General features: G+C 42.3%; 1 long non-coding RNA gene across 1 annotated transcript; it reads left to right on the top strand.

Moving 5' to 3' along the window:
* Window positions 1-9,169: 9,169 nt before the first annotated feature.
* On the top strand, window positions 9,170-67,134 carry LOC133263654 (uncharacterized). The gene is made up of 3 exons (XR_009741515.1): window positions 9,170-9,641; window positions 50,093-50,293; window positions 65,750-67,134. It is a non-coding gene; the product is annotated as an uncharacterized LOC133263654 (long non-coding RNA).
* Window positions 67,135-68,903: the final 1,769 nt, after the last annotated feature.

Genomic DNA, 68,903 nt, shown 5'->3' with positions numbered 1-68,903 from the left:
CTGTAAGGATGCTGGGGGAGGGACTCTTCATTAGAGACTGTAGTGGTACAAGGGGAATGGGTTCAAATTTAAACAGGGGAAGTTTAGAATAGATGTCAGGAAGAAGTCCTTTACTGTAAGAGTGGTGAGGCACTGGAAATGGTTGCCCAGTGAAGTTGTTAATGCTCCATCCCTGGTGGTGTTCAAGGCCAGGCTGGACAGAGCCTTGGGTGACATGGTTTAGTGGGAGGTGTCCCTGTCCATGGCAGGGGGGTTGGAACTAGATGATCTTAAGGTCCTTTCTAACCCTAACTATTCTATGATTCTATGATTTTCTTCAGATTTCTGCTCTGCATAAATACAGCTAATTTGCATGACCTCTGGATTTTGGATAATCCTAATGCAACATAGACATAAGAATTTTAGGTCCATAATTTTAAAGGCTTTCCACAGCTTGGTGTGAAGTATTATAGAACTACTTCTACGACAACTGAAATGCTGCCAACTAAATTATAGTTGGAAGAGGAAAACTTAAAGAGAGATGGTGTTAGTAATAGAAAACTGTAATAGTAAAGTGTGTCTTTAAATCTTAGTCATTCAAAAGTTTCACTAAAGTTACAAAGTTTGGGTTGTTTTTTTCCTCCAAGTCATAGGAGATTTCCACTTTGCAGCAACGAGGTAAAAATCTGTTTAAGAACTTGTTGTTTTGTTTTGCTTTTCATGGAATGTAACAGCTGGAAAAATCGGAGAAAAATTTTAATACTCGTATGCATGGTATAAAACTACAGAATTATTTTCATTCTGCACAAGTCTGGAGATAAAAACTTATTTGGGGACATTGCAGAAGCTCTGCAGAAGGTCTTTGTCCTGCCTCCTGGTCTTGCTAAAAGAATAAAATCCTGTCCTCCCATCCTTTTGCTGCAGCTCTGGCTCTGCTGGTGCAGGGGACATCAGGGTATGATTGTCACAGGCAGGTCCTGAGCACCCTTTGCCCCAGCTGGTGGTAAGGAAATTGCAGAGTCAAGTACAGCAAGCCGTTGGCTTTTCAACCTCTCATCCAAAACACTGCTGGGTTTGAAGCCCTCCAAGTCACAGACAAGTGAAGCCATCATGTTAACAACAAGGAGGTCTGTTGAATCATTTCCTGCCTTTTTATCCTAATCTCCGCCTTTCATGGGCACTGCAATATGTCTGACAGAGATCCAGCTTCCACAAACATGTTCCTTCTGCCTGACGCATTCACATGTTGACAAAAAACACAGAGGTGGCTGAAAATCGCATAATTTGAACACAGATACATCAGAATAATTAAAATATATTGGAAACAAGCCAACACAACTGCAAAATCTGCAATGGCAGATGTAGAACTATTTTTTTCTAGTAGAAGTTTGGAGGCCTTCTAGTGTATGTCTGGGAGACTGACACTTCAGAATGGAGAATGGGTGAAAACACAGATAGACCTAACCAAAAGATCACTTGTTATTAACTGCAGCGTGAGGATAGTGAGATTAAACTTTGGTAGAAATAATTTCATTTCAGGTGATGCTGCCCTCTGTTATGCTCTTGTGAGACCCCACTTTTGGAGTATTGTGTACAGTTCTGGTGTCCTCAACATAAGAAGGACATGGAGCTTTGGAACGAGTCCAGATCCAGCGGGCACCTATATGTAAGCACCTCTATCTTCCTGTATGAAGACAGGCTGAGAAAGTTGGGGCTGTTCAGCCTGGAGAAGAGAAGGCTGTGTGGAGACCTCATAGCAGCTTTCCAGTGTCTGAAGGGGGCCTACAAGAATGCCAGAGAGGGACTCTTCATAAGGGTCTGTAGCGATAGGACAAGGGGTAATGGGTTTAAACTGAAATAGGGAAGGTTCAGGTTAGATATAAGGAAGAAGTTCTTTACTGTGAGGGTGGTGAGGCACTGGCCCAGGTTGCCCAGAGAAGTGGTGAATGCTCCATCCCTGGCAGTATTCAAGGCCAGGCTGGACAGAGCCTTGGGTGACAGGGTCTAGGGTGAGGCATCCCTGCCCATGGCAGGGGGCTTGAAACTAGATGATCTTAAGGTCCTTTCCAACCCTAACTGTTCTATGATAAATTAAAGTTTGAGGGTTGTTGTGGTTTAAACCCAGTCAGGTAACTTGTTCACTCACTCCCCCCCTTCTTTCCCTCCCCCCACTACCAGAGGGACAGAGAGGAGAATCAAAAAGAATGCAACTCCCAGGGGTTGAGATAAGAACAGTTTAGTAACTAAGGTATAACACAAATCACTACTGCTACCACCAATAATAATAATGATAAAGGAAATAACAAGGGAAGAGAATACGACATCTCACCACCAGCCGACCGATAACTTGCCCCCCCCAGCTCGACCATGCTCTGATCGATGCCTCTTCCAACCCTGCTGTCTCCCAGCCCTTCTGGCTAACTCCCCCCCAGGCATGACATGCTGTGGTATGGAATACCTCTTCGGCTAGCTTGGGTGAGGTGTCCTGTCTCTGCTTCCTCCTGACTTCCCCTTCTCCCTGGCAGAGCATGAGGCTCACAAAGTCCTTGGCCATACCAAAACATCGCTATCAGCTCTGTTCCCAGGCCAAAAGTCAAAACACTGCACTGCACCAGCTACCAAGAATGAGAAAAATGACTGCTACTGCTGAACCCAGGACAAGGGTGTACCTAGTGTGGTATACTTTCTACAGTTCTACAATTCAGAGATCTTGCATGTCTGTTTCAGTTAATATGTCATCAGGAAAAATTGCCCTAATTAAAATTATAATAGCAAATGTAGAAGGATTCAAGATTAACTGAAGAAAGATTTTTTAAAAAAGTTTTAAAGTCTTCCTTGATTCTCCACTACTTGTTCTGGGGCTACAGAGGGTTGCAGATGAGATGTTAGTAGCAGGAGATGCTATTTAAGTCAGGATTTCACATCCACTTTTTCAGATACAAAGAACTTGTAAAACAAATGCAAATCCAAGATGAGTCACGGCCTTAAATTCAGTTCAGGTAAACAGGAAAAGTCAACAACCTGCCAAAACACTGAACTCTCAGTTGCTCAGCTGTCCAGACAGAGTTTACATTATTGTGCAGACAGGGCACATAGCGTTAAGATGTATTTAAAAAATCATAGTGGTTATTGCTTGGATTTATTTGATGTGATCGCTAAAATTTTGTTGAGTCAGCAGCCAAAAGCAGACTTATTCTTGTGCCCATTGGGGGAACCAATTCTGTTTCATACAAAAGCTCTCTCCATTTCAAGGAAATGCTAATTCCATTTAAAGACTAAATGAACTCCTCACCATTCAAAATTCTGTTTGTCAATGACCAGAGAATATTCACAGAAAATAGGCTTACTTAATAGTAATTCAGGACTGGCACACAGTTTGCTGTGCTGAAAGAATGAGGCAAAGTCAGCTGAAACAGAAACAGGTGTTTCAGACTCAGCAAGAATATATGAACATTAAAGCTCGGCCATTAGAAAGCAAAAACCTAATTTTCTCAGTGTTTAAACTTAACATTTTGTGACTGCTATTCTGCCATCTCTGCACCTACTTCGAACCATAGCTAAAGAAAGCTTTTTCTGAAGAAAAAACCAGGCCTGAGCTAAACTGGAGACCATCCTGTAAAGTTTCTCTAGTGATGTTCTCTAGTGGGTAAAACTTGATACTCAGTAATATTTGAATAGATCTGTCTGAGGAACCAACTAGCCCTTTCCTCTCAGCCCATTGGACTATGTTTGATTTTCCAGCACTTTTAACATATCTTTTACTAGGCTTATACAATCAGTGTTAACATTATTTGTTTCAGAATACAAGCAAGTTGGAGATACTAATAACAGTAACAGCTCATATTCCCTTTAATATATCTAACTCTCAGTTAAAAAAAAAAAAAAGTTTGTGTAATAGCTAAAAAATGGCCTGCGTTCAGATGATATATCACAAGAGTGCTATGATGGTACTCTGGTATTCAGAAAGCAGAAAGTCAATACTAGCAAATGGTCTAAAGATATTCCAAAGCTTTAATAAACATATTGGTGAGATAAAAAATGTGGGAAAGAGCGAGCACCCTTTGGGCAGCTATGAGCATAAAATTGTCATGATAGATTTCTTTCAAGAACACATTTCCAACAACTTTAGGGAAAAATCATAAAGGTAATGTTAAAACAGAAGGAAGGAGAGTCACTTGTGAAATGATCAAAATTCTGCATAAGGGATAAAAGGTGGTGAAAGAGTTGAGTGCTGCAGCTTACTTAGAGGGAAAGGGGATGAAGCTCATAATGAACAGTTGCTCATCTCTGGTCCTGGTTCAGGTCAGGAAGCATGGCACAGCTTCAGCAATGGTGGCACTCTGCTGGCTCATGGTGGCCTGCTCTCTCCTGGAGCCCTGGGGCTTAACCGTGGGCTCAAGCTCTAACACAGGCAGGCAAAGAAATACTATTGCTTAAGGCTTGTGCAGCTAAATGCAGAAAAAGCATGAAGCATTATTATGCAATTCCTAATGGCAAAGAGGTAGACAGGATCACCTAATGTGCCTTATTTCATCTCCATATTGATTGTTTCTGTGAAGTGAAAATAAATACTGATAGATCCATCTCACTGCTCTCAAAACACCTTAAAAGAATCATTCTTCACGGAGGAATATTAATTAGTCATACTGAAAATCCTTTCCCTTTTTCTTTCCTCTTTTACACAACTGTGTGCGTGCACACATGCTTGAACTTGGAATCGTTAATTCCTCTTTATGCCTTTGAACATCTCTAAGTGATTCCTCAGTTTATCAAGTGTATTTGCTGTTTATTATATGGATGTCACTTCCATGCCTCCATATTGAAGCAATAAGGAAAGGATGTACTTATCTATAAATATCTAACTATAGTGACAATAAAGATAGTGAGGAATTATCAAGTACTGAAAAGATGTAATGAGCTGAAACTAGAAAAAAAGTAAATTCATTTTATGCATTAGGAGAAAAAGGCATTCTTAAGGGAAGGTCAGTCCTACAGTGGGATAACTTACATAGAAAAAGTTCATCATCACTGCAGAGGTGATGATGTGAATATCAGATACGGTATGTGAGAAAGTAGAGAGGTATAGAAAAATAAAGCTGTAGTAAATATTTTGTAGAAAACATTAATGCACTGATGAGCAGCCAGAGGGGAGAGCCCAATATTTCTTTTCTGTACTTTTACTATGTAAGGTTATACTTTCATGACACTAGCAGTTGTTAATAGCAATGGAAGGGAGGCGTAACAGGATAATCTAAGAGGCCCCTTTCAGTTTTAACATCTACAGAATTAATTTGTCTCCTTCTTGGCACTGAACTCACCCTTCTCTGATTTATATATCCAGAGTTTTTATTTTAATGCTTTTGCATGTAGGGGAAAAATATTACAGCCTGATAGGAACTTTAAGAAGTTACTTGCCGTGTGAAGAAGTACATTCTTACTGTTGTCACCAGGTATTGCTTATTTTCTGCCCACTTGCCAGAAGTGCATTAAACACTCAGTAATGCTAACACCAGTAACAAATAATTATCCTGTGGTGCAATATATGCTGTGCAAAGCCTTTTAGCCATCATAAAGATTACTTCCTGTACTGTCAGATTTCTATACTGTGGGATTACAAGGATTTATTTTACTGAAAAGAAAAAGCTGTCTGCTGATAAGATCACATATCAAAAATATGCAAAAATGTTCCCTTTACATTTGGCTAAGGCAGAGACTGCGTTCTTCCTTTGCATCCTAATTTGGAGACCCAAAAAGTATATAGGTGCTAGTGCAGACAACCCTCACCAACCTGTTTTCCTTGCACTCAACCACACAGGGCAATCATCTACTTCCATTCATAAAAGGCAATGAGAAGGGAAGTAATTTTTCTATAGGAACCAGAGTGTGCTTTGGACTAAGATTGGTGTGCAGTCTTGGGTATTTGCTCATTTCTGGAAAAACTGAAACAGTCAGTCAGGAATAAAATATGGCCTCTCTCTTTCACTCGTAATATGCACACTGAGACAAAAGAAGAAGAGTGGGAGGTGGAAATAGGCAGTGTGTCCCTCTGCCTTTTCTTGAACAGGTTTATGGAGCACATGCACTTCTCAAGGGTGAATCCCTTACCAAGAAATTAACAGAAACCATTTTCCTAGGGGATAAGAAGTATCTGTTCTAACTCAGATCTGATCTAACTCAGTATAAATGGACTAAATGGAATGGACCCTTTTCTTGCTCTTTTGCTGTTACAGTTGCCATATCTGGGAAAAGTAGAGTTTCAGTTACAAGGGGAGGCATATCATCAGGTATTCTAAATGTTAATAGCTTCATTGACTATACTTGCTGAAAAAGAAGGATGTGCCCCGGGGGTTTTGATTTTTCTAGACTTTCCCCTCGGACAATAAGCATCAGTTATTTGCCCAGTGCAGATAGATGCGTCCAAGATGTACAATTTCCAGCAACTACAAGGCAGGAGGTGTGGATAAATGTTGTTATTTCCTGTTTATTTCTTGGTTTCAGTCCGTATTTTTCCTGGAACTATCTTTTGTGCTTTGTTTTCCTCAGTAATACACAATATTTTGTAAGCTTTGTTTGCACAAAGCAAACCAGACTCTCTTCTATTTTGTAACATCAATATACTCCTCTCCCCTTTTAAAATTTGATAGTCAAGAATGTATATGATACAGAATTTGTGAGGTCCTTGCATAGTGATCTTATATATTATCTTTTCATCCACTCCTGTCTAGTTCTTAAACTCTCTGCTGTCATGTTACTTCATTACACATTCCTTTCAAGTTTATGGAGGTTTCTCAGATTTCTTCCCAAGCATCCCATAGAAAAACCCCTACACATACACCTCAGTCTTGATTTCTTCCATCACTGACTAAACATCGATACTTGGGAGTCCTTTATATTTTTTCTTTTTCCCCAGTTTTTGACACCAGGTTGTAGGGCTGCTGTATTTCAGGTGACTCAATTGCTTTCTGACCTCTCAGTCCTCATGTTCCAACCTCCCTTTCCCTCTTCTAAAGCCCTCAATATTGAAGAATTCAGACGGGTGATCTCATGACACCTTCTGCATATAATTATACCTTGAGATTTCTCTGGAAAGAAGACTACTACTTGCTTGGTGCTCTTGATGAAAGCACCTTCCTGCCTAGAGCAAGGTATAGGTAATTAATTAGGACCAATATACTGCCACAGGCAGGGTTGCTGCTATGCTTGCCTGAGGAGGCTACATGCAAATAAGCTCGTTCTCCCTGAAAGCCAGGCTCTTCTCATTTGGAGACTCTAGTGTTTAGGATTTATGAAATTTAGGCACTGGTCAAGAGAAATCATGAAATAATGGAGTATAGATGAGGGATGAATGAAGCAGATGCCAGGTCTGCATTGCAACAGAAGTGTAAGTAGACGCATTGTGGAGCCTTTTCAGTAAGATGCACATTTAAAGGCATAACAGATTCAGTAAATTGCTTTTGTAATCTGTAATTTTACAACATATTGAAAGTCTCATTTTCTGAACTAGTAAATTTCAAATGGAATATCAACAGTCCTGTTTCACTCCTTTTCATGTGAATTTGTTCTGAGACCATCAGCTTTTCTCCTGACACTGATTATTGTTAGGTACTATCAATACAATATCCATGACAAAACGACCACACCACTGGCTAAATCATTACTACATTCAGTTGCATTATGTGTGATGCTGGCACGCTACGTTAAGTGGCAGCCGCCACTCCAATTCCATTGCTGATGAGAACCTGAGGACTGTCATGCTTTCCCTGTATCACAACAGCTGCAAGCAGAGCTGCACAGGCAGAAAATTTTCCTCTGTGAGCTATCATCAACAGCCAATTAACACTTCAGTATTGTATATGTGTCAGAGGAGGGTCAGAACTTCAGCATGAACTGCACCCAAATTTTGCAGGTACTTCCTCTCTAAAATTCTAGATCAGAGAGAACAAAAACCCAAAGGAGATGGGAATGCAAAGATATGCTCTCACCGGTTGTTCCCACCATCATCTTTTTCCCAGAAATGAGGAGCCTAGGAAAATCACATAGTGTCCTTTGTAGAGAGCTTAGGCATTGCTCAGACCCTGCAGCTCTTCCCTTTGTCCTCTGCTGCTAGGTTACTCTTCCCTGGGCTGAAAAGCCTGGCTCAGGTGCCAGCACATACAACAGCTGAAGGCAGCCCACTCATTCAGACTATGTGCAGGTCAGAAAACTTGCCAAAATGTCCACATTGACATTATGAGGGATTTAAAGGGAGCAGATATGACAGCTTATATATATATGTACATGTTCTTTAACTGTAGTCACTGTAGTAGGTGTAAATTGCCTACGTTTTCAGAACACTTTCTTATTTCTATTGACATGCCAGTGAATTTCTGGCAGTTTTCTTATGCATGATAATTTTGCAAAACAAAAAAAGCAACCAAACCAAACCCTCTTCAAGGGAACTTGCATATCAAATGCAGACTGGTATTTAAAAATCCATTTGGCCTTTATCATTCTTTTTGTTCTGTGCCACAGTCTCTGTCCTGAGAGCAACAGCCAAATTAATTAAGCAGCAATCCTAGTTAATGTAACTAATGCCTGATTTAATCACATTACATATTATCACCCCCTTTAATTTTATACCATGTCCCTCTAGGCTGAAGCCAAGCATCTTGTTTGTAAGTTCAGATTCGGTTCTGAAATGAGCATACAGGTCTTGAAGATTTTTCTTTCGCTGCTCCTCAGAACTCTTGGTTTGTCAGCCTGTCTTCATCACTAACACATATGACAAGGTTTTAATTTTTCGTTCTTAGGCCCTACTTTGTTTTATTCCACATTGCATTAAAAGATCCCAGATTACGCACTTAGAGTTACGAAAATTCTTTTGAATCTCATGGGCTGTTCCAATTTTTCGTTGTAATATCTTTCAATTAGACCAAAATTATCAAATGAAATAAAAATCTTCTCTTCATTACAATGATCTCAGCAAGCAATAGCGAACAAAGAATGAAAAATCTCCAGCACTGTGGGGGCATCCTGAAGTCCAAGCATCTACCCTTTTATAAATATGGAGGGAATGCTAAGTGCTAATGATACGTCGGACACAAAAACAGACACCAGCAGGGGAAATTTTTACTTGCATTATTCCAACAGAGATTGTAAATCATGCCTTTTTTATAGTATTTCAATAGATCTGCACACATACTGTATTACAACTGTGCAATTCCAAGTATGAAATTACTAATTAAAATGTATTCACAGCAAGGTTATTTCTTGAAATGAAATAGTTGGGGCGGACACAGAACACTTGAGACTACATTAGCCTTTCACCTATCAATGGAGAGACAGGAAAAAAAGAAAGATCCTGATTTCAAATTATTCTACTTTACTTGCATGTTTGAAGAGTTATGGGTGAGAGACTTGTGGTTTATTACCATACAACAAAACTATTTCATGATATTTCACCTTTCCACCAGCTCTCCAGAAGCATGTTCATTGTGGAAGTCTCAGAATGGAGGAAAGGAATTGCAGGGAAAATGGTAGAAAGATTGTTGAAAAACATTAAGCTGAGAAGCTGCTGCTGTCCCAGATGTGAAAAGCAGCAGTTGCATTGAAAGCTCCTGCAACACATCATCTGGGTATGTTCCCTGTCTGAGCAAAGCATGTGCTTGCAAGTGGGAACCAAGGTAAATGGGAAAGTGGAGGGAGCACAGTTACAAGTGAAGCTCCTCTTGTAGATGAATGTGTGCTTAGAGATCTCACATATGATTTCCTGTGACAGCCCTGGTGGATATGAACATTGGACTTCTACTTTTATTGTAGAACCCTGTCATCAGAATTGATGGAGAGCATTTTATGTCCCTCAGCCTCCATCACCAAGTTCTTTCGTATTTGATCCAACTGTGTCAGTTCATCCTGTGGGTTTATGAGCTAGGCAAATAGCATTAGTCAAAGTAAAGTGTTTAAAGCAATTCAGAACAGTTACAGTAATTAAATTTGGAATTGTGAATATGAGTATCAGGACTCTACTTTTCAAAAAACTTGCATACAATCAGCAAACAACCTTTATCAAAACTGCCAAATGTTTGATCAAAACATTCTTTGTGTTGAACATTGATTGCTCATGAATAATCTGAAGCCAATGAATAAAACACTTTATCCATAAATAAGGCAGAATACTAAATATCTAACTTCAAATTATGTTCCTTGATATCTCTTAGAAAAAGCCTGAAATTATTACAGAGCCATGCTGCATTTTCTCAATTGTATAACTTGCCACAGGAATCCAGGTGGTAGCTGGATTTCAGTCTGGATGTGATGAAAGATATAAATTTAGATGTCCAGAGTAGGTTGGAATGTGATTTCTCCCATAAAGAAACATATTTAATGTGAGTGCTGACAGAAATACTAATACAATTGATGCTGCCAACTTACCACCCAACAAAAAACATAAGGAACAAGCCTGCTGTTTTCACTCATTTGAGGGAATGGAACTTGTTATTTCCAAGATACTAAGGCTCAGAGGAAAAACATAGCAGATATGTTTGATTTTGATTTTATCTGTGTGGGTCTAAAAATGTTGGTTAAACAATATAACCTTCCACACAGGGTGTTTGAGAAAGGAATGTTTTGTTATTTAGTCTCTGGCATAGAAATATGCACAATGTAGAAAGTTTCTGTATGTCTAGTTGAAGGTGTTGAGTTACACTTACTTTAGAAGCTCAAAGGAGCCCTGGCCACAAAATCATAAACAAAGTATAATAACAGAGTCAGTTATACTGAGGTGGAAAGAATGATTACTCAGCATTTTCCATAAAGATTAGTTTATAGTAGGTCCTCACCTAACAGGTTCAGTACTTCAGCATTTAAGGTTGTGGACTCACCCGTTCCCTTATTCATTGACTCCAATGCATTATTTGCCCTCAAAAGTTCTGCCAAGTTTACACAGAAATTACTTGCTATAATGTTTAATTAGAAAACTTAGTCTAATTTACAAATGTAAGGCAGGGACTGTTTTATCGGGATGGAGAAATAATGTCAGGTAGGTTCTTTAAGAGGTTTAAAGCTGATCTAGTTTATCTGTGGAAATAACTTGCTTTTTCAAGTGAGCTCAAAAGCAGTTGAAATACCTTCAAAATTATACTGAGTGGGTATTTTTTTGGTTTCTGTACCCACTAGAACTGGAAACTTATTGCCTACTATGACTACTGCCATGCCAGCCTGACATACACAAGCTGGCTTTTGCTTACTCCAGGCCATATATTTTGGCTTGAAATTCAACACAACAGCACTTCAGTTTGAAAATCTTTATTTCAGGAGGATTTTTGCCTGAGTATTTATTTATTTACTTATTTATTTATTGTAATCTGAATCATGCTTTATTTGTATAATTAACACATATTTTAATTTCAGAAAAATGTGTGTGTACACCAACTAATTTTTCAATCCTCCCAAAAATGGAACAGCATCTGTACATAATGATGCTTGTCTATTTGTTGACTTGGTTGTCCAAAATTTCAGCTTTTTCGTAGGCACTGGTACATTTTTCTCCCAACTATTTCTGTGTTGGGGCCTGGAGCACATCTACCCATGAGGGGAGATTGGCTGCAGGGCTTGGGGCCAGCACAGCACCCTGGTTTGTCTGTCCCACAGATGTGCATGTGGGGAGAATGTCATGGGTGACAGGGTGAGAGGAGGTGGCATAGCAGGCAGGTAGCCTCTGTTGTCTTGATAAACAGCCAGCCCCACATCATTGCCAAAAAGAAGTCCTTGTCTTCCCAGTACGGAGCATTTGAACTCAAAAATTAAGTCCTTTTAACTTTTGAACTTTTTAGAGCTCATGAACTTTACTCGTGAAGAGCTGAGGCAATGCAATTCAATTCTCTGGTCATTTTCTTTTCAGTCATAGACATGAATCACAACCACAAAAATTAGATCAGGGCATCGACTTTAGAAGTTGAATGCAGCCACAAGTGAGAAATAATAGATCAAATTCTGTAGTTCACAGATTCTTTATCAGAGTAAATTTAAAGACAAAAGAGAACTAGGGCAAAGAAAGATCTAGGGCAAATCTGTGGACTTTAAACTCAGAAGGATTCAGAACTAGTTCTCCTATTTGCATGCTGACAGTGGATATAATGGAAGGTAGATCTGATTTAAAGTGACTAAAATTACACTGTTTAGAGAAGATCACATTCACAACAATTTCAGTTGTTGATCAGGAAAGTGGATCTTGTTGCAAAACATCAAATGCTTTTATGTCCTGAAAAGTACTAAAACAACTCGACCTCCCCCAAGATCTTTAATTATAATTAGCATGCAAAAAATCATAAGCAAATTCCTAACATTTTAAAGGCACATTTAAGGTTTAATTGCAGGAACACAAACAGAGAAATTAGAATGTTGTTTCACACTGCCTGTGTGAACTGTTGCTCAGAAGTAAATGTGAAGTTGCGTATATCATTTTGGGAAAGCTTATTGCTTGTGAGATCAAACCAAAGGAGGATCTGATCCAATAATTCTTATATGAAAGCAAAATTGTAAAATATATACAAAACTTTTGTTATAAACAAAACCTAAAGCACCATGTTTCCCAGTGCTGTAATTTATTAAAAATGGGAATTAATGAGAAAAATATCAAGAATAGTTTCTGCTTATCCATGTTTACTATGTAAAACTTGGCAGCCTTTTCACCTTGGAGCTAAAGAAGAGGAAGACGTAATAGGATATTTAGAGAAATGGATTTGCAGGAGACTCTGAAGTGACCTCTCTATTGCAGTGGAGTCACACCTGCATACTAACAAAAGCTGTCACCACCACAGATTAGCTTCACAGTTTTCTCTGCAGAAATTGTCCTTAATACTAAAAGGAAACACAAAGAAGGGATAGCCCATCCAAAGGAACAGATTGAGGGCAGGATAATAATAAAACACTCTTATGAAGAACACTCTTGTCGTGGTTTAAACCCAGTCAGGTAATTCGTTCGCTCACTTCCCCCCCCTTTCTTGCCCTCCCCCTGCTCTCGGAGGGACGGAGAGGAGAATCAAAAGAATGCAACTCCCACGGGTTGAGATAAGAACAGTTTAGTAACTAAGGTATAACACAGATCACTACTGCTACCACCAATGATAATAATGATAAAGGAAATAACAAGGGAACAGAATACAACACCTCACCACCCGCTGACCGATAACTCGCCCCCCAAGCCCGACCAAGCTCCGACCGATACCTCCTCCAACCCTGCAGTCTCCCAGCCCTTCCGGCTCACTCCCAGTTACATCCTGGGCATGACGTGCTGTGGTATGGAATAGCTCTTTGGTCAGTTTGGGTCAGGTGTCCTGTCTCTGCTTCCTCCCGGCTTCCCCTCCTCCCTGGCAGAGCATGAGGCTCACAAAGTCCTTGGCCAAACCAAAACATCTCTATCAGCTCTGTTCCCGAGCCGAAAGTCAAAACACAGCACTGCACCAGCTACCAAGGAGGAGAAACATGACTGCTACTGCTGAACCCAGGACAACTCTGTTCAACTTTTTTTTTTTTTTTTTTACATATGTAGATGGACTGGCTCCAGGTGCGGAAAACTGGTAACATACATTCTGTTGTTTAGGAAAATGTAGAATTAGTATTGTTACAATTGGCAAGAATGATAGGTTTTCTTATGTCAGGGTACGACTGGAGGAAAACTCAGTGTTGGACTGTCCTGCGTTCAGCTGTAACAGTTATTCTTTTTTCCTTTTTGGTAGCTGAATCAGTGCTGTGTGTTTGGCTTTAGTCTGAGAACAGTGCTGATAACACATCAATGGTTTTAGTTGTTGCCAAGTAATGTTTACCCTGATCAAGGACTTTTCCGTCTCTCACGCTCTGCTAGTGAGGAGGGGCACGAAAAGACGTGAGGAAGCAGAGACAGAACACCTGACCCAAACTAGCCAAAGGGGTGTTCCATACCACAGCACGTCATGCCAAGTATATAAACTAGAAAGAGTTACTTGGAAGGCCCAGATTGCTGCTCGGGTTGGGCTGGGTATCGGTTGGCAGGTGGTGAGCAATTGCATTGTGCATCATTTGTGTTTGTTTTCTTTCTTTTTCCCCTTTAGTGTCATATTCTCTCCCCTTGTTATTTCCCTTATCATTATTACTGGTGGTAGCAGTAGTAGTTTTGTATTATACCTCAGTTATTGGACTGTTCTTTTTTCAACCTGTGGGTTTTACATTCTTTCAGTTCTCCTCTCCATACACCTAGGACCAGGGTGGGGGGAGGAAAGAAGGTGGTTGGAGTGAGAGTGGGCTGCATGGTTCTGAGTTACAGGCTGGGTTTAAACCACGACATAGACCTATTTTTTTCTTGGTCCCAAGAGTGAAATTAAGATGCAAATGAGGTCAAGTACTGTAATCAATCAGTTTGTTTAATACGAAGCAATAATTATTATAAAAATGGAGATAGCGACAGGACAGATAAAAAAAAAAAAAAAAAAGAAGCAGGAATTTGGGGTTGTCGTGGTTTAAACCCAGTCAGGCAACTTGTTCACTCACTCCCAGTGAGTGGTGCCGGGATGACAGCAATCGAGGGCCCCCCCCCAACCTGGGCTCTCGCCTTCCCCACTCCCGGAGGAACGGGAAGGAGGATTGAAAGAGTGCAACTCCTACAGGTTGAGACAAGAACAGTCCAGCAACCAATGTACAACACAAATCGCCACCGCTACTACCAACTACAACAATGATAAGAGAAAATAACAAGGGGAGAGAATACGATACCACTGGCCAAGAAACGAGTCCCACCCAGAAGCCCGTGTCCTTCCGGGTAACTCCCAGTTACCCCCCACCCCGGGCCTGACGTGCTGTGGTATGGAATACCTCCTTGGCTAGCCAGGGTCAGGCGCCCTGTCTCTGCTTCCTCCCGGCTTCCCCTTCTCCTTGGCAGAGCACGAGCCTCACAAAGTCCTTGGTCAGGGTAAACATCACTTAGCAACAACCGAAAACATTGGTTTCACAAACGCTGTTCCCAGGCTGGAAGTCAAAACACAGCACTGCACCAGCTACCACGAAGGAGAAACATGACTGCTACTGCTGAACCCAGGACATTATCCACCCCTTATTCCATACCATTCAAGTCATGCTCAGATCCCACATTTTCAATACACCATCGCTCTCCTACATATATACATCCATATACATACAGACCAAGAGAAAAAGATCATTTTCTTAGTGCATGGACCAATCCCAATAATGCTGCTGAGTCCATTCGGTCCATAATGTCAGGTTCCATCTCTTGTAACAATCTTTCAGGGCAGGAAAGGCTGTGTGCAGTATTGGATCGTTGCCTGCTGATGCTGGTCGTTCCTTTACTGTGGAACTCATCTGATTCTATCAAAGTTCATTCTCTTTTGGGATGATGGTTGGAGCGAAGTCAGGGCTAGTCGCTGGTGACCTGGAGACATCTAGTTGATGGGCTATAAAAGTATTACACAGCAGGCAACAGCATAAAATTAAGTTCACTGGCTGTTTTCCCCTAAAATCAAATCCCTTTGAGGTATACATCGGACTTCCCCATCTTCCCGCATATCCCACCAAGTATATCCAGGTCCCTGAGCAAAAGCAGTCCCGCGAGTGGGTTTGCCTTTACCTGAAGCAGGAATAACCCAGACTGTCTTCCCCAGCAAATTCTTTATATGCACCACAGGAACTTTATCCCCTTCCACAATCTGTAAAAGTTCTGACTGGGCTGGGCCAGCCCTGTTGGCAGATCCTCTGGTGTTGACCAACCAGGTGGCCTTTGGTAAGTGTGTATCCCAATGCTTGAAAGTTCCCCCACCCATTGCTCTCAGTGTAGTTTTTAACAGCCCATTGTACCATTCGATTTTCCCAGAGGCTGGTGCGTGGTAGGGGATGTGATATACCCACTCAATGCCATGCTCTTTGGCCCAAGTGTCTGTAAGGTTATTTCGGAAATGAGTCCCATTGTCTGACTCAGTTGTCTCTGGGGTGACGTGTCACCACAAAATCTGTTTCTCAAGGCCAAGGATAGTGTTCCGGGCAGTGGCATGGGGCACAGCATATGTTTCCAGCCACCCGGTGGTTGCTTCCACCGTGGTAAGCACATGGCGCTTGCCTTGGCGGGTTGTTGGCAGTGTGATATAGTCAATCTGCCAGACCTCCCCATATTTGTATTTCAGCCATCGTCCTCCATACCAAAGAGGCTTTAACCGCTTGGCTTGTTTAATTGCAGCCCATGCTTCACACTCATGAATAACATGGGCAATAGTGTCCATTGTTAAGTCCAGCCCTCGATCACGAGCCCATCTATATGTTGCATCTCTGCTCTGATCACCTGAAGTGTCATGGGCTCACCAGGCCAAAAATAGTTCACCCTTATGTGGCCAATCTAAGTCCATCTGAGCCACTTCAATCTTAGCTGCTTTATCCACTTGTTGGTTGTTCTGGTGTTCCTCAGTGGCCTGACTCTTGGGTACATGGGCATCTACATGACGTATCTTCACCACCAGGTTCTGCATCCAGGCAGCAATATCTTGTCACAGTGCAGCAGCCCAAATGGGTTTACCTCTGCGTTGCCAGTTGCTCTGCTTCTATTGCTGCAACGACCCCCCACAGGGCATTTGCCACCATCCATGAGTCAGTATAGAGATAAAGTACTGGCCACTTTTCTTGTTCAGGAATGTCCAAGGCCAGCTGGATGGCTTTCACCTCATCAAACTGACTCGATTCACCCTCTCCTTCAGCAGTCTCTGCAACTTGTCGTCCAGGACTCCATACAGCTGCCTTCCATCTCCGATGCTTTCCCACAATACGGCAAGAGCCATCAGTAAACAAGGCATACTGCTTTTCACTTTCTGACAGTTTATTATATGGTGGGGCCTCTTCAGCACGCACCGCCTCCTCCTCTGGTGACATTCCGAAATCTTTGCCCTCTGGCCAGTCCATGATGACTTCTAGAATGCCTGGATGACTGAGATTTCCTATTCGAGTTTGCTGTGTAATTAGTGCAGCCCATTTACTCCATGTAGCATTGGTTGCATGATGTGTAGAGGAGACCCTGCCTTTGAACATCCAGCCCAGCACGGGCAAACGGGGTGCCAGGAGGAGCTGTGCTTCAGTGCCAATCACTTCCGAAGCAGCTCGAACCCCTTCATAGGCTGCCAGTATCTCTTTCTCAGTTGGGGTATAGCTGGCCTCACATCCTTTGTATCCCCGACTCCAAAAGCCGAGGGGTCGACCTCGAGTCTCCCCTGGAGCTTTCTGCCAGAGGCTCCAGGTAGGACCGTTCTCCCCAGCTGCGGTGTACAGTACATTTTTTACATCTGGCCTGGTCCGGGTGGGTCCAAGGGCTACTGCATGGACTATCTCGCGTTTAATTTGCTCGAAGGCTTGTTGTTGCTCAGGGCCCCACTTAAAATCATTCTTCTTCCCGATCACATGATAGAGAGGGCTTACAATCGAACTGTAATTTGGGATGTGCATTCTCCAGAACCCCACAGCACCCAAGAAAGCTTGCGTTTCTTTCTTATTAGTTGGTGGAGACATTGCTGTTATCTTGTTGATCACATCTGTGGGGATCTGTCTACATCCTTCTTGCCATTTTATTCCCAAAAATTGAATCTCCTGTGCAGGTCCCTTGACCTTATTCCGTTTTATGGCAAAACCAGCTTTCAGCAGGATTTGGATTATTTTCCTCCCTTTCTCAAAGACTTCTTCTCCTGTATCGCCCCACACAATAATGTCATCAATGTATTGCAGGCGTTCTGGAGCTTGCCCCTGTTCCAGTGCAGTCTGGATCAGTCCATGGCAAATGGTAGGGCTGTGTTTCCACCCCTGGGGCAGTCGGTTCCAAGTGAATTGGATACCCCTCCAAGTAAAAGCAAACTGTGGCGTACACTCTGCTGCCAAAGGAATTGAGAAAAATGCATTGGCAATATCAATCGTGGCATACCACTTGGCTGCCTTTGACTCTTGTTCATACTGAAGTTCTAGCATGTCCGGTACAGCAGCACTCAATGGTGGTGTGACTTCATTCAGGCCACGATAGTCTACTGTTAGTCTCCATTCTCCATTAGACTTTCTCACTGGCCATATCGGGCTATTAAAAGGCGAGCGGGTCCTGCTGATCACCCCCTGACTCTCCAGTCTACGGATCAGCTGATGGATGGGAATCAGGGAGTCTCGGTTGGTGCGATATTGCCGCCGGTGCACTGTTGTGGTCACAATCGGCACTTGTTGTTCTTTGACTTTCAGCAACCCCACAGCAGAGGGATCTTCTGAGAGACCAGGCAAGGTGGACAGCTGCTCAATTTCCTCAGTCTCCAAAGCAGCAATACCAAAAGCCCACCGGTACCCTTTTGGGTCTTTGAAGTACCCTCTCGTGAGGTAGTCTATGCCGAGGATGCATGGAGCCTCTGGACCAGTCACAATAGGGTGCTTTTGCCACTCCCTCCCAGTCAGGCTGATTTCAGCCTCCAGCACAGTCAACTCTTGGGATCCTCCTGTCACTCCAGAAATATAGATAGGTTCCAGCCCTTGACAGCTTGATGGCATCAAGGTACACTGTGCACCGGTATCTACTAGAGCCTTATACTTCTGTGGGACTGATGTGCCAGGCCATCTGATCCACATAATCCAGTAAATCCAATTGTCCCCTACCTCTACCTGGCTGGAGGCAGGGCCCCTCTAATGGTCATCACAGGGTTGGACACTTAAGTCGTGGTAAAAGGGATTATTCTTCGTTATCACAGGAGCTGGAGTAAAATCAGCTCTTCCACTGCATCTGGGAAACTGCTCACCAGAGACTGAAGCCGTAGTTCTCATGGGACGATCAGTCTTGGCACTTACTCCCCTCTTCAGTTCACTCACCCGTTCCTCCAAAGCTGAAGTAGGGTTTCCATCCCACTTTGTCATGTCTTCTCCGTGATCCAGCAGGTAAAACCATAGGGTACCCCGTGGCGTATACCTCCTGTATCTCCTCTCTCGAACAATAGGACACATTTTGTTAATAGCTGAGACGTGAGGAGCTGGATAAATCAGATCATCCCTCAATTGTTTGAGGTCCTGGGACAGTTTTTCCACAGCTGAGATGATGGAAGGGGTGAGATTGTTTTCGAACTCTCGGAGTTTATGAACCATCTCATCCACTGTTAGTGGTACTATGTCATTCCAGGTTACTCTTGCCAATGAATGGGCATATGATGACGGTGCATTCCGTGTAACTTTTTGCCACATGGGTCGTGTACATTCAACTTCATCTGGATCTGTGGGTGTATCCCCGTTATTCAGCTTGATGTGATAGATCATCTCTACGATGGCTGATTCCCTCAGAGACTGGATGCCTTTGTCTATAGTAGTCCACTTGGCCAAACAACTCACAACATCATCCTTGTATGGAAACCTTTCTTTCACAGCTGCCAAGAGCCGCCTCCAAAGGCTGAGGGACTTTTTCTCTCTTGCAATTGCTTTGTCAATTCCCCCTTCTCTAGCAAGTGATCCCAGCTGCTTGGCTTCTGTACCTTCTAGTTCGTGACCATCGGCCCCATTGTCCCAGCATCGGAGTAACCAGGTGATGATGTGCTCCCTGATGTTGACAGGTAAAATCTTTTCGCATATTTCGCAGCTCAGTTGAGGTCCGAGGTCGAGAAGTTACCTCTTCTTCTTCTTCTTCATCATGTGATGATGACTCCTGATCAGATTCTGGACCGGGTGGTGAATTCATTGTTTCTTCATCTCACTTCACCCTTCTTGCCTCTTTTTTGCTTGTTCTCTTGCATACAGGAGCACGATATTGGTACGAATTGGTCCTCTGGTTTGGCTGCAGTAATTATCACTGTGGTTTGAGTAGCGACTGTACTTGTTGCTGGGGGTGGTGCAGCTGCTGTGCTTGGAGCTGGGGTAACCGCGCTGTCTGTTGCAGTTGAAGTTTGAGCAGCTGCTGTACTTGCCGCTGGGGTAGCTGCGCTGTTCATTGCAGCCAAAGTTTGAGTAGCGACTGTACTTGTCACTGGGGGTGGTGAAGCTGCTGTGCTTGGAGCTGGAGTAGCTGCGCTGACTGTCGCTTTGCCCTCAGATCTGCTGACATTCTTTTCCTTTTGAAGGTGCTGGATAGTGTTGAACAAGGCCCTGTAAGCATAGGCCAAGCCCCAGCACATTGCCATGATTTGTCCATCTCTGGTATGGCCAGAATGACCACACACCTCATTTAAGTGTTTTACTAATTCTTCTGGATTTTGCTGTTTGGTAGTGAAATTCCAAAGTACTGGAGGGGCCCACTGACCTAGATACTTTCCCATACTATCCCACACACCCTGCCACTCATGACTGTCCAGCCTCAGGGAAAATCTCTTGGTCCTCCTACATTGTCATTTGATCCAAGACAAGACCCAAACCTGACTCAACTTAACTCTTGAAAGTCGTGGGCAAAACACACTCTGTATGCGTGCTAGCATGGTGATTCCCATCACGATCAGCAAACCAGTCTCAACAGCATTAAAAGGCCATTCAAAAACTTCAAAACTCTCAAATGTAAATGGTATAGGGGGGGGACTGGGAGGGTAAAGGGTTGTCTCCTTCACAGGTTGAGCGCCTGAGAAGGAGAAAAAAGATTTGTAATTGCTAAGCACTTCTATTATATACCTCCCAAAGTATAAAGGTGGTGACCACACTGGGAACATAAGCCAGATCAGTTTCATGATCAATGATTCTATTGTATTACAAGTCATTACCATAAAGTACAATGAGACAAAAACCTTAGCCCAAGCCCCACACTTGAAAAACACTAATACAGCAAATACCAGATGGAAGTAAGATATGATGTACTGCAACTGTGAGATCAAGAGGAACAACCTTGAGAGCCAATGAATCAACATTGTGACGAGTGACTATTAATCCGGTCAGATCTGTTGTTATCTCAACCCCTCGTGCCCCACATTGGGCACCAAAAAGAACTGTTGTGGTTTAAACCCAGTCAGGCAACTTGTTCACTCACACCCAGTGAGTGGTGCCAGGCTGACAACAATCAGGCTAACATCTATCCTTATTTTTCTCACCCCCTTAAGCATTGAAAGACCACAAATAGATGGGTTTAAGTCAAAAGTAAAAGGGCCAGATGTAATTTAAGTCAGCTTTGGTTCAGAAAAGTGTGTGCTTTATTTTAAGCATATGGAAAGACTCATGTCTTCAGTAGTGTGATGGTGAAGGAGTTGGACAATTTGGCTTTCTCTTAGTTTGGACTTTTTGGACTCTTCATGAAAAGCTTAACAAAGTACAGTATTTGTTATCTTTGGCTTCAAAGTAGGGGGGTTATTTGCTGGATAAATTTGTGAGGTCACACAATGCTCAAAATAAACTCTCCCTACAGGATTAAATATAACTTTTAATTGTTATGTAGCTGATATAACGTCTTAATCAACATCTTATCTTGGGGTTAGAGGAATATTATTTTAAACATGCAGCTTTAACCTTCATTGATTTCAAGAACTCTGTCATTATCCCATTTTCCAGGGTGAGGTCTCTAATTACTGAACATTCTGGTGCTTAATTTCATGCGATAAGCCTAAAACTGATAGATAAATGGTCTCACTTCATTCTGAGGACAAAATCATTTGCAGAAAATGATGTAGAAAATGTGGGAAAAAGATGTTTGAAAGAAAAAACTACAGACAGTACCTAGAAACAGATGTTTTATATAACAAAATATCATTTAAACAAGGCTTGCTTACAATTTACTGTTAGGCCACAAAGAAGTTTCTTTTGTGTGATTCTTTTATCACTGTGCTAAAAAAGCTCCACCAATTATTTATTAAAATAATTACTATTAATTTATTATTTATTTAAAAAGCTCCACCGAAATACAGATTTTCGTCAGTGAAAAATAAATCCAGATGAGCAGCAATCAAGGTTTTTGTGTCAGCTAAAAAACTCTATTTTTCTTTACCATATGCTCATGAGCAGCTATGTTTGAAACAGCTGGTTTGAAACAGGTTAGAGTCTTGGGGACTATTCATGTCATTGCTTTTTATTTCAACCATTAGGACTAAATTGTAAAGTTGGGGATGCCAAATTAAAAGTGAATTCCTGTCTAACTTGGTATCTCTACAGATGTTAGCCTTTACAAAACTGCACTCCTACCTTATCCACTCCTCAAATTCTGTATTACCAAGAGTGTGTCATTGACCTCTAACCCACCCCAAAACCCACTGTGTGACCTTGAAGAATGTAGGATCTATACTATGATAGCCCAATAGGTGTCAAAAGGACAGCGACGCAAGTAAGACGAAACAAATAATTTTGACCTATGTATTACGCACCCTGTTATACATGAAATTAACATAATATGGTCTTAAGGGAAAATCCTCTGACAAGGCATAAGGCTGAATTACCTCTTTGCCTAGGAGAAATATCTCCTCAGAAAGGACTCTGGTTTGTTGTTTTTTTTCAAGTCAGGTTTTGTCTATGTATTCATCTGGCGTCCTTCTTAACTATCTTTATAGATGGTTTTATATATTGCAATAGAACTCTATAGGTACCTTGGTATTAGTGGGATATCAGCAAGAGCCTCTTCTAGTATGTATAAAAGAAGCTCTAAACCAAGAAACAGCAGTTTAGTGTTTAGGAACTCCAGGAAGATATACCAACATTTTATCAGCTGATAAAAATATACCAGCTGGTATATTTTTAAAAATAAAACTTCCTAGGTGTAGTAGATGTATATAACTTTGAACTGTCTAAATGAAAACACTTTGAATACCTTTAGTAAGGATAATAATGTACCCTTTCTGAAGAAAAAAATCCTTTGATATAGATACTTTTATCTTTTCTCTCCTATTGTTGCATCATTGGAAGCGAGAACAGAAATGGAAGGTAGTTTTTAAATCCCACACAGTCCTGGGTTTGTTCCTTCCAAACTGTCAAATTGTCCTGCGTTCAGTTATTTGTCTCGTTTTCAGTAGCTGATGCAGTGCTGTGTGTTTGGCTTTAGTCTGAGAACAGTGCTGATAACACACCAATGGTTTTAGTTGTTGCCAAGTAGTGTTTACCCTGATCAAGGACTTTTCCATCTCTCAAACTCTGCCAGTAAGGAGGGGCACAAGAAGCCATGAGGGAGCAGAGACAGGACACCTGACCCAAACTAGCCAAAGGGGTGTTCCATACCACAGCACGTCATGCCCAATATATAAACTAGAGAGAGTTACTTGGAAGGCCCAGATTGCTGCTCAGGTTGGGCTGGGTATCGGTTGGCTGGTGGTGAGCAATTGTATTGTGCATCACTTGGGTGTTTTTTTCCTTCCCTTTTTAGCTTTATATTCTCTCTCCTTGTTATTTCCCTTATCATCATTATTATTAGTGGTTGTAATAATAGTTTTGTATGGTACCTCAGTTATTGGACTGTTCTCATCTCAACCCATGGGTTTTACATTCTTTCGATTCTCCTTCCCACCCCATCAGGAGCAGGGGGGAAAGAAGAAGGGGAAGAGTGAGAGAGCGGCTGCATGGTTCTGAGTTACCAGCAGAGCTTAAACCAGAACACAGATATTCCCTGGCTTTCCTATTAGTGGTGTAGGGCACTGACTTTGTGATCAAGATCGGATGTTTTGCTTCAGAGAGAGAGAGAGGGGCTTATTATTTTCTGACAGCTAGCAGAATTACTGCTGTAGCTTGAGGGGCTGAGAGAGACAGACTCATTCCTGTGTCTGCCCCATGATATTTAAGCTATCTATGTAGTTTCCTGCACTTTGTTACAGAAAAAAACACTGTGAAATGGTGTTGCAAGTCCTAAATGCTGAATAATAACTTTTCTAGCAAATTACATAATGCTAACAGGGTGTTGTAGCAGTCCCCCACTGATGTCTAACCTGTGCCAACAAAGAACAGGAATGCTAGCAATTGATAGTTATGTGAGGTGTTCCTTTAGCTCAGGTGTTAATGACTGAATGTTGTTTTTTTTTGTTGTTGAAAGTCAAATAGGTGATTCCTGCTGAGCCCAATACAGGTATGCATACAGCGAGCAGCTACTCACTTGCTGTACTAGACATCTTTTTACATTCTGTACTCTTTGCATATATGCAATAGATGTTAGAGAAACATAGACCCCTTACAGCAGCAGGCAAGACCCTTTCCTGCATCAGGGGCATACTCAGTACAGGAAGGTGGGTGATCTATGTGAATCAGCAGAATCTCCAGCCTGACTTGGACTGGTTACTAATCATCTTTGCTTTGAATCTTAAAAAGGACTTAGGCTCAACAATGCCATATGAATGTGTAAGAATTCAGAGCCTATACAGGTTGTCTGGGTTGCAAGGTTACAGTGAAGATGTGCCTGAAGATATGCCTGTGCTGTGTATCTCAGAGAAATGTGAGCATGAGCTGGGTAGTGCAGTAACATGGCAAGTGGCTAACTATCTAAAGGAATTCAACACAGCCATAATACTAAAGAAGTCTTCTGAATTACGAGTGGCCAGTGCAGTTACTGAGAGCCATCCCAAGTACAGGAGATGATGAGTTTTGTCCTGTTAAAGCTACTCCCAAGAAAGTGCCCCCTTCCATTGATCAATCTGGAGGTTATCTCCAGAGAACTGAGATGATTTCAGTCATTTCTTTGTAAAGCATAGCTACCAACGGAAGAAAACACATTAGAGACCTATCCTTCTTCTACTAACCTCTTTACAGTATCTTAATAAGTCAATCACTCAGGCACAGAAAACAGAATAATTTTCATTTTCTGCTTTAGGATTTTAAAACTTTATTTGTTCCCCACACTCTAAGGAAAAGGCTCTATGGTCAATGTTGAAAAAATGACCAAATACCCTCCATACACACGAGATTTACTTCAAAATTATTATCCAAATAAATGGGCCAGAGGGACTCTACAGGCAACATGGTGTTCAGTGCTTCTGGCAGAATTATTGATGGTCACACAGTAGTTGAATGAGAGTTCTTTTTTTTTCTGTGTTGTAATAAAGAGCAGAATAAAATTCAGTAGCACATCTATCCTTTTAAATAAAAGAATGCATTACTTCTGAAAATGTGTTATTCCCTATGTCCATATGTATAGGAAGCAAGTTCTATATTTGCATTTCAGATATGACTGAAGTGATTCCTGTGTGTACTATCTTCAACATGCCCACACCAGTATGCACAAGTGCATGCAGATGTAGTAAAGATGTTTTAAAATAAGAGGCATATTACTAATGTGTTGCTAGTAACAACTTTGTCTCCTAATGTCATTTGTGTAGTGCTCATGTTTAAACCATGCCTTTAGTTTTCTGTTACGATGAAACTACATGGCTGTTTAAATACAAAATGGCACAGTGTTAATGCTCAGCACTATCTATCAAAATGTGCCTAGGCATGTTTAGCTGTAAGTGCTTAAGTACTGTACTTAATAATTGTAATGTGCTACCCAGAGTTTAATCAAAGCTAAAATCTTGAATGTGGACTCTGATTTTGATTAGTGGCACTTACACACTGGGGCAGAGACATTTTGTATTGAATGATCTGTATTTTAACTCCATTTGGCATAAAGGTAGAATCTTTTTTCCTGGCATGAAAACTTGTAAATCATATAAGTAGTGATTATATTTGTTGCTTTAATGAAGTAAAAGTGGATTTCTGACTAATGCAGTGGAAAGTATACAATAGAGTCCTGCCATCATAAATCACTTTGTGGTGAATGCAACAGTTTTTTATTGGATGTCACCTGAGTTAGAAGCAAAATCAAATCTAATCACACAGCTGCAGTGTATATCAGAAAACTACAGGGAATTAATACACTTACATATTTGCTCTCCATGCATGCCTAAATTAAATATTAACAGTTTGCATGAAGATGTGTTGCATCGCAGCCAGTTAAAATGATTTTATGCCAGAAAGTCCTGATACCTGGTCAATAGAGACTGGCTGGAGTTCGTAGTTAAAAAAGCAAACTGCATCCTGTCAGCTAAAGAATACATGGATAGTGGCTTTCCATATAGAAACTGGGATCCAGTTTTGAAAATATGATGAATTTTTCTCACAGGTAAATTGCTTCTTTTGGCAAGAAAGTTCTGAACTTTTAAATATTTTTTTCATGTTGTTTACATTAATACCCACAAAGCAAAACTGCTGCAGTGGGTATTGATGAAGCCATTTCTGCTTCCTTTGTATCTCAAGTTCAGAGTCTGCTATCTCATTATTATGTTTGTTGAGCAAATTCTAAAATACAAGAATATTTTCCTTCTTTTGATGTGATGGAACCTGGCAGAAGGATACATTGCTCAGAGTTGTAGAAGGATGGGTCTTAAATGTCTTTTTACCTATAAAGCCAGTAGCAGTTCTGTGAAAACCCTGATGCAGTCATGAGGCAAAAGCTAAAAAAACACTGTTTCTTCTGATAGCCTTTTTTCATTTGAGAAAAATAAATGGACGTTTAGTGTTCAATCCTTCCAAGGAAAAGGGTCATTATTACCTTTTCTTCCCCCCTTTACCTTCTTTTAAGTTGTAAGTAATTGATGCAAATTCTCAAAAAAGTATGTTTCTTATAAAATTTTAGTGCTTCTGGCTTGAAATTACCTGAAATCTCTTGTGCCCACTTGGACTCAGAACTCCAGAAGAGATTATCCCTTTAGTAAGATAGATGAGCAGATGTGTGTGACTGATTTATATCCTCCTCAATCTTAAGGTTAGTTCATACACCAAATTAGAGAATACAACACCTCACCACCCGCCGACAGATAACTCGCCCCACCCCGCCCGACCGAGCACCGACCGATACCTCGTCCAACCCCGCAGTGGACCAGTGTAAGTGGCAAGGAGAAGTAAGACACGCCAACCCAATATGGGTGATAAGCAAACTTCTACTTCATTTGTGGCGCACTTCGCTTATATCCACGTGGTGTTTAGCCACGCCTACTAGGCACAACAGTATTGGTTAGTTCTACACAGCTTCCTTCACATTCTCCTCCCACATCCGGTATCCGGTTACCTGTGAGGCCTACCCCTTGCCTTGCTCGCACAAGGCCTCTAAGGATCCATGGCCTTGCTCTTAGAGCCATTCTGCAACAGACCAGCCCTTCTGGGTAACTCCCAGTTCTAAATCCTGGGCATGACGTGCTGTGGTATGGAATACCTCTTTTGGCTAGTTTGGGTCAGGTGTCCTGTCCCTGCTTCCTCCCGGCTTTCCCTCCTCCCTGGCAGAGCATGAGGCCCAGAAAGTCATTGGCCAGACCAAATATTTGAGCAGTAACTAAAACCATTGATGCTATCAGCACCATTCCCAGGCCGAAAGTCAAAAACACAGCGCTGCACCAGCTATCAAGAAGGAGAAAAAATGACTGCTGCTGCTGAACGCAGGACAGTAACAATAAGCCACAGAATGGGAAACCTCAGAGCAAAACATCAATAAAAGTTAAAACCACTATCTCTTCCACAGCAGAAATACCACTTAGTGTGAAGCTCTAATGGAGAAGACTTCCTGTAATATTTATGAGCAGGTATTATGCAGAGGATGCCCCAAGATTCCTAGATGTTCAAGAGGGAGTCCGTTTATGCTGTGCTCTGTTTAGCACCATGACACACTTTATCATTATTAAGGGTGAAAATTCAGTCTCAGTTGTGCTGAGTTCACAATGGACAATGTGGCTGCCTTCTCTGTATTGCTGAACACTGGAACAAAATTAAACACCTGACCATTTCCATGCTTTTTTTCCTAAACTTTTTGAAAACAAAGGTAATACAAAGGCTTCATATTGAAAACTAGTGCTTTTTGACTGAGAGAAGACTGAGGAAATAGCCAATCTTATCAATCAGCTTTAGGCTTTATTTTTGTCAGTGTCTTCAGTAACTTGCAAGTGGCTCACAGCTCAGCCACCTCAGACTTAACTGCTTGGCATAATTCTGATGCCACTGCTGATGAGAAGTCAATAGCTTGCAGTATGTAGATTGTCAGAACTTCAATTCCAGGTTTATATATCAGTAATATTATAGACCTTCTAAACTATCTCATTGGTTATCAAAAGATATCGTTCTGAAGTGCTGTATTCAAAGGATAAGCTGTAAACTAAATGAAAGTAATAATTATAATGTCAAGTAGATTGAGTCAGTCAGTTCCTCACCATAGAACTAGAGAACATGCTTAACAAGTTAGTGATCTAAATTTAAAAGCATGAACTCAAGTCAAATGGGCTAAATTTAAGTCTTTTCCTGGGTTCTGCAATTAAATAAATGTAACTAAACTATACAGTAGGCACTTCGGGAATTAAATAAGGGAAGAAGTCAAGCCACTTTTTTCTTCCTGTTATTTATGAGTTAAGGTCAAGTCATGTACAAGGGACATTGGGAACAAAATCCAGTCTTCATTTACACCTGTGTAGCTCTGGTCCTAAGCCTAAAATTCCAGGAAAGAAACAGAGCCGTTTTTCATTGGACTGTGGCCCCTTCAGCACAGTAATAACAATGAAATGGGAAGAAGCAATATAAAATTAGGTAAAGAAAATCTTAAAGCCATTCCCAGGTGAGCTATAAGGTCTCTTCCAACCCAAACCATTCTGTGATCCTATGACTGTGATTCCAGAGACAGCTCTGATGCAGCCTCCCCCAGCCCTGGGTACGCCATGGTCAAGGGCAGTTTTTATGCGGCCAGAAGCACAACAACTTCTCCATAGCTGTGAAGTGCAGAGTGTCTGTTGAGACAGAAGGGCCTCTGGGGAAGCCACCAACCAAGGTGGCACTTTGTGGATGCATTTCCTAAGAAAGTCTGGGAGGCTGAGGAGCCCTTGGGGCTTTGAGCAGCCCAGGCCCCTGGCTCTAGCATAGCCAGCCAACTACAGACAAGACAGCATCCATGTTTCAGCAGTTATTCTGAGCTGGCCTGCGCAGTGGTGGTAGAACTGTGATGGCTTGTCACCTACTGATGATGGGGGTCCATCCTGGGGACACCAGCCCTGGGTGATGGAGGGGTGGCAAGGAGGAGGGAATGGAGCGGAGGGCTCACGGCCAGCTCTGTTCACTACCAGGTAGCCAATCACTTACCGCTGCAGGTGCTGGAAGATACGCCGCTCCAGGTGCCAGCAGCACTGCTACAGCCAGAGGTGAGGCTGAGGTGGGGGTGACAGCAGGGGGCAACATGTGTTCCAGGCACCACAAGGATGCCCTAGGGACCCTGGCTCTGGGCAATGGAGGGGTGGCAAGGAGGAGGGAACAGGGTGTGTAGGTCACCCTCACTGCTGGCTCTGTTCCACACCAGATTGCCAGTCTCAATCGCAGAGAAGATATTGATCCTTCTGCAAGTGTCCTCCCATGGAGGGGTGTCCTGGCCATTGGCTGCCACCTGCCCCATGATCTGACAAGTCACCACAGGTCTACTACCACTGGGCAGGCACCCCCAGGGATAGAGCATTCACAACTTCCCTGGGCAGCCCATTCCAGTGCCTCACCACCCTTACAGTAAAGAACTTCTTCCTTATATCCAATTTAAACTTCCCCTGTTTAAGTTTTAACCCATTACCCCTTCTCCTATCACTACATTCCCTAATGAAGAGTCCCACCCCAGCATCCTGTCTCACATAAAAACTGCCTTTGACCATGGCGTGCTGGGGGCTAGGGTAGGCTGCACCGGAGCTGTCTGGAATCATAGTCATAGGATCACAGAAAGGTTTGTAGTGGAGTCGTATGATCACAGAATGGTCTGGAAGGGACCTTAAAGCTCATCTAGTTACAACCCCATGCCACAGGCAGGAACACCTTCCAATAGACCAAGTCGCTCAAAGCTCTGCCCCTTCCTGACCACTTGGTGGGACCGAGAAATACCAATTAGAGAGGATTTCTGCACAATATGTTTCACTCTTCCCAATCAAGTCATTCCTTTATTGAGCTCAGCAACATGTGCTGAAGAGTCATGGCACAAGACATCAAGGGGCACAACCTGGTCAGTCTGTGATTGCAATGTGTTTGTTTGTTGCCAAGGTGCATCATGCATCTATGAAGTGATATACCTTTACAAGTCATAGACCTTTACAAGACCTTTATATCCTGTAGTACCCTGGAAGCAAAGATAATAGTGTCTGGGTAAACACATTCTACCCCCCCCCCCCCCCCCCCCAATGCAAAATTCTCTTTTTTCTATGGGTGAGTCACAGCATGAGCGGGTGAGAGAAGAAGCAGAACATCAAAGGGTACTTGGAGCAGTCGATACTACTGGAAGATACTTCCCTATCACATTCCACATTAAACACTTTCAATCTCGTGTGTGTGTTCCCTCACTAACACCTTAATTTCCACGAAAATATTTATAGGTATTGTTTGTAAGCCCTCCAGTAATATTTAATTCTATAAAGCACTTCAAAAACACTTAAAAGAACCTGCCCTGAAAATATTCCTCAAGCTGGGAATACACTGAGCAATCATCTCAATTTGGTTTCCTTTAGCTAAAAGGATGAAGAAAGAAGCAGCATCATCCTGCTGTGCTGGGAGCCAGCTGTGCCCCATAGCACGTCTGTGGCTTGGATGTGGGAGTGAGCAGGGGCCTTTGGGGAAGCCAAGCCACTGCCCCCAAGTCTGATTTGGGAACATGGGGGAGGAACAGAGAGAGGTTTGTACCCATCCCATTGCTGCTGGGAGAATGGCACTGGGCAGGGTTAGTGGGGCAAACCCCCTCTAACCCTCTAGTCCTTCACCTTAGGGATGAGTGGATGGATGAATGATCTCTTTTGCATCAACACCCAATTCTATGATGTCATTGCATGTCACAGTCATCCACTATCTCAAAGCTATTTCTCAACCTGGTTGATTCTGTGATTCTAAAGAATTCAGCATGAGGGCTGGTAATCCCTGCAAACCAGTTCTAAAGGACAGGCATGGTGCAACATTTATAAACAGGAAACACATTGTAAAGATCCTACATGTATGCAAAAGACTGCACATAACTCTTTCAGAACAAGTAATTTTAAAGCAGAAATACTTAATGTACAATGAAATGCAAGTAATGCAACTCTCATCACATGGTGGTTTTGTTCTCCTCTGTGAAAAGGAGGAACAGCAGTCTAGGAAGTACTACTGAGTACTTATGAGTACTGAGCCTGATGATTTACCTGCCTCAGCTATTGGAGCTCATTACTTATCCCGCCTGTGGGCAATCAGGGGATTAGGGGTGGCTCTTACAAAAGGTCTGGGTGGGGCATTTGCTGATATCTTTGTTTCAGGGAGAATATGGTATGGGTCATAGTAGAATAAAGGATGAAGAGGGTCTCTGATGCAGAAGCTATGTTGGTGTTTTATTGCCTTAATAGATGAATGTTATTAATGTTGGTGGAAAGAGGTGTTACAGGTTGCAATAATTGTTCTATGTTGTGGGCACTGGAGTTTTTCCAGTGGGCTTTGCTGGTTACAGCCCTGAGGTAATGCAGCACAGGTGCTTTCAGAGGCTACAAGGAGCAGCCTATGCTTTGTGGACACGGTCCCATGGGGATGTCTTGGCATGGTCTCACCTTTCTGTTGTCCTGTCAGTTTCACAGTATCACAGTATGCTAGAGATGGGAAGGGACCTCGAAAGATCATCTAGTCCAATCCCCCTGCCGGAGCAGGAACACCTAGATAATGTTACACAGGAATGTGTCCAGGTGGGTTTTGAATGTCTCCAGGGAAGGAGACTCCACAACCTCCCTGGGCAGCCTGTTCCAGTGTTCCATCACCCTCACTGAGAAGAAGTTTCTTCTCAAGTTTAAGTGGAACCTCTTGTGTTCCAGTTTGTACCCATTACCCCTTGTCCTATCATTGTTTGCCACTGAGTAGAGCCTGGCTCCATCCTCGTGACACTCCCCCTTTATATATTTATATACACTAATAAGGTCACCCCTCAGTCTCCTCTTCTCCAAGCTATAGAGACCCAGCTCCCTCAGTCTTTCCTCATAAGGGAGATGCTCCACTCCCTTAATCATCTTCGTTGCCCTGCGCTGGACTCTCTCCAGCAGGTCCCTGTCCTTCTTGAACTGAGGGGCCCAGAACTGGACACAGTATTCCAGATGCGGTCTCACCAGGGCAGAGTAGAGGGGAAGGAGGACCTCCCTCGACCTACTAACCACCCCCCTTCTAATACACCCCAGGATGCCATTGGCCTTCTTGGCCACAAGGGCACAGTGTTGGCTCATGGTCATCCTGTCGTCCACGAGGACCCCCAGGTCCCTCTCCCCTACACTGATCTCTAACAGGTCGTTTCCCAACCTATACTGGAACCTGGGGTTGTTCCTGCCCAGATGCAGGACTCTACACTTTCCCTTGTTATATTTCATCAAGTTATTCCCTGCCCAACTCTCCAGCCTGTCCAGGTCTCGCTGGATGACAGCACAGCCTTCTGGCGTGTCAGCCACTCCTCCCAGCTTAGTGTCATCAGCAAACTTGCTGATAGTACACTCAATTCCCTCACCTAAATCATTGATGAATATATTAAATAATACCAGTCCCAGTACTGACCCTTGAGGCACTCCACTAGTTACAGGCCTCCAACTAGACTCCGCCCCATAGACTACAACTCTCTGGCTTCTCTCCTTCAGCCAGTTCGCAGTCCACCTCACTACCTGATCATCCAGACCACACTTCCTCAATTTAGCTGTGAGGATGCTGTGGGAGACTGTGTCAAATGCTTTGCTGAAGTCAAGGTAGACCACATCCACCGCTCTGCCATCATCCATCCACCGTGTTATTTCCTCATAAAAGGCTAAGAGATTGGTCAAACATGATTTCCCCTTGGTGAAGCCATGTTGACTGCCCCTCATAACCCTCTTATCCTTGATATGCCTTAAGATGGCACCAAGGATAAGGTGTTCCATCACTTTACAAGAGGGATGGAGGTGAGGCTGACCGGTCTATAGTTACCCGGGTCCTCCTTCTTGCCCTTTTTGAAGACTGGAGTGACATTTGCCTTCCTCCAGTCCTCAGGCACCTCTCCCGTTTCCCAAGACTTGGTAAAGATGATGGAGAGTGGTCTAGCAATGACTTCCGCCAGTTTCCTCAGCACCCGCGGGTGCATCCCATCTGGACCCATGGATTTATGGATGTCCAGATTGCTCAACTGGTCTCTAACCCATTCCTCATCTACTAAGGCAAACCGCTCTGTTGACCTGAATTCATCTAAGGTCTCAGGGGTACAGGGCTCTTCAGGACTGCCTGAAGCAGAGTAGACAGAGACAAAGAAGGCATTCAGTAACTCTGCCATCTCTGTATCTTCTGTCACCAGGGCACACATCCCGTTCATCAGTGGGCCTACATTGCCTCTGGTGTTAGTTTTATCTGCCATGTATTTGAAAAAGCTCTTTTTGCTGTCCTTGACCCTTCTCGCCAGGTTTAATTCTAAGGAGGCCTTAGTCCTCCTAGCTGCCTTCCTACATCCTCTAGCAGCAGCCTTATATTCCTCCCAAGTGGCCAGCCCCTCCTTCCATGACCTGTAATCTCTCCTCTTCCACTTGAGCATACCCAGCAATTCCCTATTTAGCCACGCAGGTCTCCTGGCCCTCTTCCTTGACTTCCTACGTGTTGGGATGCTCCGATCTTGAGCTCGGAAAAAGCAATCCTTGAATGTCAACCAACTATCTTGGGCCCCTTCACCTTCAAACAGCCTTGCCCATGGGATTTCCCCTAGCAATTGCTTGAAAAGGCCAAAGTTAGCCCTGCTAAAGTCCAAGGTTGCAATTCTACTTGCTATTCTACTAGTCCTACCACACAAGATCCTGAACTCCACCGTCTCATTGTCGCTGCAACCAAGGCAGCCCTCAACCCTTACTGCTTCGACCAGATCCTCCTTGTTAGTGAGGATAAGATCCAGCAGCGCTCCTCTCCTGGTCGGCTTATCCACCATTTGCAGGAGGAAGTTATCATCCATACACTGGAGGAACCTCCTGGACTGTGGCTGGGTTGCCGAGTGGTCCTTCCAGCAAACATCATGGAAGTTAAAATCCCCCACGATGACCATGGCCTGTGACTGTGAGGCCGCTCTCAGCTGCCTGTAGAAGGCCTCGTCAACTTCCTCACCCTGATCTGGTGGCCTGTAACAGACACCCACAACAGTATCCCCCCTGCCAGCCTGCCCCTTAATTCTCACCCACAGAGTCTCAACTCGCTCGTCATCTGTCCCTGGACAGAACTCGGTGCATTGTAGCTGCTCCCGCACATAAAGAGCAACCCCACCACCCCTCCTGGCTGGCCTTTCTTTCCTGAAAAGTTCATAGCCCTCCAAGACTATATTCCAGTCATGCGAGCTGTCCCACCACGTCTCTGTAATTGCCACCAGATCATAGTCTCCTGACTTGACATAGGTTTCCAACTCATCCTGCTTATTTTCCATGCTGCGTGCATTGGTGTACAGACATTCCAGGCAGCAAGCTGAGCACACCGATTTCACCCTAGGATTATAGGAGGCCTCCCAGTCTTCATCAGTTCTGGAGTGCTGCCCCACTGGGGCAAGCCCAGCTACAACCCCATCCCCCTTCGAATCTATTTTAAAGCTCTCCAAATGATCCCTGCTAATTCGTGCCCCAGCATCCTTTTGCTTCTGTGAGATAAACCTTTCCCGCTTGTCATTGTCCAGAATGGTGCCCTATAAAACCAGCTGTTATCAAAGAATCCAAAGCCCTGCCTGTAGCACCAGTCTCGAAGCCAATCGTTTATGAACTGAATCTTCCCATTCCTTCCCACATCATCAGTGGAAGATGGAAGGAGTGAGGAGAAGATCACTTGAGCCCCAGACTCTTTCACCATCCTCCCCAAGGCCCTATAGTCTTTCTTCATCCCCCTCAGACTGCGGGAAGCAGCTTCCTCCCCACCTGTCTGGAAGACCAGCAGCAGGTAGTAGTCTGTCGGGTGCACCAGGTTGGGGAGCGCCCTAGTGATATCCCTGATCCGGGCTACAGGCAGACTACACACTTCCCTATGATGAGGTTCAACTCTGCATATTGGGCCCTCTGTTCCTCTCAGAAGGGAATCCCCTACTACAATGACCCTTCTTTCTTTCTTACCAGAGGCAGTCTTGAGGTGCAAAGTTGACCACCTTTTCCTATGTGGCCTTGTAGGCTGGCCTTGCCCCACATTCTCACCTACCTCTCCTTCAAGATCCAGGGCCTCAAACCTATTATGGAGGGACACCTGGGGAAGCAGGGCAGGAAGGGGGGAGGGTTTCCCACGACGCCGAACTGGAACTCGCTTCCAACCCTTGTCGTCTCTTTGGTCCCCTACCTCTGTGCAACAGCTACAGGGCAGGGGCTGTCTTGGGCCATCCCCCTCTGTGTGAGAAGGCAGGGGGTCCTTCCCCTTTTGGGGGGTATCTCCCTGGAACCGTTCTGACTGGCACGCCAGGGAGTTACTCCACCAGTCGATCTCCCTTTCACACTCCCTGATGGTCCTCAGTGTCTCAACCTCCTCCTTAAGTCTTGCCACCAGGCTAAGCAGATCTTCTACCTGCTCACACCTCACGCAGGTGGAGTGCTGTCCTCCCTCCCCCGGCAGCAGCAGGCTCTGGCACTCCCTGCATCCAGAGACCTGAACAGCCACGGTTTGGGACGGGGCCTCTGTCTGAGTTTCTGCAGTCATCTTACTGCAAGCTCTCTGTGGGCCAGAGCAAGCTTTTAGGGTTTTTCTGTGGTGCAGTTGTTTGCTCTTCCTGTCTTATCTAACATATCTCTTCATAGCACATGCTTCTATCAGAAATATAATTATCCATGTATAAGGAATCAAATTGATTGAGAGGATGTGTCGTGGTTTAAGCCCAGCCGGTAACTCAGAACCACGCAGCTGCTCGCTCACTTCCCCCCACCCCCACTTTCCTCCCCCTGTGCCCAGAGGGATGGGGAGGAGAATCGAAAGAATGTAAATCCCCCTGGTTGAGATAAGAACAGCCCAGTAACTAAGGTATAACACAGACCACTGCTGCTACCACCAATAATAATAATTATAAGGGAAATAACAAGGGAAGAGAATACAATCACTCACCACCCACCAACCAATACCCAGCCTGACCTGAGCAGTGATCTAGCCCTTCCGGGTAACTGCCCCCAGTTTATATACTGGGCATGATGTGCTGTGGTATGGAATGCCCCTTTGGCTAGTTTGCGTCAGGTGTCCTGTCTTTGCTTCCTCCCGACTTCCCCTCCTTCCTGGCAGAGCATGAGACTCCAAAAGTCCTTGGTCAGAGTAAACATTACTGAGCAGCAATTAAAAACATCGATGTTATCACTGTTGTTCCCAGACTGAAAGTCAAAACCACAGCACTGCACCAGCTACTAAGAACAGGAAAAATGATTGCTACTTCTGAACCTAGGACAGGATGGTATAAACTGGCATGTTTGAAGAGTCTGGTTGGATGTCTTTCTGCCTCCCAGTTAACACAGGATTCTTGTATATCTTGTAGTAGTGAGGTAGCCTGCCATCCTTTTTCCTGAATTTCCTGTGGTGCCTGTAATAGATGTTCAATACAAGTGTTAAATATATTTGAAGAAAGTGACTGAAACAGCTTGTTTGGTGTTATCTGCAGTACTATGTAATATCCTGGTATATCTGTCCAAGTTGTGTTTGGGACCTTCAGTTTTAATACTGTAATATTTTTAAGAAGGGGAAAATGGATGAGTCGGGGAATTACAGACCAGTCAGTCTCACCTCTGTGCCTGGCAAAATCTTGGAGCAGATTCTCCTGGAAGGCATACTAAGGCACATGAAAAACAACAAGGTGCTTGTTGACAGCCAGCATGGCTTCACTAAGGGGAAATCCTGCCTGACCAATTTGGTGGCTTTCTATGATGGGCCTATGGAACTGATGGACAGGGGTAGAGCAGTTGATGTCATCTACCTAGACTTGTGCAAAGCATTCGACACTGTCCCACACAACATCCTTGTGTCTCTAAATTGGAGAGACATCAATTTGATGGAGAAACTACTCAGTGGATAAAGAGCAGACTGGATGGCCACATGCAATGAGTTGTGGTCAATGGCTCAATGTCCAGTTGGAGACTGGTAGCGAGTGGTGTCCCTCAGGGTTTGGTGTTGGGACTGCTTCTGTTCAACATCTTTGTCGGTGACATGGACAGTGGGATTGAGTGCACTCTCAGCATGTTTGCCGACAACACCAACTTACGTGGTTCAGTTGATACACTGGAGGGAAGGTATGCTATCCAGAGGGAACTTGACACACTTGAGAGTTGTGCCAATGCCAGCCTTATGAAGTTCCACCAAGTCAAGTGCAAGGTCTTACACCTGGGTCAGAGCAACCCCAGGCACAGCTACAGGTTGGGCAGAGAAGAGATTCAGAGCAGCCCTGCGGAGAAGGGTTTGGGGGTGTCGGTCGATGAGAAACTGAAAACATGAGCTGGCCTCAGTGTGCACTGGCAGCCTAGAAAGCCAACCGTATCCTGGGCTGCATCAAAAGGAGCGTGACCAGCAGGTCGAAGGCAGTGATCCTGCTCCTTTACTCTGCTCTCGTGAGATCTCACATGGAGTATTGTGTGCAATTCTGGTGTTCTCAACATAAGAAGGACATCGAGCTGTTGGAGCAAGTCTGGAAGGGGGCCACAAAGATTAGAGGGCTTGACCACCTCCTGTATGAAGACAGGCTGAGAAAGTTGGGGGTGTTCAGCCTGGAGAAGAGAAGGCTACTTGGAGACCTCATAGCAACCTTCCAGTATCTGAAGGGGGCCTACAAGGATGCTGGGGAGGGACTCTTCATTAGGGACTGTAGTGATAGGACAAGGGGTAACAGGTTAAAACTTAAACAGGAGAAGTCTAGGTCAGATCTAAGGAACAATTTCCTTACTGTGAGGGTGGTGAGGCACTGGAATGGGTTGCCCAAAGAGGTTGTGAATGCTCCACCCCTGTCAATGTTGGACAGAGCCTTGGGTGACGTGGTTTAGTGGGAGGTGTCCCTGCCCATGGCAGGGGGCTTGAAACGAGATGATCTTATGGATATTTCCAGCCCTAAATATTCTATGATGCTATGCTAGCCAGGTCTTTCAGATGAAACTAAAATAAAAGCAGTGCCATACAGTGACAGGATGACCTTCCAAGCACTCTGGCCTACTTGAGGCATTACCTTGTCCTGGTTTGTTAGTGACATCTTAGTTCTTATATAAATTTTGCATAGTTATATTGATGTATTTTCTTAGACTTTCATACCTAAACCAAAACTTCTCAAGGAAGCATAAGATTCATGATGCTGAGTAACTGCTGACCTCTTGGATACATTGCTTGCAAGCTTTTACTATTTCAGGTAATTCTGAATGTCCTGGGTTCAGCAGTAGCAGTCATTTTTCTCATTCTTGGTAGCTGGTGAGTGCTGTGTTTTGTTTTTCGGCCTGAAAACAGAGCTGATAACACCAGTGTTTTGGTCCGGCCAAGGACTTTGTGAGCCTCATGCTCTGCCAGGGTGGAGGGCAAACCGGGAAGAAGCAGAGACAGGACACCTGACCCAAACTGACCAAAGAGGTATTCCATATCACAGCACGTCATGCCCAGGATGTAACTGAGAGTTACCTGGAAGGGCTGGTACACTGCAGGGTTGTAGGAGGTATTGGTGCTCGGTTGGTCGGGGGGCTGAGTTATTGGTTGGTGGGTGGTGAGGTGCTGTATTCGCTTCTCTTGCTATTTCCTTTATCATTATTATTATTGGTGGTAGCAGTAGTGATTTGTGTTATACCTTAGTTGCTAAACTGTTCTTATCTCAACCCATGGGAGTTGCATTCTTTTTGATTCTCCTCTCCGTCCCTCCAGGAGTAGGGGGAAAGAAAGAAAGAGGGAGGAAAGGGGGGGGAGTGAGTGAACAAGCTGTCTGGCTGGGTTTAAACCACCACAGTTCTTTTTTTTGGCGCCCAATGTGGGGCACGAGGGGTTGAAATAACGACAGATCTGACCGGATTAATAGTCACTCATCACAATGCTGATTTGTTGGCTCTCAGAGTTGTTTCTCTTGATCTCACAGTTTCATAATGTTGTAACTTACTTAGAGCTGGTATTTGCTGTGTTAGTGTTTATCAAGTGTGGGGCTTGGGCTAAGGTTCTTGTCTCACTGTAATTTATGGCAATGACTTGTAATACGGGCGGGCTCCAGCAGCAGGGTGGGATGGACGTGGCCGTGGACTTGTACCTGGCCGTCCGGCTGCTCTTCACCGTCCTGGCCCTCATCCTCGCCTCCGGTTTCGCGAGGCCGGGGAGAGCCGAGGGGGAGTGGCCCCGGGAGCAGGCGGCAGCCGAAGCGGCCCGGGAGAGTGGCCCCGGGGACCAGCGGGAGCGGGGCCGGAGGCCGCGAGGGGACGGCTGCCGGTGGAGGAGGTCGGGGCGGTCGAGGAGAGCAAGGAGACGGCTGCCGAGCAGCGGGAGAAGGCGGCGGAGGAGCCGAGCCCCGCGGAGGAGCCCAGCCCCGCGGCAGAGCCCAGCCCCGCGACGGCCGAGAGCATTCCCCGGAAGCCGCCCTCCGAGCCCCAGGAGGATGCAGGAGACCACGCAGCATTTCCCAGCAAGGCAGAGGAGGAAGAGCTGGACTCAGGAAAAGAGAAGCTGGTGGTGGGAGAGCCGGCAAGCACAGCAGCTACACCCGCCCCAGTGACAAGTACAGCAGCATCGTTTGAGAGTTCTGAAGGTTTTGAATGGCCTTTGGGTATCCTTGGGACCTGCCTGCTGATTGTGATGGGGATCAGCGTGTTGGCACACATACAGACTGTGTTTTACCCACGACCATTTTGTCTGATCTTGAAAGTTAAGCAGAGTCAGGTTTGGGTCTTCTCTGGGGTTAGACGACAATATAGGAGGACCAGGAGATTTTCCCCAAGGCTGGAGAGTCATGAGTGGCAGGGTGTGTGGGACAGTATGGGCAAGTATCTAGTCCACTGGGCCCCTCCAGTGCTTTGGAAGTGTCGGAGATGGAAAGCAGCTGTATGGAGTCCGCAGCAGCAAGCTGCAGAAACTGCTGAAACTGCTGAAACTGCTGAAACTGCAGAAACTGCTGAAGTGAATTATTTTGAGCCTGGTGGGCCCATAACACTTCAGGCCATCAGAGAAGAGATGCAACATAGAGATGGACTCATGATTGAGGGGTGGACTTAGCAATGGACACTATTGCCCAGATTATTCATGAGTGTGAGCACTGCACACAGTCTCTCCTGCTCTGAAAGATTGTTACAAGAGATGGAGCCTGACATCATGGACCAGATGGACTCAGCAGCTTTATAGGGACTGGTCCATGCACTAAGAGTGCATTGAGATAAAAGTGATGGTATATTGAAAATGTGGAATCTGAGCATGACGTGAATGGTATGGAATAGGGGGTGGATAATGTCCTGGGTTCAGCAGTAGCAGTCATTTTTCTCATTCTTGGTAGCTGGTGAGTGCTGTGTTTTGACTTTTGGCCTGGAAACAGAGCTGATAACACCAATGTTTTGGTCCGACCAGGGACTTTGTGAGCCTCATGCTCTGCCAGGGAGGAGGGCAAACCGTGAGGAAGCAGAGACAGGACACCTGACCCAAACTGACCAAAGAGGTATTCCATACCACAGCACGTCATGCCCAGGATGTAACTGAGAGTTACCTGGAAGGGCTGGTACACTGCAGGGTTGTAGGAAGTATCAGTCAGTGCTCAGTTGGTCGGGGGGGGCTGAGTTATTGGTTGGTGGGTAGTGAGGTGCTGTATTCGCTTCTCTTGTTATTTCCTTTATCATTATTGGTGGTAGCAGTAGTGATTTGTGTTATACCTTAGTTGCTAAACTGTTCTTATCTCAACCCATGGGAGTTGCATTCTTTTTGATTCTCCTCTCCATCCCACCGGGAGTAGGGGAGGGGCAAGAAGGGGGGGAGTGAGTGAACGAGCTGTCTGGCTGGGTTTAAACCATGACTGTGGTTTTGGGCTGTCTTGATTGCTTTTGCAACTGACTGCTAAATTATTTTTTATATACATGTTTATTTTACCAGTATGAAATGGTATCAGTCTCAACTGAGTAACGTATCTACTTTTTCCTTTTTCTCTTTATTTTCTTTACATCGCTTCAAGGGAATGTGATAAGAATTAGGTCAAATGCTATAACTACAAACAGTTATGGAGAAAATGAAATTTTACTGCTGATAGTGAGGAAGACATGGTATTTTGTATGATGATTGTGAAATTTTTTATTTTTTTTTCCCCAAATGAAGTTGCTGGTACAATAATTAAAGTACAATGTAACTCTAGCAGACTGGGTCACTGAAGTGTGTACAGTGGGGTGGAATGAATTAAAGTGAAAATTTGCAGCCATCTTTTAAAGCTCTAGTACAAGAAACTCTTATGTTGACTTTTATGTAAATAAATCACTGTCTTGGAACCTTGAAATGTTTGGGCTTTGGATTTTGTAATGACATTTCACATCCCATAAGGGCTTTAGTGCCTTTGTAAATCAGCCCCGAAGTCTGTGGTGATGAAATAAAATTATGGGGTTTGGGTTTCTTGTCGCCTACTTTGCTGTCTTGCCTGCAAAGTTTGTTCTGGGTTTGCTATTAATATCCACAGCTACGCATTCAGCATAACATTTGAGATTAAATGAGGAACATAGGCTTACCCTTTTCTGCAAGACTGAGAAACTACAATTGATTCTGTGTATAATATCTGGTTGATGATGTGTTCTAACTTATGTGTATATCATATTTTTCCTATGTAGTTTTTAGAAGAACAGAGAAGCTGCGTTCTGTTTTCCTGCAGTAAGTGAATTTTTTTAAATATGTGGCTAAAGACACAAGCATGGGCATCTGTTAGAAGCACCTGAGCCATTTTCTAGTGTTAAGATAATTGATAATTACCTGTCTTGGTTTAAACCCAGTCAGCTACAGAGTTTCTACTCCCCAACCTCTTTCTTTCCTTCCAAGCGCACCACCACACCCCCCCTTCCCCCCCTCCCCCACTCCCGGAGGGATGGGGCGGAGAATCGAAAGAATGTAACTTCTGCCACGTAAGTGCAAGTTCCCCACAATTGAAGCATCTGAGCTTGAACTCAGAATTGCTTGTTTATCTCATTCTAAATCATTGCTTGTTTATCTCATTCTAATCGTTCTGTCTCTTTCTAACTCATTCTTCCTTGAGGACCTTCCCAAAGTAAAAATTAAAAAAAAAAAAAAATTCAACAGGCTGCAGTAGAAACATGTTTTTGCTAATTATAAAATAAAGCTAAAGGGGGCTGACTCCCTTTAGATTTAGATTCTTTCTCATGGTAATGTTATGAAAGGTGACGTTTTTTCACTAATCTGAAAGGCATTTTAACATTTGTTTTCATTTGGCTTAGCAGAAAGAAATTGTTACAGCAGCTTTAAGCATGTTCTAACCCACAAAATTTCTAACCAGGTACTATTCAGGGCAAATTATTCTGTACAGTTGTAAAAAGGCTTCTACACCTAAGGAATGTGCAGAAGTTTCCTGTGATTTCAGAGCTTCTATTGTGGCATTTGGAAAGCATAAAGACAGTCTGGTTATGTGAATAGAAAAAATGGTGAAGCTGTAAGAAAGGGGATCTTAGACCATTTGGAATAAGTAAGCCCAAACTGTGATGATAGAAACAAACAAATGGGGGCGGTGGGAGTAAGGAAAGCCAACTAAAAAGAAACCCAAGCCAAACTGAAATACTTTAAAAGGTTAGAGAACAGTAAAGAAACAGTTTACAGGCATGGTACATCAGAGCACTGAAGAATGAACAAGAATGGAGGAAGAAATGCTTTAAACTTGAAGGAGAAACATTTTTTCATTTCCCAAGTTCAATGTTAGACTCTGAGCGTGTTTCTCCACCAGTGCAGAACTAGAGAGCATCATCAGGCAGAACACTTACTCTTATACATGCAGCACTCTTTGATGTGGTGAAAATGAGTTATCTAGAGTTTTAAAATGTTTTTTTTTCTATTTATTCACTTTTCCACTAAGCTGATTAGGGAAAGAGCAAGAGCTACTGTAACATGCAGCTTCCGTGTGCACTTGAAAACCAGCTGCTCTGTCTGCAGGGAATGCAAAAAGGGTTAGGTCGTGGTCTAGCCTAATGCTCTGCTGTTCTAAGTGTAGAAGAGGCAGAGCATGAGGAAGACTTACAGAGGTAAGAGTTCAGGTGAAGAAAAAAGTAGTTCCATGCTTTGGAATGAAATAAAGGATTTCATTTATTCATCATTCTAAAGGAAGGTATCTTCCCTGATGACTTGAATCACTGTTCAGTTGTGCAAGCAGTGGCTTTAATATTGTAGACAGGCTTCTAGGTTTCTATAGGAAAGACACTGCCCAGCTCAGTAGTGTCCAGCTCAGAAAACAGTTCAGCAGCCAGAAAAGCACAAGTTGCAATGTACAGTGTAATTTGGTTCCAGAGCACTAATAAACTTGGAGGTTTATGAGAAACCTAGAGGAGCTGCTGTAATAAAAGGGACTCTTAAGGTCAATGTTTTATTACTTTAAGAAAATGTGGAGAGCTCCTTTCTTCAGGTTATACGGTTGGGGAAAAAAAAAACAACTTCATCAGACTAGCTTATGCAAATATCCACGGATATTTTGCTGCAGAATCACTTTCCTCAGTAATAAGGGGAAGTTATTTAGCCATCATCAGTAAATAGTGCAGTTTAGAAAACTTGATGCTTTTCTTGACAGTTTAATCTCTTTCTATATCCCAGAAAGCAAATAGCATCATGATTTTTCTCAAAGTATTAGTGCAAATTTTTTTAAACTCCCACCACCAAGCCATATAAATAGGTGTTAAGGCCTTTAGTGATGGTTCAACTGTTAGAGCTCTAATGTGATTTTTTTTTTCTGTCAAAATGCTTTTCATATTATATTATGATTATATGAGTTTCTATGCCACATATGGGATTTTTAACTGTCAAAGTTTTTTCAGACCTTTTTTTGTAGTCAGAGTGCATATGCAACTGTCTCTTTAAAGACCATTTCACCAGAAACTGAATGTTGTGGGGTGCATCTTTAACTGAAGATTTAGGACTGAGCTAATTGTGGTTGTGGACTGTTGCAGAATGACTCTAAGAGCAGAACCATAGAGTTCTGGAGGACTGTGCAAGCAAGGCAGGGGGTGGCCCCCACAGGTAGCCAGAGACCGGACATGGGAGGAGAATGTGGAGGAAGCTGGGGGGGCTAACCAATACTGTTATGCCAAGAAGGAGTGGCTGAATACTACTCCTATATATGTGTGAACTGCGTCACAAGTAAAGTAGAAGTTGCTTATCACCCATATTGGGTTGGCCTGACTGCTTCTCCTCGCCGCTTACAAATGGCGCCCGAACAGGGACGCGGACTACAGGGCCCTGGTCGCTGGGGACCCGGATTACAGGGCTCCGACTAGCGGGGACCCGGATTACAGGGCCCCGACTAGCGGGGACCCGGAATACAGGGCCCCGACTAGCGGGGACCCGGAATACAGGGCCCCGACTAGCGGGGACCCGGAATACAGGGCCCCGACTAGCGGGGACCCGGGATACAGGGCCCCGGCCGGCGGGACCCGGGATACAGGGCTCCGACTAGCGGGGACCCGGGATACAGGGCCCCGGCCGACGGGGACCCGGAATACAGGGCCCCGGTTTAACGGGGACCCGGATACAGGGCCCCGGCCGACGGGGACCCGGATACAGGGCCCCGGCCGACGGGGACCCGGAATACAGAGCCCCGGTTTAACAGGGACCCGGATACAGGGCCCCGGTCGACGGGGACCCGGAATACAGGGCCCCGGTCGACGGGGACCCGGAATACAGGGCCCCGGTCGACGGGGACCCGGAATACAGGGCCCCGGTCGACGGGGACCCGGAATACAGGGCCCCGGTCGACGGGGACCCGGAATACAGGGCCCCGGTCGACGGGGACCCGGAATACAGGGCCCCGGTCGACGGGGACCCGGATACAGGGCCCCGACTAGCGGGGACCCGGATACAGGGCCCCGGCCGACGGGGACCCGGAATACAGAGCCCCGGTTTAACAGGGACCCGGATACAGGGCCCCGGTCGATGGGGACCCGGGATACAGGGCCCCGGTCGACGGGGACCCGGAATACAGGGCCCCGACTAGCGGGGACCCGGGATACAGGGTCCCGGTCGACGGGGACCCGGAACGGCGAGTGAGCGGCGCCGGCGGCAGCGGCCGGGAAGCGCGGGCAATGCTGCTGCGGTGGCGTGACGGACCCGGGTGCTTCGACTAACCGAAAGAATCCGCCGCTGGGGCGAACCAGACACTGCTGCGTCGGGAGGCCGATCCGGAGACCGAGGTTACAGGACGACCCAGAAGAAGACGATCCGGAAAAGGCTGGCCATGAAAATGGACCGAGAGGTAGCCCTGGACTTATTACAGTGCTTCTTATAAAAGCGGGGAACTGAGCCCTGAACTTTTTACAGTGCTTTTTATAAAAGCGGGGAATTGAGCCTAAACTCTAAAGCAGCTAGCAGGTCTAGTGGCTGGGGAAGGCTAAGAGATATTTTTTGCAGATCCTAATACAATATTTGAGGAGAGTGAGTGGCGAAAGTTTGGTGATGAACTATTTGACTCAGTGCTTAATGATTATAAAAAGGCAAAGAAACTCGGTAAACCACGGAGGGAAGTAATGAACTGTATAAAAAGATACAAGGCAGAAAAGAAAACTGCCGCGGTAGCAAAGGAGAAACTAGGAACAGACGTCCCCGGTCGGTTGAAACCGGGGGAAGATTACAACTTGTTCCCCCCCCCCGAACTCGCGGGAGCACAGGGTTTCCCACCCCCCCACCCCGCACCCCCCCCACCCCGCACCCCCCCCTTCTTTTTCTCCCCCTCCATCAGAAGGTGCCGCGGAGGAGGTGTAACCCCCTGCTCCTCCACCACCCCAGTTCCGAAAGTAGGGACTTTGAAAAGGACAGAGAAAGTATATTAGAAGGTATACGCATGATAAATGTCGAGAAATCCGAAAGAAAAAAGGCGGTGCCTCGGCGCCGGATCGATTGCGGCGCCACTGTGAAGCACGCAGTAGAAAATAGTGATCATGCGCGAGCGGGAGATTTAAAGGAACCGCGAGCCTTTCCAACCCACTATGCCTTAGAGTGAAAAAATTTTTAACTCAGTCACGGAGGAGCCACGTCTGCAGATGGCTACATACCGAACGAGATACATCTGATAAGAAAGACACAGCTGCGAGCAACGGAGACCCCGAGTTCGGCGCAGGATCAGCCCCCGAGTCCCCTGAATCCGAGCTAGATTTATATCCTCTGCTTCCAGACCCTGACTCTTTTGTCTCCCGGGTGGGTCTGCTCAGACTTACTGGCCCTGGAGACGCTCAGTTGTAACAATGGATAATCAAAGAGGTGAACATTACTGGGGAATTTTCTGCAATGGGCATCTTTGCATATCCTGTGTTTACTACACAGCAGGGGGCTAAAGAGTGGGAAGCTCTTGATCTCAAAATAGTTAAGGAGGCCTGACAAACAGTGACCACATATGCGTTAAAATCCTCTTATACTCAAGCTGTATATGATTTTTTTCTTGCAATTGACAGGGGGAGCCCATACAGTTTCTCTGTGATACTCATGTACTAGAAGTTGGTAAATATAAGTATGTCCAGGTTTCTATCAACCCTTGGAGACCTCTGTAGATACTGCTGGCCACTTCTTCCAGCACAGGCTGGCCACCTGTGTCGGAATGAGTGTGCATTTTGGTCAGTATAAAAGCCCAAGCCTCATACGATGTGGGTGAGGCAGAGCCTCTGCGGGGTGCCTGCTAAGGTTGAGCCTGCCACCTCACACTGCAATGATGCTTCTCGGAGCTGGTTTGCTGTTAGTCTCCACAGGGTCCTTGTGCCACATTCTGTACGTGGAACTGTAGTGGGAATAATGATAGCTTTTGCAGAGACAAAAAAAAAAAAAAAAAAAAGAGGGGGTTGAGAGAGAGTAATGATGTTACATTTAACTTTAACCTGTCTACTTCTGAAGAACTGATAACCTGGGGGAGGGGGTATATTTGTGCCCTCCTGCCTACAGTTCCATGGCGACTGTCTGCAAAGTTTGTGAAGCCCTGCCATGAGCTGGACAGACGAATGCATAAACCTGATGCCTCAGCTGCAGGAGCTGACCGTGATTACCCCAAGCAGAAAGAGATGGAGGAAGAGAAAGAACAAATAACTGCAAAACATCACTTGGGGGCAACTGGAAAGTAACATCCTGAATATGTGTGCTTGTAAAGTAGCTGTATTAGAGGTTGTGATTTTGTGTATAAAACCACCTGTATTTACTAGCTAGTTGCTAATAAGAAACTGCACCTTGTATTGTATAGATTTGTCACTTGTAAAAGAGATGTTAGAGTATGGAAATTTGCAGTAGCTGCTAGAAAATGCTAAGGCAAAAGCTAGAAAAATTTTAATACAATGGTAGTGTTATAAAGCAGGTGATGGAACAAATTAAGAGGGGGGAGAATTCCACTGGTAAGAAATTTCTTTGGCTAGTCCTTCACTGCCATCAGCATCTTCAACATGCTGCTGCACCCTGTAATAGTTACTCTGCTAATGTAAATGTGTGTGTGCCTTGCTGTAGTAGCGATTTGTTACTGGATAAAACAAAAGGGGGAAGATGTGGAGACAGTGTTCTCACAGGAGAATGCATAATTGGTACATAAACTTTGAATAGTCCTGAAAGATACAGCAAGGCCATGAGAGGCCTGAAGAAGCTTAAGCAAGCAAGATAAGAGACTGGAATTCACCAAGTTAATGAGAACTGTGGACTGTTGGCAAGCTTTCAAGGTTCTCACACCTGTGTTTAACCAATTATATGTTAGTCACTAAGGGTCTTCAAAACATGTATCCAATCATAATATGCCAAATCACTGTAAGTGCTTCAGCCGGGGCCTTGGCTCAACTAAGCAGACTGGGTTGCTGAGTTGCTAAGCAGACAATTCTACATCGAAGGCAATTTCTGATTTGTTTTAATGTTGACTCTGTAAGACATGCAACACTGCAGAACCTTTTGTTGTTGGAACAGGGACATGGATGTGAAGAGTTTGATGGAATGTGTTGTATGAGTCTCTCTGATTATGTTAATTCGATGCACTCACAGCTGAGAACCCTGGCTCAGCTTACCCAGCAATAGTAAATGAGCAATATCCTAAGAATAACTAGATGGTTGTCTTCACGGGACATTACAGGTTGAGTCAAACACTTCGGTTTAAAAGTATTGCACTTATGTATCATTGTTAGGCTAATCATCGTAGCTATTAGACTTGTTTATAGTTGTGTGATAAAACAGGTGAACAGAATAACCCATAATGCCTTGCTTGCACAAAGAAAAAGGGGGGAATTGTTGCAGAATGACTCTAAGAGCAGGACCATAGAGTTCTGGAGGACTGTGCAAGCAAGGCAGGGGGTGGCCCCCACAGGTAGCCAGAGACCGGACATGGGAGGAGAATGTGGAGGAAGCTGTGGGGGCTAACCAATACTGTTATGCCAAGAAAAAGTGGCTGAATACCACTCCTATATATGTGTGAACTGCGTCACAAATAAGGTAGAAGTTGCTTATCGCCCATATTGGGTTGGCCTGTCTGCTTCTCCTTGCCGCTTACAGTGGACTACTTGAGACAGTCTCTTTAGACATGAAAATCCTGGGTAACTTTGGTCTGTAGTCTTAATTTCAGTGTCTCTGTTCTATAAGACTGCTATGCCTGACTTGTATAAAACAGCAACAAAAAAAAAAAAGAAATGTAATAGCTGTTGCAGTTAAATGACAGAAAAGTAGTAGTTCCAATGCAAATATTAAATATTTCCTATGGTATGATAGCTTGGTGAGACTCATGCTTTTGCTGCCCTGTTAAATAACAATAGCTGTTTGTGTTGAGGCTTCTGAGATTCAGATCCTCTGCAGCCTTTATTAGCTGTATTTCATGAACTTTTATAAACCTCTTGCCTTCAACAACAGCAAATGAAACTCTACCACAATGTCTCCCTCTAGGCCACAGACAACTCCAAGTTCCAGCAATTCAATGTTGGAGGTGGATTGCAGAAAAATTATTCTGTCATGTGTCAGTAGCTACAATATATCAACCAGTAATACTTATTGTGAAAGAAGTACTTGCTGTGAAAGAAGTGGGGATACTTTCAATTACTGCCAGCTGCTTAATTATGCATGGTGTGTGAAGCTGTGCAGCTCATTGTGGTGTACAAAGCACTGCTTCATGTTTGGCTCTGAACCCTGGGTTTGCCTCAGGCACATGGGACCAGAAACAGAACCTGAAGATTCGTGGTCTTTTGTCAAAGAATGTACAATGCGTGATAAATTTGGCTCTATAGAAAAGGTTAAACTGAGAGGTTAAAAAAAGTATACCTTCTGTGTTTGTGTATAGTATGTGTTTGTGTACAACAGAGCTGAAGCTGAGTGGAGCACAGCAACCACAAGCCCTGAAACTTAGCTTTCTTCTGAATAAAGTTAGTATTATCTTGCTAAAAACAAAACAATATCTGACCATTCCAGGCAGTTTGATGTAGTAGCTCATAGGATGAGAATGATAGCTGGATTATATCTAATAGTCTAATGTGTGGGCCTTGCACATAGAGCGTCTAATGGTTGAGAACTGATTCTGGTGACCAGGCTGAAGAGCTGTTCTCCTGATTAACCCTGCTTGAAGGAATCGCAGAAATGTTCTGGCAGTCTCAGGAGCAGTTTCATTTGTCCAAATACTTCAAAATACTTATTACTTCAGTAACTAGAAGTTTCCACCTTGTTTAATAACTCAGCAGTGAAAATAAAGGTGTTTTCCCTCTTTCAAGGCTTTGAATATACGTGCATGAATGATCATCTCAGAGACTTGACTTCAAATAGAAAGATCTCTCACTGATAAGCTTTTTACATTGTAGGCAGATGCGTAACCTTAGTGTAAGCAGATCAGTATATAAAGAGTTGGCCATAATTCTTGAGTAATGATTTTCTTGAGACTGTCTCTCTTGTTTAGGGAGGTCTTTGCTTATTCCAATTTTAGAACTGAAAAGCCCTTGCTTAATTGGTGTTACCATCACGTGTGTGGAGTTGTACTGATTTTGGCTGGGATGGAGTTAATTTTCACAGTAGCCTGTGTGTGGTGCAGTTTTGCATTTGTGATCAAAAAATTTTTGGTAACACACCAATGCCTTACCTGTTGCTGAAGAGTATCACACAGTATCACAGTATGCTAGAGATTGGAAGGGACCTCGAAAGATCATCTAGTCCCATCCCCCTGCCGGAGTGTTTGAATGGCATCAAGGAGAGGGTGGAAAAGAGGCTGGGAGAGCAAGTGACAAGAGAGCAAGACACAGCAAGAGAGCTAACCCAAGGTGACCAAAGGGCTATGCCACAGACCATCATACGCTCAGCAGTAAAGCTGCGGTTGGGAGTTCGCCAGGGTTTGCTGTTGTTCAGTGACTGGCTGGGCAGCAGTTAGCTGATGGTGAGTGACTGCAATTTGAATCACTTGCTTCTTATTCTGTTGTCTTTTTCTCTTCAAGCTGTCTTTATCTCAAGCTGAGTTTTCTCACTTATGCCCTCCCAGTTTTTATCCCCCTCTTTCGGAGTAAGGAGGCATGAGCAAGTGTTGTGTAGTGTTTAGCTGCCTACCACTGTTAACCTACAACAGGTCATGGCCAGTTCACAAGAACTGCATGGATACTGAGAGCTAGAAATTACCTGATTTAGTGCTGTCAGTCCCTTAACTTCTAGTTTGCAGAATTATACAAATAGTTTCTGTGACTTATTGCACAGCTGGAAGTCAGGAGAGGACAAATATATTTCATTTTTGCTACGTAACATATGCATAGATACATGCAACAAGCTACTTTGTCAATGTCAAATTAATTGTCCAATAATATTGAACTTAAATCTTGCTGTAAACTTGGATGTTTCCTTGCACATAATACATTATGTACTAAACCATACCTGCTACTGCAAAACCATACACGCTACAGCATACTATTCTATGATTCTATGAAAAGGGTTTCTAGAAAGGCTTATTCCTAACAATTTGCTTAAAAATAGATAGCAAGAGATTTCCCCTTTACTTGTATTGCTTCAGGTATTATAAATGTTTTTCAGTATGTATAAACAGACTTTGCTGTTTAGTAAGTGTCGTCATATGGTGGTTATGTAGCAGAAATAGTTAAACTAGTAAATTCAAATTTTCCCTTCCTGGTCTAGATTTCAGTCAAGAAAATAACTGTAGTCTTTGCATCCAATTTCCCTGGTCATATCCTCTGTAAAGATACATACTTAAAACCTCTATGATCTTTCATCAGGATTCTCTGCAGATGACCTTACAATGACTGTTTCAATTTAAAAAAAAAATCTTCATTCAAATTAATTGTTTGGATAATAGTTTTTGCTTAAAAAAAAAAACCCAAACAAACCCAAATCATGTGTCCTAGGTATGTAAGAACTCAGAAAAAGCGTCATGACTTCCTGATATTCTGTTGGAGGGAACTGTGAAAATTGCCTGCATCTAGTTATCTAGTTTTGGTCTTTGTTTTATGCTTGGCAAATAAGAGAAATAGATCAAAATGACAAATCGTAAGAAATGCTGGGGGTGGGGGTTGCAGTTGAAAATTAGCAGTCCTACTTACTGGCAGACTATCAGATTCATCACAATATGGCAGTACAAAATAAAGTGGTTAGGCAATTGCACTTGGTGAGCAGGAGCATGGAAAGGAAGATCAGTTTAGAGGATAAAGGAGGAATAGTGGCAACTTCTTAGCAATACTCAGTGATTCAGAGATAGTTTCCTGTAAAGTAATGCCACATGACATACATTACATGTGAAATCTTACGGCTTGTATTTTAGGTTATCCTTTCAGTTCAAATGATAGAAAGCTCCGTTCTTGACAGCACCAAAAAGAAGCCCAGAAGGTGATAGGGCTTCACTTCCAGTAAGCACTTTTGCATTTGATGCTGGTGTTCATGATGAATAACCTGAAAATATTCTTAAAGATGCTGGAATGGCTTCTCTGCTGCGCTAGATTTCTACATTATTCAGTAGGTACAGAGGGACCATCAGCATACAATTTTTAATTTTCAGTCTGTCTAGCTCCACAACTCAGTGTTTTGGTTTTGTTTTTATAAAAGGGAAGACCCTCACTAAGCACAGAATGCTGCTTCTTTCTGTTTTTGTCTACTTGGTTGGGTGAGATACTTGCCCTATTTATTCACTCCTTGCTCTTTGCTTTCTTACTGAGAATTGGTGCTGCTTACAAAAACAAACACATACCTATTGCTTTCAAGTGTGTTACCTGACAGTCTGAACACATCTAGACATTTCTCAAGAAAGTAACTTGTGTTATATAGTATATACAGTAAGACATAAGTGAACTCAGGAACCCTCTTCAGACCTACAGTCTGTGTAATTCTGCTATTAAAAAAAACAAACAAACAAAAAACTCCCCCCAAAAACCCAAACCAAACACAAAATACTCATACAAAAAACCTAAATCAAATCAAAACAAGTACACCATAAAACCAAACCCTGAAAACTGGGTAAAGATGCTTTCCAAGTACTCTGCTTACTGCAGAATGCCTCTTAATATTTTTTTTGTTGTTGTTACCTTTAGACTTTGGCATGCTGTACAGAAAAACCTGCTGAGAGTAGCTGGTTGAGCTTGCTCATACTCCTTTACAAAGGAAACCTTATTCCTCAGAAAAATCTTTTTTTTTCAGAAGGTTCTGGAGCAGTGATACCATGTTGTCCTGTTTCCAGCTACTTTTTCCTAGGTAAGCCCACATGAAAGGATAATGACTGGTGGGGTGTGTAGTACTCTGCAGAAGTCCTTTTCACAGGGATCATGGAAAATGGTTGATCAGGCTAAGGCAATGGTTTCTGCGTTTTCTATGGTTTTATCTGTGATGTGAAGGTTATGGCACACTACGTGCCACACTATGGCACACTTCTCTAGGGGCTGGCTAAGTCTTATGTATATCTTCCATTCACCCAGGGAAGTTCACACAGCTGAAGAATTCAGATTATTTGATTCTGTGTGTGGGTTAGTATCATGTGCTTCTCTTCATAATGGCACTTACACAGCGTGAGTTAGGATTTGATTAATGAGAAGAGCAGCTGAGATCCTTCATGTCGCACAGCTCTATTACAAGAAAATCATCACAGCAAGTCTGGCAGAACATGCTTTGTTCATCCAAGGCTGATTATCTGAACAGCCTTACAGAAATATGTCAATGAATGCCTTAAAGCTAGGACTCATAGTCCTACAATAAAAATAGATATAAAATGCATTCATTACTTTTCATTTAAAGAGAAGTTACATTTGTTGGGATTTTTTCTCAGCTAATGTTGAATGAAAGCTGATTTTTTTCATAAGGATCACTCACTTTGCTTTATGTTTTTTAAACAATCAGAAAAGTTTTAACAGAATGTGAAAATAAATAAGCTTGAAATTCTAAGTCTAAAATCTGTTCTGAAATATTTATTCCTTTAAAATTGAGCTAATTGAAGTGATTTTCTTACAATTTTATTACATTACCACTTACTAGGTCAATGGTGGTTCTTTTGAATAATCTTTAAAAAATAAAATCTTTCAGTCTTTAATGCCAGTTTACCTGTAGTATCTCACACAGGAGCAGTAAATACATCTTATGATATGTAATAGTGGGGGCTTGTGCTCTTAAAGCACTGTGCACTTATTTCCATTGTCAATCTGAGTGTTACAAGCAAACAAAAGTTAGCATCTTTAAAAATGCAGCCTTTTAAGATCCTAAATCTGTAGATCTCACTAGTAGCCTGCTAGTTTAAAACCCCAAGATAAAGTTTGAAAACCCATATGTAGAAGAAATACTATGCTGTAAACTGATAAGCCTTCAGAAATTAATAAATTTGCTTAAATGCTTGAGGGATTTTGGTTAATCAGTGATGGCAAAACTTGGCTTTCTTGCTATAGAGATTTTATTTTTTAGCTGAACTTTGAAAAATAGAAGAAAAGAAAAATAAAATCTATATAGGTAATGTGTAGAATGAATGTAGGCAAAAGTAAAATGAATACTAAATGCAAAATTCTTATAAGCTTTGGCTTGAAGATATTAGGCTCTCATCACAGGGCCTATTAAATACAAATCCTCTGTTCAGATCTTAATCATCATTCCTAGTCCATGCAGACTTCACCCCAGTGAAGTCTACTTCTTTTGCCCGTAGCTGAAACAAAATGCAGGGTGCCTTCTTACGGGGTTTTACTATCTTTATGGGATTTCTTTCAGTAGCATATTCTGCTTTTAATGGGGCTCTGAGGTGTGAAATTCAAAGTGAAAACACATTTTAATGCAAATTAATAGCAAATGTCCAAGAATGCCAGGAATTTAGCCTTAACTTTTATTAGAACCAGCCTGTAACTGGGGAACAGATTAGTGACTTAGGCACAAGTTTGGTTTGTAGCCTGTAGATGATTCTTTTGGCACCTCACTCTATGAAAATGCTGGAGTCATCAGCCACGTTGGAGCTTGAAGTTCAGCTCAGCAATCAGCTTGCCATTGCTTGCAAAGAAAACTATTGAAAGTTGAAAATTTCAATAAAATTGAAAGCGAACTATCTATTAACCACTAAAATGAAGAAGAGCATATGCACTTTCATCACCGTGAAATAAGGACTAATAAAACAGTCATAAAACATTGAAACTCGTAGTTAAATAGATATAAACTTTCCAATTCCAGTTTTTTCTCATGAACCTAGAGAAACGTTTGATTTAATTTGCTGCCTTTATCAGTTCTGGTTTTGAATACAGGTGTTCTGATGATATTTACCAAACTCTGAAATAGGTGATCCTGGCTCCTGCCTGATAAGAGATGCTGTTTGTTGGTCAGCAATACAAATATGTACGAGTGGTGTGACAGAAAAACAAAGGAACTAGTAATGCGTTGATGTTTCCCTTTGGCTTTTTTCTCTTGTATTCTCTGAAAAGAGTATCTTTCAGTGGCAGAACTGTAGAGGGGTCAGAAGGATCATAGGTGTATCAGATGTGAGAGTAACAAAGAAGTTAAAATGAATTTAAGTGATTGAAAGACTAATTGGATTTTTATTTTTTTTAATTATTCAACCTTGATGATGAAAGGCCCAACAGAAAGAGAAGCAGCAGGAATTAGCTGAAGCGGTAGGCCTTGTAATTTCTAGGGAGAATACATATAAATCCAGGTCAGGTATTCCTGCCTAGATTGTGATCTCTTGTGACCACCACTGATTCCTGCTGAGAATGAAGGAGAGTTGTGCTCAATCCCTCTGAATACCTTGCCACAGGCTGTTTGTGATTCTCAAATTTACAGGTCAAGGTGCTATAAAATATTTGAGCCCATTACCGAATGTTACAAACAATGGTTTAATTCCCTTTGCACAGGCTATAGTGAATTCACTTACTGGCCACCCAATGCGTGAAGTATTATAACTTGTGACTCTTAGTTTGTGCACCTGTGAGCAAAATTAGCTACCCAGCCAACAGTGAGAGGGCTCATCATTCCTCTTCTGTCACTGTGCTGGTATTCTCCGTATTGTACCAGGAAGCACAAAAGCTTTGGCGTTCCAGCTGCTGTTAGATCTGTTTCAAAAGCTTTTGGGGTAAACAGATGTGTTTATACCTTGCAGCAAGAAAATACGGTGTCCACCATTTCCATGAGCTAGCTGATTCTGATAAAACTGCCAGACACTCAGTATGTGATGATGGCAGCTGCAGGAGGCAGCAATCTGCAGGTGCTTATGGCTACGTAATGGCCTTTGAGCAATTTCTGGCTACCTGTCCTGCCTCTGTGGTGCTCATGCTTTGACCTCGTGCGGTCACATTAGGTCAGCATACATCAGGCCTTATCATGAGCTATTAACCAAAATCTGAGCAGGAAGGGAGTGAACAGTCACAATATTTTGGGAAGTGAATTTAGGCACTTTGATACTGAAGTCATATCCTAGGATAACTCCAGGGACTACAGCTAGACTGCCTGGCTTGGGAGTGCTTTTGAGACTACCCCAGCCTCAGCATGTATGGAGGGAACCTGGGCACCTGCAGCCTGCAGAGCTGCCCAGACTCATTTCTGTATCCATATTTTTGGAAGTGAAAGAAATTCAGAGAGTTTATCTTTTCTGTCTCTGGCACCCTCCAAATGCCAGTCACTAATCTTGTGTAAGTCTTGCGCAAACATGTATAAGCAATAGCTCTACGCAGTATTGGTGCTCTGATGTTCCCTGTTTTCTTTAAGCAACAGAGCATCAATTCAGACAAACAAAAATAACTTTATTAATGCCACTAGGAACAAATATAGGTACTTCATAAAACTTCAGTTGGTGCAAACTGGGGAAGTGTTCTCATCATGCTGCCTTTATCAAATAAACTGCTTCACTGCTTCTTCAATTTTTTTTTTTTTTTTAGATTGAGGTGTTAAACTTCACACAATTCCATTACATAATTTTTACTGTTTCACAACAGGAGGCTTGACATTTGATAGTCCTTTGCTCTCTATTCTGAAGCACCCTAATTGTGTATGAACGTATGCTGTAAATTGCTGTCTGTTCCTCAGAAATGGCTGCAGATACTTGTCACTTTGTAGGTCTTATCAGTACAATATGAAAGTACTGGAGATGGCAAGTAAGGAATGTGTGTGTTTTCTGAGGTAGTTATGCCAATAAGCTCTGGCCTGTTGTAAGACACAAAAACTGTGTTGCGACTTAGGTGAAAGTTTTCTGCACTTTGATGTTGATTAACATATAATTTTCATAGACTCTGAATTTATAATAATTCCTGTTTTTTGAAATAGGCATCTTTCAAGTCAGAGACTAATTTATTTCTTTTACTTTTTTTTTTTTTTTCATTTTGCAAAATGCAAAGGATTCTGAAAATCAGAGACAATCACAGTTCATTTGTATGTTAATCTTACCAGATAATCATCTTGGAAGACTGAATATGATTAACACCTTGAATCATAAAGTAGTGAAAATGTACAACCCTTGACAGGGACTGAAACATTTAATACAATGTAAAAACATATGCGCAGGACATTGTTTTCCAAATACTGAAAATTATAAGCAATTATCAAGTATCTTACCGGACTGTACTCATAACCTGGTTTTAGTGATTCTTTAACTGATACTATGCTTCACTTCTCAGCAACCTGATTTTAGGATAATCACCCTAGATCCATGATTGACACTCTTCCTGCTTGATGCAAATATTTCTGTGGTGTACTTTAAGGGGGTAATCAAGGCTGGAGATGAAATAAGGCACTCTTGTGACAATTGAGAAGGGAAGAGCTTAATTTGGCAGTTTTCATCAGTGGGGTATCTGGCAGAAAATCCAGGTGGTCCTGAGTCAGCTTGAGCTAAACTTCTAGGGAAGTGAGCTTGCAGATGCCAATTTTCTTAGCCTAACCTAAGTCTTATTTTCAAGACCTTTTCTTGAAGTGGGTGTGTGTATGTGCAACTTATGGGTGTGGCCAATTGCCAGAAAATGTATTGGTTAATAATTACTTAGGATGACACTTATCTATGATGTAGATATCCTTTCTTTCCATGAAGGGTTTACAGATGGCTAACTCCATCCTTTGCATACCCATTTACACTCAAATAGGATTTTTATTTTTTTTTTATTACCTATTTTCTCAGAACAGAAGGTAGGGTAACAGAGATGGTGTCAAAGGATGTTGGGTTTCTTCTGACTCCCAACCATGTTTGCAGCTTATAAATGTGGGTGCTGTTTGTGACTTCAGAATATGGTTGTGAATAGTTTGTGATTTTTTTTATTTTTTTTTCTTTTATGGTGCTAATAACAATTTTCTTGTAGCTAGCATCAACCATTAAGTAGAAACTGCCTTTTCAACTCTGAAATGGAATTTTGTATCTCAAATCATTCCAGGACATGCCATCAGACTGCATCCTTAGTGGTTGCTTCCTCATCCCTTCAATGAAAGTTGCAGTAAGGAAAAAACCGGCGCTCTATCCCTCAGTGAGCAAGTTCAGAGTAGGTCAGACATTGACATTCTTACATGCCTATAGCAAGAAAATAAAAATAAAAAAATAGGGGATGTAAATCATGGTGGTTTGTTCAGTGAGGCGAATTTTCATGTCAGGTGGTGGCAGTGCTTCACTGTTGTATGCCCTTAAGCTATGTAGGGTCAAACTATTGCATTCTATAGCATAACTACTCGCAGTACTACATTCAGCAATGTTGAGTATGTTAGCCTCTTAAGTTAATACAACATGCTGGGCCATTTGATATCAAAGATAATACGTTAATGGAAAATGTTGGTTTTCATTTTAACTTCAGGTAACATGACCTCTTGGGATGGCAATACATTCTAATCTAGTATTTTCAACATGCCAGAAAACATATAGGTTCTATTTTGAAATTGTCTCTTTCTACACTGGTGGTTTTTCTTTAGTATTTGGAGGTTGGGGAAATATTCTTGGTTGTTCCCCAGTGCTAACTTTGTTATTTCATGAACTGGAAAAATATAAGGGAATTTTTCAAACAATTTAATGTTTTCAGTCTGAAGTATGCTGAAAAAAAAAAAAGAAAAGTTTCAAAATATTTTGAGGAATGACTGAAATAATAAAATGAGCTTTGGATAACATTATTTTTCAATGCAATTGAATAATTCACGTCAATGCATACAGTAGGACTAAGGATAAATGGAACAAGGGTATCTGAAATAAGAAAAAGGAAAACTTAAAATGAGATCATGAAAAGAGTTCTGCATCATGAATTTAAATCCCCATGACATAGTTGAATGCATTTTAGACCCTCTTGGAGTACTTTCGGTGACAGTTATTTTGGGAGAGAAAGCACAAAGTGAAATTTGTAATGAAGGTGAACTTTAAGTCTTGGAACTCTACAGGAGGGTTTATCTCATGGTCATGTACAGGTGGTTTCAACATGAAGATTGTTCCACCTAGTTCTCCCATGTTGGTGGATCTGAGAGGTGACCTGCTTCCAAGTGTGCTGGTCTGGCAGATATTCTCAAAAAAGACTTTTTTTTTACTTTAGGAGCTGAAGTTCTACCCAGGCTTGGAGTCAGCAGTGGCCAGCATGCTCAGTTTCTCAGTGATGTGTTCTCTTGTGTAGTGTATGTTCATGCTGTTAAAGTTTTGATACAGGTTTAAGTAGGCGCAGAGAACTGGAAAGGTCCAATGCAACCAAAAATAGGAGGACTAAAGAAGACAGTTGAGCATCAAAATTAACCTACAATATTTCTATCAATAAGAATTTATATTCACACAACAATGACATATAAAGGATCAGTTACAATGTTTATGTAAAATCTTGCTGGTTTGTTTGGTTTTTTTTTTTTTATGAGGAGGGTTTTTTTTCCCCTCAATTATTCTTGGGTGAAATCACAGCTTAACCAGTGGTCAGCCAAAAACAGTGATGGTTTGAGAGCAGGTAGAAAGCAAAAGATGGCTTTGGCCATTGAAAAAGATATGTTTAATTTACAGCAGTATAAAATGCCATTACATTTATTACAGGTAATGGTCTAATAATCATGGCAAGATAAAACCCCTTTTATTAGGTTTTCATTGAATTACACCGTAAAAAGTAGCTGTAAAGGGTCTTCACTGTAATTTGATTCAGCTGTCTGGTACTCATACTGTACCTTCTCACGTTCTTTAATAAGGACATTTTGGGATGTCCTCTGAAAAGATCAGTAGGTTATGATTTCTTTCTTTTGTAAGTTACAGTAAGCAACATCTGTACTTTTGTACAGCCCTACTGCTCTTTTAAAGCATGCTGACAAAACCATTTCAATATAGCGAAACTGCTCACTGCAACTTCTCTAGAGAAAATGAAACTGAATTTGATGGCCTGGCTGTTCCTGACAATACATTTTATCATGAATACTGTTGAAGTTTCAATTTGCTCATAGAAAAATATCTGAGTTGCCTTATTTGTTCTTGGTGTGAACTTTGTGTTACATAGGTGAATATTGATGTACATAACGATTCAACAGATTCAGCAATGGAAATTATGAACAGCAAAATGCAACAAAATAGAGTCATTCTGTTTATTAGCTTGTAAGTCCATCTAAGTTATCCACAGTTGGATAAAGTCTAAGTAGAAACATCAACTTTATCTGTGTGGACTTGCTTATATAGAATATTTGCATTGGAAACATGCAAATGACATTCTACAAAGCTTAGGAAATCTTGTCTCTGTGTTCAGCTAAAGCATTTACCTTGCTGAAACATGAATTCAAGTGTTTATTTAAGTATATAACTTTGATCTTAAAAATACCAGAAATTCCCACAGAAATTTCCTAAAAATCACTACCTTGAACATGAGAATTTGAAGAACTGGGTTAAAAAAAAAAACTGACCAAAATAAAACCCAGTACTCTCCCACCCCAAATGAAAAAGATACTCCAACCATTGTAAGAATTATTCACAATTGTTCCTTTAGCTATGGTTTTTGAGTACTTGGCTGTTTGATACTTTTGCAGAAATCAGAGCCTTCTGTAATCCTGTTGTCATTCAGTGATAAAACAAGAGGACAATAAAAGGGGAAAAGGATACTTTGATCTTGGATTGGAACAAGATCTGCTAAGCAAGAATTTATGGGTGTTCTTAAGGACAAAACAGACCTAAATGTTGCGATGTAGTTTGTTTTGTATTTTTTTACATTTTGACCTTGGTAAATACTAGAAAGGAATGTTTTTAATGTGGCTTATGGTAGTTTCTGTATTTGTGGTAAGTGTGCTTTGTTAGGATGAGGTGTGGGTTTCTAGTGCTTCTGTAGAGCAATAAATAAGATACTTTTATACATCTGGAAGTAGACTTGAACAGAATATTCAAGCATCTGCATGCTTTGCCTAACATATTCACAATTCTTCAAAGTTCAGGTTTACAGACAAGGTTTATGCAAAGGTTTAAGACTACAGGAAATGAAAACAGATTGCCATAATGAACATTGTGGTTGTCAGGATGGTTTGAGCTCTTGGAAATACACACTTGCGAATCTTTAATTTGCTGAGTGAAGGGTATGTGGGTTTTGACATACATATGAAAACACAGGTTCTGAAGTCAGCAGGTGGCTTTCAAAACTCATGCACAATAGTTTTGCAAGTGAAACTGTCTGCAGAATGCTTGGCATCTACTGAATTTGAACAGTGAGAAAAAGGATCTGGTGCTGTTTTGCCCTGTTACTCTAGGGAGTGTATTTTATGCAGAGGGCCCAGAGATAAGATGTCTGTGCCCTTACTTTCTTATTTTTTTTATAGCCAGAGAGGTGTATGAGGAGAAAGCTTTCTGGAAAGGAAATACTGAACTGGGATAATTTCATTTTCTCCAAATATGATGTTTTGTACGCAGGTGTAACTGCCTATGAAAAGAGTTGTGATTGCAGGTCTGGGAAACAAATGATTTGCTACGAATCTGTTGACAGAATTTCCTTCATGTGAACAGCCCTTAGATTTAGCTGTCTTTCAGAATTGTTTTCTTTTTGAATGAACACCTTGATCTATCTATCCCATCCATCTCTTTGCTGTCCGATCAAGCTTAAAATAACTAAACTGTGTTACTCTGCCTCAGCTGTTTTCTCCAAGTGACATGGTTGCTTGCTTGCTTCTCTTGTGAAGTGTGACTTGAGCATATATAACCTCATCTATCAGGTTTGCTTATGTTGCATTAATTTGGGCTTTTCAGATTCTTTCTCTAAAACATGTATAAAATGCGTGCTGTGCTCTGTTGCTCCCTGAGCAGGCTTTCAAAACTTAATGTCCCAATTCTTGTAACAAATTCATGTATGATTTGACAATACTGCCTAAAGATTGTGTACTGCTGATGCTTTTTACCACTTTTAACTTCTCTTTGCATTCTGCAGGCTCCTGGTTTTCTTTCACAACAAGTATTTTAACTTCACCTTCAGAGGACCTTACTTCACTTTCCACTTTTCACATTGTCTTTTAACCATAAAGGGAACTTTGCCTAGGTCCATTCCCTTTAAACAGACACTTCTGTATGCTTTTTTCCCATCTTGACCCCATATTAGATACAACAAAATTTCTAGGAACATATGTCAGCCCCAGTCATTCAAACACTTTACTTAAGCTCTACAAATCATGACAGTGACTCTTCTGCATACATGTCACCTGTCCATCTTGATGATGTGTCCCCTTTATTTTCCAATGACACTCCAGTTTGTCCCTATTGATCAGCTTTATTCAGTTTTACTTTTCAATAATGGCTTTTCTGCAATAAGTTCATAACCTGTGGCTTGCTTGTGAAGTGCTGCTGCAGTGAAATTAGACAATGCATTTTGGTCTGCAGGAAGGGTTTAAGTTTAGGGGGCTTCTGTTCATCTCCTGTCAGTTGTTAGCCTTTTATTTTAAATGCTGGCTGCTCCAAGTGAAAATCTTATTAGTATACTATAGTTGGAAAGTTGCTCTAAAATTTATTCTGTACCTTTGTCCAAGACAATAGAGGGACAATTAACAAAAAATTCTCTGTGCAAAAAGGAATTAGGCTAACAGCTCATGATGGTTCATTCTCTATTAGCATTTGTTCAGAATGACTTCGGCAGTTTGAGAACAGAATTTCGTTATCACTTGTTGAACTGCACTTAAAATTCTTGGCTGAGGTTTCAGTATTTATGGTTTATGTAAAATATTGGATTTGTTTGTTCTTCACCCTGATTTTACAGCATGAGAATTTATGCAAGGATGTGATTTTTTTTTGACACTTACTACTGAATTTAAATAAAAACTGTTGTTATGTTGCATTAGACAAATAGAACACACGTTGCACACTGTGAGAGCTAGTTGCATAGATGTTTTTCTGTCTTGGTTAATTAGAGAAGGAAAAAATTTCCTCAAGATTTAAATGTTCAAAAAATAATTTTATGCTCTGCTATGTTTCTGTGCGTTGTTAGCAAAATGTCTTACTAGATCAGTAAAAAATGAATGCATAATCCATGGAAGTTGATAGGCACTCATTCACTTTGAATGCTTTGAGTCAGGATCTAAATTATATTCCTTCAATTTCATCTCATTTTTTTTTACTGTTTATTTTTCTGTCTTTAAGTGTTCTTCCACAGTTAGCTTTTATGGCCTTTAAAAAATGTTATAAGCTTTAAAAAAGGACAATGTTCTCAAAGTTTTATCCTTAGTCTTCAATTCTGTCCTTAATTAATTTAATTATTGTGGACTTTATTTCAGTGGATTAAGTGTTACTTGTACATAGTCAGTCAAACATTTTAAATTGTTGTGGGATAAAAATGATGGATGATATACTGCAAGTCCCTTCTAACTGAAATATTCTATTCTTAGAAATATTCTGTTCTATGTTATTACCAGGTCTTGTGGACAGCGATGTTCTGATCATTGTGCACTATTGCATATACATAGGTGCTCAGAAGTTGCAGGAAAAAAACTCAAGAATCTTTACTGAATGAATCCTTTCAACAATGAATATTCTCCTGGCAAAGTCCATGCAAAATGGAAATAAAACAAGTGTCCAGTATATAGATCTGTTTGATATAACAGAGCCCACTTTGGTGGGAGTCTAGATGACTGACTTTGGTGTTTCAGTACCACAACGTCAGCATTAGACCACAGTATCTCCACTTAATCTGTGGTGCAGGAGCTTACTGTTTAGTCTGCTGATTACTCATGGGGTACCATGGTTTTTTTTTTCTGAAACCAGCATATGTGAGGTGTTGACAAATAGCCTCATCCTGGCAGGAAAAAGATCCTGGCTTTGCAACTTTGGACATAAGTACTGTTGCCTATATTGTGTGGTGTGCATGGGATAGGTAAAAAAAAAAAAAATAAAATTTTACTAGTACTTTGAAGAAGCAGGGTACTTTGGAAACATTCTCCCTGTCTTGCACTTTGGGTTATGAAAACTGTTTACATTTTGTCAGGACTAGTAATACATTTCTTATGAATAAGTACGTATTTGGATGAATATGTTAAAATTTATGTAGCAGGCAAAGTAACCCCTAATCTGATGAAAATATTGTTTTGAATCAGTTTTTAACAGTAGGCTCTTAAATTTCTTCTGGTATTCTATGGTGGTGAGGTCAAACTTAACTTTCTGATATCCTGAGAGAAGAGAAGCCAAGAGATATGCTCATCTTGTAAAATGTATCAAGAATGTTAATTCAAATAAGTAATTTGTTTTTCTACAGTACAAAAGTTGAAGACAAACTAAAAGTAGAGCTCTCCAAAATGTTTTAATAACTCTTGAAGGATGCTGGTGGGGTATAAAAAAATGCTACTTTTTAATTTAAAATAAATCCAACTTCTGCCTAATGTGTGTGGTGGGCAATTTGCAATTATGACCTTCATAATGAGATTCCTCTATGAAATGAGAGGTGTATTATGATTTAAGTAGAGTTGTAGTTCTGCTTAATTTGTGACCTAGGGGTCAGGAGTTATTTGGTGTAATAACACTGTGGTAATGTGACTCTTCAAGGCACATTTGTATCATGAGAAATCATACCTAGTTATAAGAAGCATGCTGATTTATTATTTTTTTCCTTACCAATTCAAATGTGCTGCTCTATCAGTCGCCTTTTTATATTTTTAAAGCACCAGTTATCATGGTTTTTCATAAAATCGTAGAATCATAAAACAGTTACAGTTGGAAAGGACCTTAAGATCATCATGTTCCAACCCCCCTGCCATGGGCAGAGACACCTCCCACTAAACCATGCCACCCAAGGCTCTGTCCAACCTAGCCTTGAACACCATCAGGGATGGAGAATTCACAACTTCCTTGGGCAACCTTGGGCCTCACCACCCTCAGAGTAAAGAACTTCTATATATATAACCTAGATTTCCCCTGTATAAGTTTGAATTCATTACCCCTTGTCCTATCACTACAGTCCCTAATGAAGAGTCCCTCCTCAGCATCCTTATAGGCCCCCTTCAGATACTGGAAGGCTGCTGGCTGCTATGAGGTCTCTACACAGCCAGCCCCAACTTTCTCAGCCTGTCTTCATATGGTAGATGCTCCAGACCCCTGATCATCCTCGTGGCCTCCTCTGGACTTGTTCCAACAGCTCCATGTCCTTTTTATGTTGAGGACACCAGAACTGTACACAATACTCCAGGTGAGGTCTCATGAGAGCAGAGTAGAGGGGCAGGATCACCTCCTTCGACCTGCTGGTCACGCTCCTCTTGGTGCAGCCCAGGATACGGTTGGCTTTCTGGGGTGTGAGTGCACACTGAAGCTGGCTCATGTTCATTTTCTCATCGACCAATATCCCCAAGTCCTTCTCCACAGGGCTGCTCTGAATCCCTTCTCTGCCCAACCTTTAGCTGTGCCTGGGATTGCCCCGACCCAGGTGTAGGACCTTGCACTTGGCTTGGTTGAACTTCATAATGTTGGCATCAGCCCAGCTCTCAAGTGTGTCAAGGTCCCTCTGGATGGCATTCCTTCCCTCCATCATATCAAATAGATCTGAAGCTCTTAGCAGCATGTGATTTACAGAAATTTACACATTTCTATTGTTTCCAGTATGCAGCCATAGTCTTTTGTTTACTCTTTGCTGAAAATTCAGAGCCTTTTGTCAGTGATTTGGGTGTGCTTTAGCTCTTTGTCACTGTTCCCATTCTTGTGGCTTGGGTGACTATTAACTGAAATTAAATTTCAAATTTTATTATTGTTTTTAACTACCAGGAGACAGTCCAAACCTGTAAGAGAAAAAGAACTGTTTGGACTTTTCAGCTAAGCATTCAAATGTCTTGCACTGAGACATCATTAACTTTTTTTCTTGTTGAATACGCAAGTATCTCTCAGGGATAAGAAGAATGCCAGCTCTACCTTACAGTCTGTGTGTGTATCTGAGGAAATGCTGTCATCTTCAGTTTCAGCAGTAATAACACTCCAGCAAGTTCTTTCTTTCTGTTTGATTTTACTGGCACTGTTTCCCCAGTACTGTTTCTGCAGGCAGCTGGAGGTTTCTGCAGGTTCAGAGGCTGGATTCAAGCTGAAAGGAGAGACTTCCTGCAGAAGACTCAGCCCAGGGCCCTGATAATGCCGTTATAGCAGGGGTATTGAGGAGTCTTGAGCTGTTGGAGATGGCCCTGTGTATGTACTACACCCTGCAATCTGCACCCAGGTTTTTCTGACAGGGAACAGTATCTAGGCAATCTCTCATTGCTTGATATAGGCTCACCCATCTTACAGGCTGCTTAAAAATGCCAAAGCTGTTGCTAGAGCAGTGCTGAGTCTAAAGAACAAGACGGTATAAGCATGATATTTCAGCATGTTCTCATAGTGATATTAAGTGGAGTTACTCAGTTTACAGTGAGCTTGAAATGAGGACAGGTCTCGTTCAGACATGTCCATATACTCCTGTAAACACAAAGCCTGAGATGCAGCCACGGATCAATATGCCCTCAGTACGACTGGAAGTTTGCAGGAGTAGATTATGCTGTTCTTGCTGGAAATGGATATTGATTGCCTCTGGGAATAGACATGGGATGAGGGACAGAATGTTGCATACGCGCCAATTAAGAAACACATCAGGGATTGTTAATCTCTGTCCCAGCCAGCTTTTTAGAAATGCTTTTGATGAAGATGTAATAAACACAAAGTGTCAGGGTCAAAAATAGCAACAGCTGCTATGAAAGAAAGGAGAAAGTAGTCTTTCTTTGCCACCTGATATCCTTGTTGCAACAGGCAATCCAGTGAAAGCTCAATCAGATGAGTTTATAATGGGGTTGTCAAACCTGTGCACTGCACCCATCATGACTGTTCTGATGGAAGTGGCTGCAGGGTTAAATGATATTTTAAAGTGATTTCTGTGCAGTATTTATTGCTTTATTCGTAACAGATTTAAGATACAATATCTAAGTGTTCTCTTTTTGAAACAAATCTAAGGAACGGCCTTACATTGCTGCTATCCTTTCACGTACACTTCATAAAATAAGTTGTACCTGTTGAAAAATGAATGAGCCTACTTCATTAAATAGTGGAGACAAATATATATCAAATGAAATCTTCAAATTAGAAGATGCTTCACAGATGGCTTGTGGCTGGTCTCTTAAAATTGTTAAGTTCAAGGTAGGCAATTAGCTTCAATACATTTTTATGAAGTATTCATGGAGTTAGATTTTATAGTAGCATTAGTTTTCATTTTACCTTAATTTATCATCAGACACTTCACTCAGGGACACCAGGAACTTGCCTCTACCCCTTCCCTGCTTAGCATCCTACCTGCTTATTTTGGCAGCCTTGAATACATTATTCTGTCATCTGACACAATGTCAAATTGTTTCTGGTATAAGCGGGGATAGCATGAGTGCAAAAACAAGTCCAACCTCCCTTTCACACTGGCTGCAGAGACTGAGAGGTGAAATTTCCTCTGAGAGGAGTAATAGAAATGTATACTTCCATATTATGGATGGGTGGTTTTGTCTGTATACTGTTGTACTGGGTGCAGAGAAGAATGACAGCTAATGGCCGAGGGAAAATATAATCTCTTTCACATTTGATTTATAATGGCTTAATATGATATGTCTGGAGACTATGGACAGGCAGAGAAGGGCTGAGAAAGGAAGATAATCCTGGGTTCAGAGCCTGACTGGAGAAAGCCAAGTAGGTTTTGATAAGCCTTCAACTTTTTGAAAAACATTTTATAAGCTGAAGAACTTCAGAAAGTACCTGGGGAGAGACAGCTTTGAAGGTCTAATTTTTTTATCCTGAGTTCACCTATGGTAAGAACGAAATGGCAGTTAAATAGTTCTGCTTGTGCCTCTTTTCTCATTCAAATTCTGGAGAGGTCACTGCACTGACACAAAAGCATTTGTAGTCCTTAAAATTGAATGCAGTGTTGCAAGTATCCATTATCAGAATATGCAAACCAGAAATGTAATAACTGAGCTCATAAGGCCAGTGTTTTTTCATCCGATAACTTTCCCCTTCTGTGTGAATATCTGCACTTCCTTCCCAGTAACAGGCACGTTGTTTTCCCGTGTGAGAGAAACACTTACTTAAATGAGTTCCTGGATCATCTGTGAGTAACATGTCTGCCTAGAGACTCTACAGAGCTTAGGGAGTCCAAATCTCATTGAGAAGTTGTAAATCTGTGCAAATATTCGGTTGTGAAGGAACCACTAAATGTTTGCTTCCGTTGATTTAGAATTTAAAAAAATACCAAAGTGAAGAGAGCTCAACAAATGCAGTGACTATCCAGGATACTTCCTGAAGCATTGTTGCAATTACATAAAAAATACATAGTTAAAAAAATGTTACTGCTGGAAGGGACATCATTGTATTTCAATGTGAGTCAGTCTTGGGGCTAGTAAGAAACATGTATCTATATTCCCCAAAAACAAGCAACAGGACAAGCATGCTGGGATTTTCCTGGGATTACTGCATGATTGTGTTAAAAATGTATATAAAACTGCATGTTTGTATTAGAAATGTATATAAACACATTTACATTTGAAAAATTGTTGCTAACCTGCTCAGTATTGACAATTATTTTTAACTATTTACTGTCTTGGTAACCTTTGTCTATGTTATGAAATAAAGGCAGTATTTTATATATGGAATAATCTTCACAGCTAGATATCTGGATTACTTCTTACTGTGTTAAAAGCTATTTCTTTGCGTTTCCTGTAAACCAGTAATTAAAGTTGCTTGCTTAATCTTTAGGTTTAATGTAACAGTGATGTGAGGCCTTTTCAGGTGGAGGGAGTAGTGGAATGACCATGGGAATTCGTCAGGAGAACACAGAAATGCAGGTTCTTCAGCTCAGAGTAGGAAAGGGAGTTATTTGAAGGGGCTTCTTTAATATGTATTTCAAATGCATTGCATACCTGGAAGAGACGTGTGATTGAAGAGTGTTTAGGAATTGCTCTGGGACCATGTACTAGAGTGATCTGCTTCATTCGGTGTTTATTCCAAGTGTCTCTGAATCGTATTACGTTAGTCTCAAATGTACAGTTTTCCAGTCAAACTTTGCTATAATAACAGTGAATAAAGGACATTATCTAACACAATTTAGAGTACTTGTAACACCACCTGAACTCACTGACAGCATTCAGTCCCTAAAACAGCTTGGGCTCCCTTGTGTTATCAGTGGTTGCTTGGA

The sequence above is a fragment of the Pezoporus flaviventris genome, unplaced genomic scaffold (assembly GCF_033815535.1).
Source record: "Pezoporus flaviventris isolate CSIRO_AGI_PZ_B2104156 unplaced genomic scaffold, CSIRO_AGI_Pfla_v1 ptg000002l, whole genome shotgun sequence".
Lineage (NCBI taxonomy): Eukaryota > Metazoa > Chordata > Aves > Psittaciformes > Psittacidae > Pezoporus > Pezoporus flaviventris.
The sequence above is the reverse complement of the archived record's forward strand: the minus strand, read 5'-3'. Positions and strand labels throughout refer to the sequence as shown.